The following is a 72089-nucleotide window of genomic DNA, read 5'->3' on the forward strand; positions in this document are numbered from 1 at the left end:
AGCGAAAGTTTGGATGTTACGTGATACTTTTAAGCCAATTAGCGGAAGTTTAGATGTTATGTGATACTTTTGAGCCAATCAGCGGAAGTTTGGATGTTACGTGATACTTTTAAGCCAATTAGCGGAAGTTTGGATGTTACGTGATACTGTTGAGCCAATCAGCGGAAGAATTGTAAGCATGGCGCAGTTGCAAGATGGCGTCAGTCTTTGAAGGTCGCTCCTTGGTGGATTGGCGTGTAATTCAGCGAGTTTTTTTTAGAACGGAGTCGCAGCTGTTGATATCTTAAGGGCTCATGGAGTTCATCCCTTCTTCAGTCAAGTGTCCAAGGTGTGATTCAGACTGTCAGTATCGTGAAGATCGACACACTAGGCAATGCAGTAAGTGACAGACACCCCTCAAGGTAAGTTTTTTTACACACTGGGGTCAGTTCTTCTGGTTTCTCTGGTTAGGAAGTTTCGTGTTTTTACCCCATAATTTCTCTCTACTTCAAACTTCTGCCCACTTTGTGCAACCAATATTGTTGGTAATGGTGGGGGAGGTCATAACTCCATTACTATTCATTTCCGACGGATATGAAGTTCAAATTGGCTATAAAACACAATGAAATACGCTATAAAAACCCCTTTTCCATGATAATTTTCCGTGTATGGCAACTTCTAAATATTGACCGCAAAAAAGTGTTTGTTCGTTTTTTTGTATTTTAAGATTTATTGAAAGGAAGGAAAGATAGGTATACAAACTATACAAATACAGCTCAGGTTTACAAACAATGTGCATAGACAGTACAAGTATACAAACTATGGTAAACAATAAGTCGACCTGACCAGGGAGAGTCCACAAAACCACGTTAACACAAAGATTAAACTCCTTATCATAAGCCAGAGATAAAACCGTTGGTATTAAGTTAAGGAATATACCTGCCATTGTTCTCAGACACAGACTCACACACGAGCATACAAACAATATCCTGAGTATTTACCAGTTTATAAAGACGGCATCAAGTAGATACATTCAGGAGACAATATATACCCAGTACTTGCCGTCAGTGTGTAACAGAGACGTGGCCGATCGCTCAAATGGTTAACAAACTGAACAGTGGCGAAGAGGATGAAAATAAATAAGTAAAAGTGACCATTAATTACACCTGTAGGGGCTATGTGGTTTATGTGATAGGACACCTGTGAACACCTGTGGGTCTAAGATGTATTTACTAGACTGGAACACCAGTAATATACTGCTGGAAGGATGCTATTGGCTCCACTCTTGATACACCTCTGAACGTTCTATATAGGTAGAGGTTTCAGGTTCAGTTCGGCCATGAGGTGAGGTGAATGTCGCGGGTGCAGGTTAGGTGTGATGTGTCATGTCAGTGTGTTGGTAATCAGGGTGGTGTAGGGATGTGGCGTGTACCTGTTGCCGTAAATAAGTCTGACAGTACTGCTCTTTGTTACCCAGGTGTATGTGTGTGTGTGTTACGGGGGGTTGCGTACAGTTATATAATTCCACATATAACCAAAACAGATTATATTTAAACATACCATACTCTACACACACACACACACACACACACACGCGCGCGCGCGAACAATGTCTCATAACTCTATCCTTAATCATAACTGTATCAAGTTATGGTTATAATGCTGAGAATTATTAACTTGATACCATGGTTATATATCTGACATATGGTAAAGGATTTTAACCTTTGTGTCCTTGGTCGACTGTTTATCATAGTTTCCTTACCTGCGCTGCCTGTGTACATTGATCGTATACCTTCATCGTCTAGAACAGAAACTAATAAACTAACGAGCATCTCAAGAAGTGTATAACCCCTTCAGAGTACATTACTCAGTCGAGTGTTCATACCTGGAGGTCACAACTTAAGATTGAAGAAGCCTCAAGTTCAGAAAACTGTCTGGACAAACATTTTAGAGGTGAAAGTTGTATACTCTTGGAATAATTTGCCAGACTTGACCAACACTGGAGCAGGTACAGATACATTCAGGAGCCAGTACTTGCCAACAGTGCGTAAGAGAGACGTGACCGACCACCCAAGTAACGAGCCGATCAGTGGTGAAGAGGATAAAAGTAAAAGTAAACCACACGTGATCAAAATTCAAAATAAAATGAAACAGGTCATAGAGGACTGACTGTCATAATTTTTACGACCATTTTGAGTGAAATCAGTTCGTGCGAATTTGAAGGATAGAGAGAAGGTTGAAAACAAAACTTGACTGGTTACCTTCGAAAACCACGGAGAGCTACCATAGAGGTGCAAAAATACCTCAGCTGCAGGTGTTGAAGTCCTCGTAGAGATAATGAACCGTGACATTATACACTAGTGAGGCAGTTCCCGGCGCGTTGCTGATTACAACCCTCGCCACGATACCGTAAACCTGTCAGCTTCAGGCAACTACTGTGCAATACATACATACATACATACATACATACATACATACATACATAGACATACATACATACATACATACATACATACAGACATACATACATACATACGTAGAACTCGAACCAATCACAGGTAGTTCCCTCTTCGCCATCAATAATTACTAGCTCAATAAACCTGGAGTGTATGCGTGCCTAATAAGTCGCCTGGTCCCGGTGAGATATTTGCCAGAGTATTAAAGGAATGTAAGGAAGAGCTTAGTATGCCCTTAGCAAAGTTGTTTAACATGTCCTTAAAAACAGGTGTAGTACCAGAATCCTGGAGGATAGCGAATGTAATATCGATTTTCATGAAGGGGGATAGATCGCTATCCTCTAACTACCGTCCAATCAGTCTAACATCAATTGTAGGCAAATGACTGGAATCAATCATTTCAAACTCAATTCGAAACCACCTCGAGAAGCACAAATTGATCAATGATTCCCAGCATGGCTTCACAAGCTGGCGTTCATGTCTAAATAATTTATTAACATTCTTTGCATCGGTTTTCAAATCGGTGGACGAGGGGCATAATTATGATGTGGTATATCTCGACTTTAGTAAAGCCTTCGGCAGAGTCCCCCACGAAAGTCTAATAAGAAAGGTAGAAGCACATGGCATTAAAGGTAATATTCTAAAATGGATTAGGGCGTGGTTACAGGACAGGAAACAGCGAGTGAGCATTAACGGCACTAAGTCCCATTGGAGCAACGTCACTAGTGGAGTTCCCCAAGGCTCAGTACTTGGACCATTATTATTTAATATATATACATAAACGACATAGATATCGGCATAGACAGCAACATAAGTAAATTTGATGATGACACTAAAATAGGACGTGTAATTAAATCTGACGATGACTCAGCAAAACTACAGGAAGATCTAAAAAAATTACGAATGGTGTGAAAAATGGCAGATGAAATTCAATGTGGACAAATGTAAAGTACTCAGTATAGGAGACGTAAACAGGGAAACCAGATACCAGATGAACAACGATGCCATTGAGAAATCCGACTGCGAGAGAGATTTAGGAGTAATGATAAGTAGGAACCTTAAGCCAAGTAAACAATGTGTTTTTGCTCGTAACAAGGCTAATAATGTACTTGGGTTCATATAAAGGAGTGTTAGTTACAAGACTAGCGAGGTCATCTTGAGATTATATCTTGCGCTTGTGAGACCTCACCTGGATTACGCAGTTCAGTTCTGGTCACGGTATTACAGAATGGATATAGAATCCTTGGAAAGAATCCAGAGGAGAATGACAAGACTAATCCCGGGCATTAGGAACCTTGAGTACAGAGACAGGTTAAAGCATCTTAATTTGCACTCCCTCGAGAGACGTAGAGCGAGGGGCGATATGATAGAGGTGTATAAATGAAAGTCAGGGCTAAACAAAGGGGACATTACAAAGGTACTCAAACTATCCAACCATGAGCGAACTCGTAACAATGGTTTTAAATTAGACAAATTTAGATTTAGGCGCGAAATTGGTAAACACTGGTTTGGAAACAGAGTAGTGGACGAGTGGAACAAGTTACAAAATATCATCATTAACTTGAATACTCTGGATAGCTTCAAACATAGGTTGGATGCTTATATGAGCAATAGGGGTTGGGTGTAAATGGGACTGCCCAGTAGGCCCGCTGCAGTTTCCTCCATTCTTATGGGTGTGTGTGTGTGTGTGTGTTTGTTGCGCACCTGTAGCGCTTGTCAATTACAACAGGTGTAAGTGAGGGCGGGACAATGGCCTCAGTCCTGGGGATATTGTCAGGCTCAGATGTTCTTCAGTAAGGTGTGTGTGTGTGTGACGAGAGGAGTGGTGAAGCTGTCTCTCTTGTCCGCTACTTCTACTGCTACTACTACGATTGACGCTTCTGCTGTTCCTGCCACCACAATTATAACTACTACTACTACTACTACTTCTATTGCTACTACGACGACGATTCCTACCACTACTACAAACCATTACTATTATTTTTACTACGTCCTTCTACCTCTTCTACCGTTGTACCTAACCACCCCTCACCTCCCACCTCACCTCACCCAGGTATGTTAAACGAGTTACTCCACCAGAGGGAACATTACTATAAACAGCTGATGAGTGTAAACAAAAAATCAATATCTCATAACATATTTATACCTGTTTATTATTAGTTCCTGTAACTGTATTCTTACCTGTACTGTAACCCATCTTCTACCTGTAACTACGCTTGCTTAGCATCTATGTCTTCTAGCTGTACCTGTGTGTACCTGGGCATATATCTTTACCTGTAATAATTGTACTTGTATATAAACTTGTACCTGTTGTCTATCCGTAACTAAAACTGTACCTTTACCTGTACACGTGACATCATGTACCTGTGATATACCTTTGATAATGAATACTCTGTGTGTGTGTGTGTGTGTGTGTAATAATAATAATAATAATAATAATAATAATAATAATTAACGGTTTATTGAAAGAGCTTGGCAGCCAGAAGGCTGAAAATTTACAGTTACATATTTGGGGAATGGGTTTCGAATTACAAATAATATACAAGTAACATAAGTGACACAAATAAGATATATAATAACTAGATGGGGAAAAGCTCAAACTACAGTTCATTTCAACATAGTGACAGTGCAAGGAGTAGTGTTTACTGGGAGTGAATACACTGGTTTATTACAAGTTATTGATAATTTTTACAATGGTTGGGACTGGGCTGTTCTTATAGGTCAGCGTGCACGTATGGGCTGGATGCGGTTGTGGTGTCGAACAGCAATTCTCGGACTAGGCATCTCAGGTGGTAGTAGGAGCCGGTGTCGAGGGATGGTGTAGAAGCTTCTTACCAAATTTGCAGATGAGGTCGTGGTGATGGTCAGTGAGAGTCGAAAGGGTCAGTGTGTTGAGCGTTTCTTGATATGTGGAGTAGGAAGGGGAGAGAATAATCTTGCATGCCCTCTTTTGCACTTTTTCTAGGTGTTTACGTTGTGTGGCATTTAGGGAGGAAGACCAGGTGGGGGAGGCATAGGTGAGCTTGGGAAGTATGAATGTTGTGTATTCACTGAGGAGCTCGTGTGCAGGAACTCCGAGGGTCTTGTGTGTGTGTGTGTCTGTGTGTGTGTGTGTGTGTGTGTGTGTGTGCACCGAAGGATTTATGCTTGTATCTTACTTTCATAATGGCTTCACAATACCTCTAGACAAAATTATCAAGAACAGTGGAGAGATCCTACACAGCTCACTGATCTTGTTCCCTCAGCAGGTTAGGTAAGGTAAGGTTAGGTTAGGTTAGGTTAGGTTAGGTTAGGTCGACAGACGTTATCTCTTATTTATTGGTCTCCCTCCCAACAGATCTGAAATTAATAAATATATGTATAGTCTCGGAAGGTCTCGATCAAATTAAGAGACCACAGATACAGTACGTGTGTGGATCCATATATACTGTACACGTGTACATGTAGGTGATAAACGGTGGTCTTTATGTAATTAATTATACAGTACATGTAAATGTATGGATGTAGGTGAATATGTATGTAATAACAGGTGTGTGTGTGTGTGTGTGTGTGTGTGTGTGTGTGTGTGTGTGTGTGTGTGTGTGTGTGTTTGCTGGCTGTTGTTACATCACAAGTCCCTCATTAATAAACAATATTGTAATGTATAGCGACAGACACAAAAGCCCGCTGCCTCCCTACCCTCACCCCCTCCCAGGTCTACACTATGTACAGTACGAGATAATGTCTGTGGAGTGAACTATGGCTCAGGAATCTAGCCAAACCTATTCCTAAATTAACCTAACTTAAACCTAACCTAACCTCCCTCTAACTTAAACAAGGCCATTAAGATGTATTCAAAGAGTGCTGTTGGTGTACAGAAAATGTCCTGAACTGAACTATAAGACCTATGTATTATGGCTGAAAAAGCTTAAGATCTAAGGATTACATTATTTTATATTTCTTTTTAGATGAATCGGTTTTTACTACTTTCCTCCATACCCCCAACAGGTGTCGCTCTGCTGCAGGTAACCCACGGGAAAATGCGCGCCCTCAACCCCATCATCTCCACACTACTACTGGTACGTAAACATTGACTGGGAGTGTTAGTTAAGAACGATACGTATATTTATGCTGTAGCTTAATTTAGTTAGATAATTTCTCGTATATTCAGTTAAGTGGGAATTTTTTAGGCATCTTCATTGAAATCAAGTAATGGTGATAAATGGTCTGATGTGTTGTTTCCTGGTAGGTGTTGCTGATGACGACCCCAGCATACTTGGCCAAGAAGGTGAAGCAAGGTGAGTTGTGAGGCTAAAATGTTCTATTACTCTTTTTTTCCAACAGCGAGTCATCCAATACTTATTATTATTACTAACATGAAGCATTAAATATCTCCATCACTCGTTTATATCACCGTCAAATGAACTATCTATACGCCTATTCATTTTCCCAGGATGTGCAGTAGGGAGGAAGATTCACCCTCCAGGTAAGGTAGTGCTGAAGGATCGTGCGCACTGCCTCGCTCTCAAGTGCTACAAGAGAGGCAAGGAGTTTATTGTCAAGCCTACATTACTAAAGAACTGTGAATGTGCCTGTAAGTATCTAATGTTGACCTTTCAGGGCTTTACTGAAATAGAATTGTAGATTTTAGGATATTCATTTGTTTTAAGAGAACTATAAACTCTAGTAACAACAGTTGTCTTAAGGAAACTGCAGTATAAATATTAGCACCTTCATTTGTCTTAAGAGAACTAAAAGTATTAGTACATTACCTACATTTGTCTTAACGGAACCATAAAGGATTAGATCATTTTGATGGTTTCTCTATACGAAGACTGTGAACATAAGGACGCAATTGGGCTCCATTATAACATATTTATAAAACAAATGACAATCTGAAACCTATTTATAAGATAGGTATGGATGTTGTAAGCTCCCTTGACCTTATTACAAAGGAGGCTACGGAAATATAAGGCGTTTTAGATGCACGGAATAGCTAACGCGTTAGCTATTCTGTGTGCGCAGACGATTCTGCTGAGTTGTGCGCATGACACCTTCAGAGCAGGGCCGGATTCAGGAGTGGGCAAAGTGGGCAGCTGCCCAGGGGCCTCCACAATCTGGGGGCCTCCACAATGAGGCTGCCCTTGGGCCTCCACAGGTCTAAATCCGGCACTGCTTCAGAGGGATAAGCAAACGCCCCGATCAGGCCTTAGCCTTGTGGAGCGCCCAAGAGGTCCAAATAGCTAAACAACCAATCAGTAATTTCTCCCACTGAAAATATGCGGATCATGGCCGCTTATGGAGAATATTTTGATTAATATTGAAGAGTTGGGGGTATGTAAAGCAATAAATACTGTTATATAATAATAAAAATAATTCTATACATAATACACGTATACTACAATAATTTGGATAGGACCTAAAACAAAACATATGTCTTGATAGAATTGAAAAGGATTGTGCCTAGTTGAAACCTGTTTTGGCTCTGCCCATTAACAAGTGGGCTCTGTTCAATTTCATTAACCATTGGTGACTTTCGTGTAACAATATTGATAATTACTCAAACGTGATTTAAATCTTAGTATCATTACTCATAAGATACTTTAAATAGGGGTGAACAAGTTGATTACACCTTTGTAAGTGCAAAAATTAAGACTTAAACGAACCTTAAATTCGTCGTATTTCGTGTACAAATATGAGAACACCTTGCTGGGAGTGAAGAAGCATACGGCTGCTCTGGTTGTTACATGTGGTGTCAGAGTCCTGGAGAAATTACCTTTACAACAGGCCCAATTTTTGTGTTATTCTTATTTATTGTTGACTGTTCGACTTCTTTTCCTTTTCTTTCTTTCCATAATTTTTTTATATATTTTCTACACTATTTTTTTCCGCATTGTGTCCAAATAACAGTTCTCCTAATTTTATTGTTTTATGAAGACTGTGTTATACAACAGTTATTCCCAAGACGCAGTACAATGTCGTATTTTATAATGACAGTCCGGGAATAGCTAATGCTGTAGTAGCTATTCCGTGCATCTAAAACGCCTTACAATAAACGTCTATAAAGAAGCTAAGATCTTCTCGAACAAGTTGTCATTTTAGACTATTGTATGAGCAAAATTAACTGTTATTATAAAAGCAAATAAAGCTAAGATAAACACGCTAACAATGGAGTGGAAAGTTGATATATGTTTTTATCCCCAGCCCTGTGTAGCGATGGCCGTTGTACCCCAGCAGGTAAGATTGACTCTCATCTTTTTTTTATCTTCTAGAATGTCTTAAATATTATAGCCATTAGAATTGTATAGCCCATCAGAGCTACTTATATAAACCCTTCCTTTGTGGTGTAGCTTATCGTGTTTTTTTTCCTGGCAGTGTTCTTCCCATCAGTGCTCCTTCTTGTGGCATAACCAGTCCGCCTTCTTCCTTGAGCTGCATGTATTGAATAAGAGTAAATTGTTGATCATTATTCTCAGAGCCAGTGGTGCCAGTGGAGAGAGTGGTGCCGTGCCCCAAGTGCGACACGGCAGAGGACTTTGTATGTGGCACCAACGACATAACCTACACTAATCCGTGTATACTGACGGCCTCTACACCTCCCTGCGGCCCCGACAAAGCTTCCCTTCAGTACTACGGTGCCTGTGGTGAGTCTGGATTATTATTCATGAGTCAATATTTGCACAAAACAGTGAATGCGGGAATGTATCTTGTTAGAGTTCACCTGACACTACATTTTCGTGACACACTGGAAACGTATCGAACAGCTGCATTGACACCCTCTTGGTCAGATGGGTGAGTTTGTTTTGAGCCAGACGTTTATAGTTGCAATATTGATACATTCTTGTAATTTTCACAGCGTATTTGAACTATTACTATTATCCAGTCTTTCTTCTCGGTTAGGTGAGTGTCCCAGGGGCTGCCCGAAGGTTATAGAACCTGTGTGTGGCAGCAACGGCGTCACCTACAACAACACTTGCCTCCTCAATGCCGCCACCGCCTGCCTCAACTCCAGCATCACTTTATTGTCCGAGGGTATTTGTGGTACGTCTACAGCCCCTCTCTCATGTCAGGGGAAACATCATCTCATTATTGTGTTTATTTCTCTCTCACTCTCCATTTCGAGCAGAACTGAGTATCATTTCCTCACGCAGGAGGGGAAAGAGAGACAGATTGCCGGGCGTGTCCCAAAATAGCGAGGCCGGTGTGTGGGACGGACGATAAGACCTATCCAAATCTCTGTATGCTGGAGAACGTGTCGCTGTGTACGTCTGTCAATGTCTACTTGGCTCATCTTGGCTTCTGTGGTAAGTGACTGTTTTTGTCTTCCCGTGGTACCTGTACAGTATATACTCTTCCCTATTCCTCCCGTGGTGCATCTTCCTCCTCCCTCTTCCTCCCGCGGTAAACCAAACAAATGCCATACTTTTCCTTTCGTTTTTTTAGGTCTGTTGTATTTAACTGTTGTTTAAATACAGGTAAACTATATTTAATAATTTTCTCGTTCTCATTTTTTTGCAGATAATAACAAGATCAAAGCTCAGAGAGGTAAGTGTGTGTATTGTGTGTAAGTGTGTGTATTGTGTGTAAGTGTGTGTATTGTGTGTAAGTGTGTGTATTGTGTGTAAGTGTGTGTATTGTGTGTAAGTGTGTGTATTGTGTGTAAGTGTGTGTATTGTGTGTAAGTGTGTGTATTGTGTGTAAGTGTGTGTATTGTGTGTATGTGTGTATTGTGTGTAAGTGTGTATTGTGTGTAAGGTGTGTATTAAAGTAAGTGTGTGTATTGTGTGTAAGTGTGTGTATTGTGTGTAAGTGTGTGTATTGTGTGTAAGTGTGTGTATTGTGTGTAAGTGTGTGTATTGTGTGTAAGTGTGTGTATTGTGTGTAAGTGTGTGTATTGTGTGTAAGTGTGTGTATTGTGTGTAAGTGTGTGTATTGTGTGTAAGTGTGTGTATTGTGTGTAAGTGTGTGTTTATACTCGATAATAAGACCTCTAGTCATGTGTATAGAGATAAACTTTATTCATGTACAGGTAAGCTTTATACATATACAGGTAAGCTTTATACATATGCAGTTAAACTTTATACATACCCAGGTAAGCTTTATGCATATACAGGTAAGCCTTATACATATACATGTAAACTTTATTCATACACAGGTAAGCTTTATACATATACAGGTAAGCTTTATACATATGCAGTTAAATTTTATACATACCCAAGTAAGCTTTATTCATATACAGGTAAGCCTTATACATAGACAGATATGCTTTATTAATTTACAGGTAAACTTTATACATATACAGGAAACTTTATACATATACAGGTAAGCTTTATACATATCCAGGTAAACTTTATACATATACAGGTAAGCTGTATTAATTTACAGGTAAACTTTATTCATATACAGGTAAGCTATTAATTTACAGATAAGCTTTAAACATACAGGTAGCCTTTAAACATACAGGTAAGCCTTATTCATATACAGGTAAGCTTTATACATATACAGGTAAGCGTTATACATATACAGGTAAGCTTTATTCATATACAGGTAAGCTTTATACATACACAGGTAAGCTTTATACATATACAGGTAAGCTTTATTCATATACAGGTAAGCTTTATTCATATACAGGTAAGCTTTATACATACACAGGTAAGCTTTATACATATACAGGTAAGCTTTATTCATATACAGGTAAGCTTTATTCATATACAGGTAAGCTTTATACATATACAGGTAAGCTTTATTCATATACAGGTAAGCTTTATTCATATACAGGTAAGCTTTATTCATATACAGGTAAGCTTTATACATATACAGGTAAGCTTTATACATATACAGGTAAGCTTTATTCATATACAGGTAAGCTTTATACACACTCACTATTTATCAGCATGTTTGTTCAACGGGGACAAATACGCAGTGGGTGACGTCATCGCTGACCTACCTAGGCACTGTGCAACACTCACCTGCGGGGTCAACGCCAAAGGTCGACCTAAGCTGACCGTGAAGAGCAAAGATCAGGATGCCAGTGTATAAGGTGAGTGTTGTAGTGTGCACTCTGGGTCTTACTGTGCACTCTGGGTCTTACTGTGCACTCTGCGTCTTCTTGTGCATACTGGATTGATTCGATATATTTATTACCATTGTTAGCAAACCCGCACTCTTTAGGTAAATTCTTTGTATACTGCATCTATTCTATCTACTGTACTGTGTGTATATATGTTGAGTCAATATACACTTGTGTGACGATTTTAATGAATATCTATCTATCTATCTAACTTATTTTTCCAGCTTCTTAAGGAACGAACAGAAGGAAGGAAGGAACAGTGCTTCAAGGAGCATTGTCGAGGTCATTACATAACTCCACTAGTTTTGGACGAATATCTTCAACAAATCTTAAAACATAGAGAAAAGTTGCTGGTCTATAGATTGTACAAGAATTGCAATTAGTCTTTGAAATAATATAAATGTATTAATTGTATAAGAACTGAAATAAATCTTTAAATTATGATAGTGAATTAAATTCTGTGCCGAATGATTCACTGACGACATGTTAAAATGTAACCTGTGTTAAGGATATTCTATGTTCATTTACTACCACGCTATGTATAGTACCACAAAGTTAATACATACTCTAAGTTTAATTATAAAATTTTTACATAGATGAATATTAAGATTAACGTAGATTTATTGTGGTTTGCACCGAACTGTTCTTGATAATTATTTTCTATTGTATTGCAACTTCTGATATCGCAATAAGTATAATGTTTTTTTTATTTCTTTTTTTTTTACAAATTAACGGGTGTTATTTAACGTATTTTCCATTATTTCTAAAAGGTTTAAACTGGTAGTGGGGAAGGACAAGAATATTAATTTAAGTAAGTTCATTTACAGATTTTTTGAGATATTAAAATAAAAATCCAAAATTAGTTCTTTAATTATTGTGGGAAGTAAAGTTACCTAAATTTAACGCTGGGTAATGAAGTTCGTAACAAAGAACAGACTAACTGCCCGAACAGGTAATTAGCTGGTAAGTGGGGAAATGGTCAAATTAAATTCAAATCAAATTACAATCCAAACACCTGCTTTGAACTAATCTCAAAATTAAGTAATGTTAAAATAATACCACAAAATAGGACGCCAAACCATTTGTTTTAGGAGGCCTGAACCAACCAAACATGTCTTCATCTTATCAAAAAAAACTAACCCAAAAAACTACAAATAAGATTATAAAAACAACAGATTATATACAATAAAATTTAAGTTTAACATTAGTGATTAACATTTAAAAATAGTTGTGGGCTTTGAGGTAAGTGTTCGTGGTATAATGTTAACATGATGGTCCTGTCTCTCTTGTAAACAGCTCCGCGTCAAGTGGTGGTAAGAGGCCTTGTAGTTAAGGGGTCTTTAATTGGCCTATTAATTCAATTCTGGATGCCTTTACGGTAGTTCGGGGATAGGTGAAGGTACAGTATTCATTGGTTGTTTAAATGTGGTGGTCTTTGTTCACTTTTAAGTCTGATTTTAAGGGTCAGATGCACTTATAAAAATTTGGTATATGTAAATTATGGGAATCCTGGAGCTGATGGCTAACGATCTGTTGGGTTTTTTTTTTTTCCCACATATATTCTTTGGACGATGGTTATTAACAAAAACAATACAACAATGTACAGAACCTAATGGAACCTGAAGTAAATTTTTATTTTAGGACACGAGTCTCATGGGGTTGACCAATATGTTTTTTCAGTGTATTTTGGTATGTTTTAAACGAATCTGCCCTTCATTTTTTTTTTTTTTAGGAAATTGTTCGTTTTTTGCCCCCCCTCCATCAATAATGGGGGAGAGCCTGGGAAATCGGGGTTTTGGGTGGAGGAAAACACGAAAACGAGTCTTCTAACCTAACCCCTAGCATGGGTCTCTGCCCCTGGGTCCCCGGTAGGCTTAGCTTAAACTAACCTAACCTATCCTATTAATTTCCAACTAATATAAATGGGGTTCAAAAGACTCAAAATAATGAGATCTAAATGTTTCCCTAGTTGTAAACTTTGGGGAGCGCCATGTCTGAAAGTACAATACCTTAGTTAAAAGTGGAAGGACCAGGGATAGGTTCAGGGTCAACCTCTGATGCTTGTTCTTTCTAAATTTACAGTGCAGGCACTCAACAGACGTAGGGAGAACACCGTGATTACTTAGGAATTGGATAGCTTGATCGTCTTTCTCGTAAAACTCGGCAATAAACTTAAAATAATTGTAGGAGCACGAATCACACCCAACCTTTACCACGGCCTTTGTCACACTGGTCATTGAAATTTAAATTCTTCTAATCCGTACCTTGGCTCCTTCCTTTGAAAAAATTCAGTTTTGATTGGTCGAAAAAATCACGACATTAACATCTCACAGACGAAGACTGAAAAGTATGTAAAATCGATTAAGTTCAATTGTGGCGCTATTATCCATTTCTGCCTGGTATACAGCTACTCCTCGGCTTACGACCACCTGGACATACGACCGCCCCAGTCGTACCAAAATGTTTTCAAATTACGTATTTTCGAGTCCTGACGTTAGTGATTGCGCTGTGTACTGACAAAATTTTCGTTTGTAATTCCCTTTAAAGTGGCTGGCAAGCTTAAAAGTGAGAGTTTTGTGGTGCTGAGAAGAAAAAGAGACACCCATTTTAGATTTTCTATGTATTATCTTTGCATTTTCGACTTACAACCTGGATTTGGGCCCCTAACCCTGTCGTAAGTCAAGGAGTGGCTGTATATGGGGTTCAAAATGCTCAGAATAGGAAGATTTAAATGTTTCAGTAGTTTATAACTTTGGGGCGCGCTATGTCCTAAAGGAAAATAATACCAAGCCTGATCTAATGGGTATGTATGTCGAACTTAAGTTCTCAGGCCATTGTGAGAAGATGAATCAGGCAACGAAATGAGTAGGTTTTATAAGAAGGTCATTTAGATATCTGGATGGTCCATTGCGCGTCACGATCTACAAGAGTGAGGTGCTTCCCCTGGAGTATTGTCCCCGAGATATGCTAGAGACTCGGATATTTGAAAATGTCCAAAGGGCCACCAGACTGGCGCCTGCACTACGGTACCTCAGCTACCCAGAGATATAGAGCGCCTGCAACTGCCCAGCTTATACTACAGATAGGCAAGGGGCGACCTAATCAAAGTGTATAAACATCTCAGAGGACACTACTCAGTCGAATGTACATGCCTGGAGCTGCCGGGTGCTCGCCCCACAAGAGGTCACAGCTCAAGGTTGAAGAAGCCGCAAGTCCAGAAAACTGTGAGGGGTAACTTTTTCGGAGTGAGATTTGTGAACTCTTAGAACATTCTGCCAGAATGTGTTGTGACGGCACCATGTGTGAGCTCTTTCAAGACCAGACTTGACCAACACTGGAGCAGGTTTTGATATATTCAGGAGCCAGTTCATGCCAGCAGTGCACAACAGAGACGTGAGTGACCGCCCAAGCGGCTAACGAGCCGATCAGTGGCGAAGAGGATAAAAGTAAGTAAAAGTAACCAACCAAAGAAACCTACCTAACCTCCTAGCTGGGGGTGGACCCCTCACAATATTAAACAGAATGTACCTGTACTTACTTTGATATCTGGTACCAATGAAAGCAACTTTTTTTTTTTAAGCTGCATTGTACTGTATTGTACATGTAATTTTGCGGTTTTTGTGGACGTGAGAGTTTGTTCGGACTGAGTGGGTCGGTTGTAGACAGAGTGGACGACAATACGTGCAGATAACGGCAGAAGTTAAAATCTTTCTTACCTTGTAAAACGTAGCTGAAAAAATGCATGAGGAATATGTTTTGAGGCACGTTAAAATAACTGTACTGCATGTATTTCAGCTATTTTGTTTATTATTGACTTTTTCATTGAAATTATGTTTTGTACCATGTGGCATTTTAAGACTTTGGGGAGAAAACAATGTAAGAATGTTTTGCAACTTTTAGGAACTTATGGGAAAATGTGCTTTGATGAACAAAATGATTTATTTCCAGAGGGTTTTTTGGGACAGGAACCTTTTGTAGCTAAATTGGGGACAAACAAAGGTACCAAAACTAAGGATAACTGTGGACTGATTAACACTGATGTATACGCCCAATTAGACACATATCTTGTCATGAGTTGGGTGATTTATTTTTCCTAACAAAGATGAGCAGAGAAGTGTGTCCTGAGTCATGAGGACCTGGAATTATGTCAATGAACCAGTTACCATGTGAGGAATGTGCTTTTTTGAAAAGCTGAGCATAATCCTGGTGCAGATGGCTAACACCAGAATGCACTGTTCAATTTCATTAATTTTTTCCACAGATGTTCTTTTGATGAAAGTAAGAAAAAAAATTATAAGACAATGCACAGAACCTATTAGAGCCTGACATTACCAACCAAAGAAACCTACCTAACCTCTTAGCCGGGGGACGGACATCCCACCATTTTAAACAGAATGTACTTCCTTTGATACCTGCTAGTTTATAATGAAAATATACTGTACTGTACAGTTATTGATTGACATACCATATGAAAGATAAATGCAATTGATTGTGTCAAACCTCTGGAAAATATTTTTAAGAACTGGTTTATAGGGTCAAAACAAACTATTTTATGCAATAACCATGGTTTTTCTCACCCTGATGCTGATGGTGGTTTATTAACGTATTTCTTCTTATGACAGTTGAGAATGAAAGAATATAAAAAGGACACCATCCTCTCAAAGGGAAAGCAATTACCCTCTCCTGCCAAACAAGAGGAATGTAAAGAAAATTCTACCATCGATCCTTCATCTCAACCTTCTGGAACCAGTTGTAGGAATGTGGAGAAGTTGTCAGTTGAAGAAAAAGACAACACCAGTAATGTGAAACAACCTGGAGAGACACACAGTCATTTACAAGGGAATCCAAACACTGGAGACATCCAAAAATGTGATACCCTTGTGGCACCTGCCCCCATACCATTGTTTCACCTTAGCTCATGTTTGAGGGAGACTTTTGCTGCTGTTGGAGCTACACACAAGCCATATCCCTTCAGAGAAGTAAGACGGTACTGATTGTTATTTCCTCTTACATTTTTGTGGTTCGGTTTTTGCCCATGTGATACCTACTGCTGTTATGTACGCTAGTGACTAATTCAACCTTTGCTTCATAAGAAATATTTTGAGGTTAGAAGAGTTGCTATATACTGTATGGCCTTTTATATGATGACCATAGTTCCAATATGTGAACATTGATTCTTATTATATTTACACAGCACCTGGTAAGGTAGCCTGTGGGGCAATAATGTCTGTCTGTACATTTTAAAAGCTTGGAAAGAAAGTAATCTTTAATTGAATGACAAAAATATTCTTATTGACACTGTGGGGACTTAAACTACAGTACAGGGGGTCCCTGGGTTACGAACGGATTTCGTTCCTGAGGACGTTCTTTTGTCGGAAATGTATGTAAGTCGGAACACATGCTATGTGTATACCGTACTTGCAGAACAATGTTTAAAATCTCACTATTTCATATCCTAAGTCCTTATATACATCTAAAATCACTTAATTTATGAGAAAAGAAGAAATGGAATGACAAAATACAGGAACTGAAAGTAAAAAATAAGTCGTCAGGTAAATAAAATACTGGAGTTTAAAGTACCCCGTTCTTATTGGCGGACGTTCGTAAGTCGGGGACCCCCTGTACTTTAAAAATACGAATAATTTCAAAGACAAAATATAGCCCAAAAGGTTCTTGTTTAATATTGTTGAAGAATATTAGCATAGCCTTCTCTTGTAAGGCTCCATAATTTTCTCAAAAATAAACATTACCATAAAATAACTTCCGAAAGATTTCATGTCACTGTATATTTGTAAGATATATTAAGCTGTACAGTACTTGCCAACTGACCACTTTCATGCCATGCCTTAGAATCAGCAGCAGAGGCTTGACTACCAATGATGAAAGATCATCAAGAATCATGAACAAGCTGTGTTAAGTTATGTCTTGAATAGACAGTATGAACCTTACCTCACCTTACAGGCATCTTTCAATTAATGGAGGCTTGATTTACAAATAGTTTTATGGGACAGAACCCTTACAGAAATTGAGGGAAGCTTGTACTGTACAACCACGGTCATAAGTCCTGTCACTTCTGCTCCACGAACTCCAAAATTCAGACTCATAATTCCAAAGTATCCGTGAATAGAATATACCCTGTACTGTAATACATCAGTGTCTACGGCTTCAGGCTAACGAGTCTCAATCTCGGGGTTCATGGAGCAGCAGAAGTGACAGGCCTTTTGATTGTGACTGTACAATACTAATAAATACAATACACAAGTGATAGTTCTAGAAAATAATTATTATGTATGTTTTGAAGAATTACTTACTGTAAAAGAAAAAAACCCACAATGGCAGATGAAATAATTATTTCAAACAGTTTTGGTGATAACCAGGGCCCGGATAGTTATGCACTAAAAAACCATGAAATATGCATGCAAATATGCACTAAAAACGGGGGAAATATGCATTTATATTCACTAAAAAATTTCACTTATAAAGCCAAGCATGCAGGTTATACGGAAACAAAATAGTTAATATAAACTAATGTTAATGTTTATTAAGCAATATACGTAATGTATTTAACATATATATGTGAAAGTGTTTCAAAAAATATATATGAACATGTATTTACATTATAGACTGACATATTTTCAGACATTACAGATTGTGGTTGCATTTGATGATGACATGGTGGCGTAAGTTCTCAAAGTTAAAACCCCGCCTGTTGTCTGTCAGCATAGCTTTATATTCTGAGAACACCCTTTCTACATCACACGAGACGATTGGTGCATGTTTCATACATAGGAGGTCTGACATAGTGAGTGGCTGTACCGTCTCGTCAATAATAGCATCACCAGACATTATCTGACTGACTTTTTTCAGCTTTTCAAATCCCTTGTTTTTGTACAACACGTTACTCAGTTTACCATAGTAAGCATCAGACTGCAAACTTTTCAGTTCATCAAGAACACCATTAACCAACGAAATTGCCGAGGACCTTTTTTCCAGTATACTGTTCCTGACTGACTAACTCACTAGTCCAATGAGTCATGACCAGGTGTGGAAACGACAGATTAAAGCGACGTGACCTCACCTCACTTCACCTAACCACACCTCACCTCACCTCCCAGTACCACGTGTGCTCATTCAGTGGCAACAAAGAGATACTGCCAGATGAATATTTTACCAAAATATGCATTTATATGCAGTTATCTAGGTAATATGCACTTATCATAGAAATCACGCAAAATATGCATTTGCATATGAAATATGCAAATGCATAACTATCCGGGCCCTAGTGATAACTGTCACCCCCTTCAGTGGAGTTACAGATAAAAACTGGCACATTCGTCACTACTTATGATCTTTATTTACAGAATTCCATATAAGGCTTGTGACTTAATTTGTGTTGATGACACAGGCAGGAATTTAGAAACTTGCATTAAAGAACATAAATATGCCATTAAGACATAATACTAACAATGTGGTACAGTTCTGTGTTTATGCCAGTAATAGTCCAGAGCTGTCAACATATAAATGTAGGCTAGTTACAAGTATTAATTATATAACTAGCATTACCCAAATTAACTAGATAAGAGCAACTAAGCACAGCGTATCACTTCCTTTTGTGTTAGATGACTTTCATGTTATCTACGCACCTGTAATTTAGAACGGCTCATCACAAAGTGCCTGGCCCTCTGCTGACATGATCCTTGTATCCCAGTTACCACAGACGTGTTGAAGAAGCTCTGTAATAATCTCCTAATGGTCAGTTGGCCATCATCGGGTAATTCATTATTACACCAACATAGTGTGCATCTATTTTTTGGATAATAAACTAAGAAAGCCATATAATGTTTGGGTGAACATCAACTATTAACAAACATATACAAATATAATACAGTATTTTCAAGTAATTCCAGCTGGAACTAACAAGGACAGTTACAAGTGTTAGCAGGTTAGATTACTCACAATCTACATCAGTTACAAAATGTAACAGCTAGGAGATTCATGTACAATTTCCATTGTTACAAAGGCAACAGCAGTAATAAACGGCTGTTACATGCCTCAAAAAATAATAATTGAATGTAAACCAACTATTTTACAATTGCAATGGTTTTAGGAAACATAGTACAGTGTATAGTGAATCAGTTTGTAAAAAATTTTTTTACAATTTTAAGTTGAACAAGGGTGTGTTCAAACTGGATCCTGTAGTAATAGCCTTGGTGGTCAGGATCTTTAGTAGTGATGACTGTAATGGTTATTATCTGTAACTCCACTGAGGAGGTCACCAATTGTTGCCAAAACTATTTGGAATAAATATTTGATCAGTCATTATGGGTTTTTTCTGTTACATTTTTGGTCATGTTATGGTGACTCTCCAGGAGTCATACTGTACTGTATTTTTACTTGCAATGACATTTCAGATACTGACTCTACTAAAAACTTACCTGTATAGTAAGCGTCATCTATTTGACCCCAATGACATCCTTTATGTGAACTGTGGGAATGATCCTCTTGGAGGAGCCTTGGGAGTCGAGCGTTTCCACTTCAATGAGGCTAAGTAAGTATTGTACTGTGCTATATAATAAAAATTTTTAATACTGTACATGAATTGTTGTTTTGGTTCATGATTAATTACTCTTGATAGAATAATAATACAAGTTGGTGTTAGCAATTCTCCATATACCACTGTAGTTGGTAAGACAGTTTAATAAATTTAGCTGTTTAAACACATTTTGATTCACTTGGTGCAGTCCCTGGGAGACGCGATCCTTTGTGCCATTCGTGAACTCATGCAGTTTGTACTATACATGCAATAATGGTGTCGCGATAATTCACTGGTTAGGTACCAGAAGACATAAATTATCATGTTGCAAATTATCATTTAATTGATTTAATGGAAATAATTAGTTTGGTTCCAGAGGCCCAAAAAATACCCATAAACTGTTACATAACTGCTTTAATAAGCACTAAACCTTGTACATAATACATAAAAAATACAATAACAAATAAATGTTGTACAAAAAGTAGCTTTATATTACATAAACAGCTCCTTCCTTTCTTATAATAATCCTGCGAGTTATGCTGAGCTGGCTGTGACTGAACTATGTAAACAAAACATCGGGAATTTAATACCACTTAACCCTAGAACGCACACCCTGGGTTTGAGTGTGGGATTTTTTTATTTTTTTTATTTGATACCTTACAATGTTTTTTATTGACCCGTTACCAAATAAACCTAAATGACATTGGAATTTAGGTGAGCTTGCATAATGTTGTATGTTAAAGAGGTTGCAGGAGCACTCCTGAATGGAGTTGGAGGAGAAGCTCACTCTACCAGCCAAAATCTTACCTCCCACACACAATTTACTTCCCACTTTTCATTTGTCTTTTTTACAGTTTTATATTGTATTTTCTGTATGAGTGAGTCACATTAGAGCATTGAAGTGAGATTTATTTCATATTTTCTTTATTTCCAAGTCAAATTAGAGCATTGAAATGATATTTCCACAACTATTATGGTTTCTTATGTAAATAAACATGGCAGCAGCCAGCGCTCGGCCACATAATACAATATTTGACCACAAAAAAAAGAGGTAGCAATAGAGGTACCTGTGAATTTAAGAACGTGAATTTGTATTTTGTTAATTATCGGGACTCCACTTTATTACCATGGTGTCAGAAGTGCTCCAGTGGAACCTATTGTGGAACAATTTTGAAAAGTATACAAGTTTCTCACCACTACTGTATGTGTCCAAAACACCTCAAAAGTCTCTGTAATCGTAAACCCAGACAACTCAGGCCCTGTATAGTGTTTTCCTACCTGGTGACAGTGTCTGGTCTTAGGTTAAGTTTGAGTGACCAAACAGGGCTGTTACTAGAAAAGCAATACAATAGAACCTCGATTAATCGGACTAATTGGGGCAGACCCCAGTCTCTTCAATGCTTAGTAAATTAGTACAATACAGTTGTGTATTTATCATCACTTAATGCTATTGCAGTGTTATTTATCATCGCTTAATAAATACTTTTGTAGTGTATTTATCATCACTTAATAAGTAATATTGTAGTGTAAGGTATTATGCATCTGTATACCCTGGTTTATTCATTACATCATTTGTCTAATTGTACAAGTAGCCAAACTGAGTTATCATATAACACTCAAAGGTAGTAAATAACATTTTTAAGAAGGTATCTTCATATCAAATACTATTCAGTGTGTTATAGTCACCTCTGTTGTAAGCTGGTCTGCAGAACGCTCTCACACGAACACATCATGAGTAAATAACCTTCTGATACAGCTTATCCTTTTATTTTCAAGTACAGTATGTATTGTATTTTTTCTCTATTAATGAAGATGTTATATTAAGAGGCCAATCATATGAGATTATCATATTAAATCAATAGATAAATAAACCTGACGAATGCAGCAACACCTAATCAGCCCTAGCCTGTTTATAGCCAGAATGCCCTCATTACTAGTGTTTGGGTGACTTCTGGTAAATGTTTGACTTTGGTGAATAACAGGAGAATTAATAGATTCTGCACCATTGTTTAACATCAAAGTGATTATAATACCTTCATTATTTTGTAATATTTTCAGATTATTGGTAGCAAGAAACATTTTGCCGGTGCAGTCAAATCCTCAAAAACATATTTCAACATGTGGACCAACTTGGGTAAAACCTTTGCCTGTTCCTGCAAGTGGATCAAGTACACAAGAGAGGTTAATAGACTGTGATTCAAGAAATGACGTCAAATATAGTCATGTTCCTACTGCTAGGATTGACACCAGGTTAGAGTTAGATAATGCCAATGACAAAACGGCAGTTCCCTCATCTGATAACTGCTTACCTACAACTAGTAAAACTTCAGAATTAGGAAGTAGTGCGGGAACTTGTTTGGATTTAAAGATATCTCAAGATATGCAGGCAAGTTTAAGCACTTCTCCTGTTGCTGGACCATCTAGACTTACAGCTGAAGAGACAGCCTCTTACAGTAAAGGATGCCCAACATCTGGTTTTCCCTCTAGGCTTGTCATTCCTTCTGTTCCTGAGAGTGGGACTGATTCAGAGTCTGCCTACAGCTGCCAAGGATATGAAACAGGTAGGATTTCTAATAAAGGCTTTGATGTATGGGATTACTATACTATGCAGGTGGTAAGATTATATGGCCAATTATTGGTGGAATTGTAATACAGTACAAGTATACACTTCCTTTTAGGGGCAGCACTTAATTTAGTGCAAGCACAATGCTTTGAACTCATGGCTAAAACAATAGCAATGATGTCTCAAGAATGCACATGAAACACAAAACACAATAAATAACCGCAGGAGATTAAACAATTTAAGGTGGGCAGTCACCAAGCTGACAATCCAAAATATCTGTGTACACCGTGACATCTCATGGGGGGGGGGGATGAGTCGGCAATGCAGTTACAGCCCACTGCCTCCCTACACACTTATGGTCACCCCAACACACATACACACCCATGTTCATTTTCTTATTTTATAGTTTTATATTATATTTTCTATATTTCTAAGCAACATTAGAGTTTTGTTCTGATTATTCCACAACATTTATAGTTACATTTCTTGTAACAGTGGCAAAAGGCTACCGCATTCCCAGTGAGTTACTAAGCTACCACTAAACCGAATTTTTACCCAACATTAATTAACTCTTTAGGGTGCAGAAGTTTCTCTCAGCTGCATAAAATCGTGTGACGTTAACCAGAATAAAATACGCACTTAAGGACTACACTGCTCTCTAAAGGGTTAATACATGTTCTTGTAGGCACTTCCAAGTATCCTAACCATCATTGGTCTCGAGGAGTTTGGATAAGTAGAATTTTGCTGTCTGGGTGATGAATGTGGTGGGGGTTGGGAGATGCAAGGTGGTGTAGCGGGATATTTGGATCATTCTCTGGTGAGACTTCCCCACTCCATGGATATTATTCCTCATAATCCATGTAAGTGTGGGTCCTCTTGACTCATATCATAGTTCAGTCATAATATGGCCTTCTAAATTCGAAACCACGGGTATTGATGACTCTGATGACTAGAAATCCCTTATACAGTAGACCTTTGTGAACCACGGATTCCACCTATCCAGGGTTTTCACATTGTATACCATTTTATCAACCTCGACATTGAGTTTTATGTACCCAAGGTTTAGTACGGCGTCTTTAGTCCTCCGCGCAGCGTCTTATCTCCCGCCACTGCTCTCCACTCTCTTCAGTGTTGTGACCTTGAAGTGTACTGTAGTACCTTACTGCTCTGTATTCTGTCAGGTAGTTTGTACTGTTTTGATATTGATTTTACCTTTAATTATGGCCCCTAAACATTCAATAAGTGTTCGTGATAAAGGTGAGAAGTTAAAAAAGGCAAGGAATGCAGTGACATTAGAAAAGAAAGTTGAAGTGCTTGATAGACTAGCATGTGGGGAGAGTATGGCATCGGTGGGACATGCTATGAGAGAGTTAATCTTTGTTTGGCTTTGATGAATGTTATCAGCGGCTATAGAACTTAACCCCCGTGTTGGCGAGAGACTAGTGTACTCCTCCAGCTGTTGTTGCTTCTGGTTCACAAGGCTGTAAATCCAATAGACTTCGGGTATATACAGTACAGTAACAGTTCCAGCAAGCACAGTAACACACTCACTGTTTAGAAATACATTGTAAACCATGACTGACCTTACCTGGGTTCAGTATATATTTGTTTTATTGGTTCTACAATACAGTAATTATATTTTAATTATTTATTTATGTATTTTATGTGTTCTTAGTTTTATTATTATTATTTAGTTTATTTTTATTATTATTACAGTACAGTACTACAGTCGGACCTTAACATACGCGGGTTTATAATGCACGGATTTGCAAATACGCGGATTGCCCCGCCGGAGGAATATTCTGTACATTGAAGTAATTGAAGTACAGGTAGTTCTGCTATAACGCAATAATTGTGTTCTTGTAAAATATCGTGTTGTAGAAAATCACGTAATAGAAATAACAGGGCTTATGGAGAAAATAGGGTTAGGTGCAGATTACTCGAAATCGAAAAAATTTAGTAGTTAGCCTAACACAAAGGATAGCACAGTCTAAATAAATGTTACATTCATATCTAATAATGAAATCATACAGTAAATGAAACACTTTACTTGATGGGGGAGAAGGGTGATTTTGAGGTTGATAAAATCGAGCTTTTCTTCAAGTGTTATATCCTTTCTTTTACGATCATCACCGGGAATTCTATCACCAGAACGCTTCTTGTTGATATTCTTCTTTACTGTATTCACAGTTAATACAGTGGGGTATGCTATAACGAACGGATCCTACTACGAATATTCCTATAACGAACGGTTTTACCTATAAAATTGAGAATGCTATAACGAACGAAACTCCTACAATGAACATTATTTAAATTTTTTTTTTTCTAATTTATTGTTTTTTTATTACAAATATTAATGATATTCTTTATTTCAGGGGTTTAGATGCATATTTATGCACTTTTTTACAATTTTATATTATATTTTTCAGTGTTAAGTGGTTGTATTTGGGGGCCTGGAACGGATTAATCCTATAACGAATGAATGCTATAACGAACAAGGTTCTAGAACCAATTAGATTAGTTATAGCATACCCCACTGTACCACAAAATTGGAGAAATAGTAAGCAAAAATCGTGTTATAGCAAACAAGCGTTCGCGTTATACAAATACCGTTCCTAATTCATAAATCTCGTTAGAGCAAATTTGCATTATCAAAACACGCGTTATAGCAGAACTCACTGTACATTCAAATCGCGCGCGGCACCGAACACGGGACACCGCCCGCTCCCGCAACCTCACACACACACGCATAACTCTCCCTCACTCAGTCAGTCTCGCTGTAACCACACTTGTGTTGACATCAGCATTGTAGTTGCAAAAATATTACATTTCCGTGAATGTATTATATCAAGCACAGTATGAATAGAATATCACTAATATAAGAGTATTTTAACCGAAAACTACTAAAAAAACGAGTAACATATCTTGAACATCGGAAGGCTAGGTAAAGTCTTTTGTTTTCATGTAGTTTATCCTAATTTACATTGAGCATTACGTTTCAGCAAAGCTACTATTTATTTCTGAGAATATGGAAATGTAATATTTTGCTGAAATGACGTACGTATTACAGTGGAAAGTGACGAAAGCAATGACTCACTTTCTTTCGTTCAAAAGATGTTACCGTAATCGCTTTTCGAATGGTTTTCAGTGAAAAAACTGTTGTATTACAATAATATTCTATCCTAATTCACTTGTGATGCAACAGTTTTTTAACTGAAAACCATTCGAAAAGCTATTACGGTAACATCTTTTGAACGAAAGAAAGCAAAAGTCATTGTTTTCGTCACTTTCCACTGTAATACGTACGTCATTTCAGCAAAAATATTACATTTCTGTGAATGTAGTATATCAAGCACAGTATGAATATAACATCATTGTAATATAACAGTATTTTAACCGAAAACTATTAAAAAAATGAGTAACATCTCCTGAACATTGGAAGGTTAGGTAAAGTCTTTTGTTTTCGTCATGTATTTTATCCTATTTTACATTGAAATACATCACGTTTCAGCAAAACTACTATTTATTTCTGAGAATATATTCATTCAGGCGCAGTTCAGGTAAAATATACATGTGCTATAACATTTTTTTAATTGAAAACGATTCGAAAAACACTTACCCTCTAGCCCTGTTCAAGGAGAAGACTGGGAGGAGCTGTTTGGTGCTGCAGACGATGACAAGGAAAATGATTTTGATGGATTTTAATGAAAATATTCAGAAAGACCCTGGCACTGTCAAGGAAAGTGGCTGCTGAAGGCTTCCGGGACATGGCAGAGGACGAGATTAGGGAGCTAATTGAAGAGCACGACACTGAGCTGACCGAGGAGGATCTACTGGAGTTAGTAGACTCAGGCAAGGAAGAGGAAGCGAAAGGGAAAGAGGATGAGGAAGAGCACCAAGAAATAACGTTGGAGAAGTTGGGGGAGGTGACCAGGAATATTGAGGCACTGAAAAACCTGGCCTATAGTATGGACCCCTCCATGGTGCGTGCCCTGAAATTCATGCGAGGGATGGATGACGTTTTCGCTCCATACAAAAACATCATGGAAGAAATGAAAGAAAGAGACGACAACTCCCCATCACCATGTTCTTTGATCACCGAAGGAGAGATTTAACACCATCAATCACTGGCGGCAGTGAGGAAGCAGCTATATCCACTTCACCACCTGTTATGGAATTGAGTGACGATGAGCCCGATGACCCCCGCCCTGTCGCCGAGGAGAGGTACGGTACAGTAAAGTGAAATTCTTATCTCTTTTTCTTAATAGCTTTTCTTGCCATGTTTATTGTTTGTAAAAATGCTCAGCACAGTACAGTTCAGTACAAGTACTGTACATAGGAAGTGGAGGTGCAGTTATTCACAAAACATTTGTGTTTGTTGTCGGCAGTAGTGACGGTGCGGAGGGAGCGAGTTGGGAGGAGTGGTGAGGTGACCTTGGACGCAGGAGCAGGGATGAGTGGAGATGCCAGCCAGTATATTTCGGGTGTATTAATTGTTTTTATAGCTATTTTTGCATTTTAATATTAAATACTGTACATTACGTTTCAACAAAACTACCATTTATTTCTGAGAACATAGAAATGTAATATTTTTGCTGAAATGATGTACGTATTACAGTGGAAAGTGGGATAAAATTGTGACGCAAGCAATGACTCTCTTTCTTTCGTTCAAAAGATGTTGCCGTAATCGCTTTTCGAATGGTTTTCAGTTGTGGGATTATAAGGCTAATGATAGGATAGAATATTATTGTAATACAGTACGAGTACAGTACAACAGTTTTTTTAACTGAAACCATTCGAAAAGCGATTATGGTAAAATCTTTTGAACAACGAAAGAAAGCGAAAGTCATCGTTTTATAATTTTATCCCACTTTCCACTGTACAGTAATATGTACGTCATTTCAGCCAAAATATTACATTTCCATATTTATTTCTGAGAATATATTAATTCAGTCACAGTTAAGGTAAAATATACTTGTGATGTAATATTTTAATGAAAATATGGTACTGTATCATAGTTTTCTTTTGTATCAAATTTAATTACAAAGATTGATGTTTCAAATGTAATGAAAAAAAATTTATGTACAGTATCTATAAATAAACTTTAACAACTGAATACTTTGTTTTACATCGTCCTGTGTATACCATACCATGCATTTGGCTACTTTGGGCTAGCTATGATGACACAAGAGATCTTCCCTGGCGACTGTACCGACACTCACAGCTGGTGGTGCGTTGGTGCGTCGTTTCCATTGTTTACTAGTAGTTACTGGTAAATATATTTCAACCTAATGAAACTATTACCCTTTTAGAGGTCGACCCCCAATTTTTTGCAAAATAATTTGGTCTTAAAAACTCGAACTACACACAGGTATATACGGTAAATAAGGACATGGGGGGGGGGCGGGCAGCACATATACGCGGATTTTTAACATCCACGGCTATCTCTGTTATGTAACCCCCGCGTATGTTAAGGGCCGACTGTACTATCTTTTATCTTGTTTTTTTTTATATAACTACAGAAATACAGTATTTCATTTATTGTCCTAGAGCTTATTTCAGTGTCTTTTATCTTATGTGAAATGCAATACAGTACATACAGTACAGTATTGCCCATTTATTTACAGCACTGTGCCACAACACCGAGTACGAGGAGACTGACGTCACCAACAACGAGGAAGAGGAAGACCAGGAACACTCAGAGGATGGCGATGACGACTCCATTATTGAGGTTTGTGATGCTTAAACTGTAGATAATTAAACAAAGCTGGAAATGGACAAGTTGATGGTTCTGGATAAACATAAGAAATACACTCTACCACGTTCATAGAGTGATATGGTATATATAATTTGTAATAAAAGTTTAAAGTCCTGCTATAATAGATGAAATAAGTTTGTTTCTCTAGAAACAGGGCAGCCATTTGCAATGACGTCACTACCTTCCAAAATAGTATTACTGTGTTGCACAGTAAAGCACAATTGATTATCTAATAATATTTATTTACAGAGCCGATCAGCCGAGAAGGTTGGACAGCTACAGCTACAGCTGGCTGCCTCCCGCTCTGCGGCTCGCCCCAGCCAGTAATGTCACAACCAGTCACAGAGCTTTTCGCAGTCACGTGACTTTTTAGCAACTCTAACCCTTATTTTTGACACGTTTTGGTCCAATTTATTTTAAAATATCATTACCATAGTGAATTTAAGCATTTTCTTTACTCATTGACCTGCCATCTTACGAAAAAAATCCGACCATCAACTCGTCCATTATTATGGCCTACTTGTGGTTTACTAGGAAATCTGCATGAGATAGTTTACAGATCTCTTGTGTGTCCATGTTTGTTATATCTGAGAGAGACCACAAGCAAACACTAGTCCAGGGAAACTATACAAGAAGTTCTCTGATATTTAAGGAATTCCATGATTAAGACTCATTGAACCACTCTTTGGAGGAGTTATTTTTAGCCCAAGTGGAAGAACCTTGGACTTAAAGTAAGTATAATCTACAATTTGGAAAGTAAGGAACACTATAAGTATATGGAAAAGTGATATACAGTACAAAATACTAGTAGATGTTCAACCAGTCGGTTAATGTTGAGCACCGCCCTTGTCATAGATTCCACCAGACCAGGTGTCACCCTCAACTTCACATCCAAAATAAAGGTCTCAAGGAAATTGACTCAAATCAACTTTTTTTTTTCTTTTTTAATATGTGGTAGGTCAACAAGGGCTGTTGATAATATGACCCAAATTGGTTATGTGATACTCCTCTTTGCATCACCGCAGGAATTGACTTGCACAAGTCTTATATTGTACTGTACTCCTAGGTATAGTAAGTCCTTAATCAATGTACAAATGAGTTACAGTTTTGAAAGATCTTATGTGCATCAACTAAATATAAATCAGATGCCTTCTTATGTGGGCAAAGGTGCTGCATACCTGGATCTCATTAGTATTTTTCTACCCTGCAGAATCTCACTTTTTGTTGAGAAACATTATTAAATGATAGATTTATATTTTGTCAACCCCCATTTATTATAGGTAAGGAAAAAATGGTGTTTTGTTGTAAATATTTATTGGACTGTATTCTATATAAAAAATCACTTTCAGGATGTTGGGGTAGCAGTGTTGGCTTTCCACGCCCTCTATGAGTCAGAGAGAGACTTTTGGCCAGACAGTGATACAGAAGATGAGTCGACTGATGACCCAGAGTTAGTGGGGGAGCGTTGGCCCTGCCTTAGCTGTGGCCAGAAAAACAAGCCATTTGTACGATACTGCAGCAAATGTTGGCATGTGAGTTGTCATCTTTTAGTCTGACCAGTGATGAACCTGTATAGAGTTGTGACATGTCTTAGGTACATGAATGAGAACACAGTATTTTCTCAAAGTAATGTGGACGTTCATGTGAATGGTAGATCAAGTGTTAGCTGGCATGATGTAACACATTCATCACCATCAACATTTTATGGCCATTTTCTACCCTTGCTGTTGTTATATCAGACTATTGGGAGATTTTGCACAAAGTAGAAGCACGAAGATGTACAGTAGAATCTTTCTAGATCTAAACCTTTGGGACCGACTGTTTGACAATTACACGAATACTTATTTAATAGGGATGTGTTCCAGGAAATTTGCTGACCCCAAGAAAAAATTATTTATAACAGTATTTCATAACAAATCCAGTGAACACCCCCCCAACCCCCAATAACATAAAATAATCAGCTGAGAGTATGGGAAAAGAAATAAAACAGGGTATTTATCTGAATACTTAACATCAACAGGGACACTTAACCACTTGAGATCATCCATTTTCGTTTTTGGGTCTGGTCGTCAGTACAGTATATATTCTGAGTATCTTCTCCATCATATTTTTCCTTGCTGAGGATTTCTTGTACTTGTTCATTATGTTTACTGAGAAGAGATGTTGAGTGCATCGCTGAACTCCTTATTTTGTCAGCATTTTTCTTAGTGGTATGTATTGTTCTCTCTCCATGGTCAAATGCACAGTTAGTTGCAGCACACTGTCACCTGCTTCAGCTCTCCTTAATATATATCTTTATTTCTAATGGTTAAATAGTTGTCTTTCTCTTCATCACCTAACCCCTTGTGATCGGGGTAGCCTCTGAGTGAGAAAAAAAATCATTTGGTGATGGCCAAATGAAATATTAAAAGTGGTGCCTCTGCGGTGAAGGGGTTAATAAGTAGATGTATTAGGAGATGCACTTGAAGATCACTTAGACAACATTGCATTAGTCAACAGCAGTGACAAATCCATGCGCTACAAGAGAGAGGCGAGAGTTGAGTAGCATAGATCCATACACAACAATAGACACTGCAACACTAAGTGAGGTAGCACTTAGGCTGCCTTGAAAGACTACTCACTCACTGCTCCCACTAGGCCTCATATGCCCCAACTGCATGGTAGAGTCCACTTGTGCCTACACTAGTCACAAAAGGCTTGAACGTACAGTGGCCAATTGTGTACTTTTCTTGCACGGTGTAGGAGTGTGTTATGAACAGGGTCATCTCTTAATACTGTATCATATTGCAATAACCCCTTCACTATGGGATGCCACTTTTAATATTTTATTTGGCCAATGCCAGCTGATTTAATTCAGCAGAGAGGTGACCCCATACACAAATGGTTACATGAAGTCACATAAAGCATGAGCCATGTGTACACAAATAAATTGATAAAAGTTTTTGAAGAACAAGATAAATGTATAGTTGTGTGGCCAGATATCCACCATTACACCAGCTGGTCAGTGACAATGTTTCAGGAGAGGAAATTATCCACAGACTTCAGATTGGCTTATGCCCATCGGGCAGTTGGCCTGAGCTCAGTTACATTGTTATGAACTTATTGTCAAGTGTTAGTACAGGAGGAAATCAGAATACTTGTACATTAATATCTCCATTAGCCGGAATCCCTCAACCCCAGAACTCTCCAATAGCCGGAATTGAAATTTTCTCGGAAAATCGTTCCCAAAGGCGGAATTTTCCGGAAAATTCTATCTTTGGGAACGATTTTCCAGGGGGCACATTTTCCGGAAAATTTTGAGAAAATTTTCCCAATGCCCAGAAAATTTCATGGATAGGGGAGTTTTTTCCGGGTTTAAGAGATGAAAATCAGGCTCATTTTCTGGAAATTGTGAAAAAAAACTTTCCATTACCCAGAAAATTTGGGGGATGAGGGATAGTTTTCTGCCTTTGAGAGTCGTCTCATTACCCTGAAATCTCTCATTCCCGGAAGTGCTCTGCACCAATTATTTCAGCTAACGGAGATATCACTGTACCTGGAGAAAACTGCCATGTTTGGCACTGTCACACTGGATAACACAGGTCATCATGTAACATAAAATTATAGATGAAATACATACTGGTACTTATTGAGTTAACTATACTGTACTGGGTACTTTACAATTTTATAAAAACTGTTAGTACCCTTATACTGTATGTGCAGATCATATATAACTCCATCAACGTGATCAGTGCCACTTTCTCCTTTCTTTTGATCAAATTTTTACCCCAATTTTTTAGTATTTTTAGTATATTATTAGATTTTGTGGATGTGCAAAACTACTGTATCACAATTTTGGACAGTGCAGGGCAGGGCTGGCTTAACACAGGTTGGATCACAAGTGAAATTTGACATGAATTTCCCTTTTTTGTGAAGTACTATCTAGCAAACTAGAGAAATTTTTTGGTACACAGGAAACAACTTTTATCTTGGAAATGAGACAAACTTACCATCAAATCAGAATTTACTCTATTTAAGGTGTCCATACAATTTATTTTATAAAAAAGTTTATGATAAGTATCTTCACATATGTACAGAATAGTATGTTCACTCAAAGCTTGCTACTGAGGCCTAGGTAAAGTTTGTAGCAAGTCAGCTGATTGGTTGTCTACAAACTGACCCTAGGCCTCAGTTGTAAGCTTCGAGTGACCAGAATATAGTTGGTGAATGTCTCTTGAAAACAATGTTATATGTGTCTCTAGGAGTTGATACTGTTTATTTTTCCTGAATATTTACCTATCTCTTGACTGCCTCCAAATTATTCATGACTGTTTGTTGGGTGTTGTTGTGCTACGTTCCCTAACGACTTCTCCTTCCTTTGCAGTTAAGAAAAAACTGGTTACCTGAACGACCGAAGAAGTGCAGGAGGAGAAAACCAAGATTCAAGAACAAACATAAGAAGCATAAAACAGAGGCTGAAGTACCAGATGAGCAGGTTCCCACACCCAACAGAGCGTCAGGAAACTTAAGTAAAGACCTTGAAAATTCCAACTCACATCCTCCATTCAAGGATAATGAGCAAAGGCAGAGCACGTCAGATCCCTCAGTTTGCTCCAGTTTATCAGCAGAGAGTACAGCTCCCTCAGTTTGCTCCAGCTTATCAGCAGAGAGTACAGATCCCTCAGTTTGCTCCAGTTTATCAGCAGAGAGTAGTGAACCATCAACAAGTTCTACCTTTGAGCATTATGGTTCGCAAGATTCAGGTATTTTCCTCTCTCAGGGGAGTTTAACTGATTTGAGCCAGGAAGTTGAAGATGATGATGATTTGCCAGATGTGTATCCCAGCATCCAGTCAACAAGTACCCTTCAAACATATACAAAAGGAAAATCCCTTATCAGAAGTTTGGGATCATATCAAGATTTTAGTAATAAATTACAAATAGAAAAATCACCCCATTGTCAGGTAACAGCTACATCAAATTCCTTGGAAGGTAAATCTGAAAGGGTAAGAATGCATATAGGGTCTGTCAAACCATCTAATATGAGCAAAACCAAGAATGTGAAAGAATTAAAAGCACAGGTGAAACATGTTTCAAGATTTCTGTCAACCAAGGCTGGAAAGGAATGGCTCAGTTCTGCAAACGGAAAAGAGTTCCAGTCTTCCCATACACTTCAGGAAGTACTAAGAGATGCAGAACAGGCAAGCTCAAGCAATAACTGTAAATTCTCAAAATTGTCCCATTTAAATCATTGGGCCTCTCGTTTATGCCCACTATGCCATTTGCGTCCAAAAAATGCCTCGATTATACATGGACGACTTTCTCACCAGGCGACATGTTACCAGTGTGCCCAGCGTCTCCTAGACAGGGGATCAAGGTGTCCAGTATGTCATCGAAAGATTCATATGGTCTGTAAACACATTATTGCATGAGTTTTTTTTTTCTTTTTTTTTCTTTCATTTAATATTTTTAATGTGTATATATTTTTTTATACTGCAATAAGGATTGAGCCACTCCTGTTCTATAGTCAACATGTCATTGGCTTGAAAAACGGAGTTCTTATGACCCCTGAAATGCGACTGGGTTTAAATTTCAGAAAAATAGTCACATTTGCCAACAAAATCATAGTCTCTAATATAATGGAATACTTGTAGGTGTCACTTACCAGAATGGTAAAGCTATGAGTCTTCATCCCATAAGTCATATGTGAGTAACATGACCAGTTTTACTCTTCTTGTCACTTGGGTGTACTGAGAGGATCTAATGAAAATTTTTGCTTAGTGACCCAATAGGAATGCTGGATCAGCAGTACCCAGCATCATGTCCAAACTTCATAGAATGTCACTCAGTACATTGTTTTACCAGGGTCTGGCCTTATGTTACTGAGAGGACATCTGGTTTCTTTGGAGGGACTAATAACTAAAATAGAATTACTGTAATGAAAATTCCCCCTTTGGAGGTGCAAACTGGATATCCTGCCCTAAACTGCTATTACAAGGGATTAATGTGTCCCTTTACTTTTGAGTTTAGAGAATATTGGAGTCCTCAAAGAGCTCTTGACAGGTAATTAACTACAAACTAGGTTGTTCAGTAGTGGCAATTGGGTTGAATTATAATGAATAATTTATGAGTTTTTAATTGCTATTTATGACAAATACGACATTACATATGATAGTCACAACTTATATGGAAATTTATTCCCTAATTTGTAAATGTCGTTTTATTGGAACAATACGGATAGAAATGGTGTAAATTGGCAACTTCCTGTGCTTTCCTATTTATTTAGGATTGTGTTGAGAAATTATTTTCTGAAATAGTCTCAACCACACGTGAGGGACCGATGAACTCAATGTCACATTTTACTTATGGACTAAACATGAGGTGTCTGATCTATACAGTGGTCCCTCGGTTAACGAGCACAATTTGTTCCAGAAGGTTGCCCGTTAACCGAAACCATTGTTTCAATGGGTTTTTGAGTAATTGTTTCCAGCTCAGCGAAAATTGCCTAAAGTCAACAAAAAAGGTAGTAAAGTACACTTACTTTGAGGTGTGTATGTAGAAGGCTCCTGGATGATGATGATGATGATGGGAATTAGAATGGGGGTGGAGGAGAAGGGAGAAGAGAAGGCATTGGGGTGGAAGAGAAGTCACCCCATGGCGCCATTTCACCCATAAAATTTTAGTTCACTTGATGTAATTCAAGATTATTTTCTTTAAATCAACACTGCACTGCATTATACATTGTCAATATGTAAAATAAATTTCAAAATGACCAATAATTTAACTGGAAACAGAAAAAAAGCATTTATGTTGGAGAGAGTCTGAAGCAAGATGTTACCTCCACTGAAAAGACAGAGACTGATGCCTGCTTGGTGTGTTGACAGGCTGTTTAGCACTAAAAACTAGTTTCCCTGCACTTAAATTATGTTCAATAATTGTTAAAATTACTAAACAATTTAATATAAGACTTTTAAAATTATTTAATAGTACACTACAAACTTCTTGATATTTACTAAAATAGTAAGGAATTTAAGCCCTAGAACCGATTACTGTATTGGCGGACTAATGCGACCGCTAGTGTGCAAGCGAAAACATGTTGTGGGGCGCTCCTAAGTAATTCGTAAATCGAGGGAATGCTCGTTAACCAAAGTTAAGAATCTTATGGAAGGTAATTCGTTAACCGAGGGATCACTGTACTCAGTTATAAGATGGAACTTCAGGGTCAATTCCTCAAATAAAAATTTTAGTTCGTTTATTAAATCTCAATGATGATTTACCGCATGTCCATCAACAGGATATTCAGATTGGGCAGACGGTGGGTTATCCATGCTGCAGAGAATACTTAAGATTACATTTCTAGATTTTTATTAATTTCAATATATTACATTGTCTGCTTGGATGACCATGCAATATCACTTGAATGATGTTTGATAGGCTTCAATTTATGTAACATAGATTTTCGAAAATTCACTAATACGAAAAATAAATTTAGTTCCTGCGCTTCGGTATACGAAGAAAAATAATGGTAATTTTTAGTAGCATCAGAAGATGCCGAGTTGCTGACACAGGCATCTGAGAGCATTCCATGCTGAATGCGTACAGTAAGCAGTATACTGTAGTGTCGATTAGTGTGTGGCAATGTTTCTGTGCTTAATGAAAATTAAAAACTATGTTTTAATTGCATCTGTTTACATTGCTGGTGGCATGTTACTAAGTTTGACTTATCATTGTAGCCACATCTTCCCAATCCTCTCCTTACTAGGTTGAGCTGTGAGTTAGCTATGGTATAGTTATTTTCAACTTGTAATTTTGAGTAGGCATAATTTTCTTCATTTTTGTTTTCATGTACAGGTACTCACAATCTTTCATACCAATTGTGTAAAAAAAAATATATATAATTATATATATATATATAAAATAATTATCATAAGATAAAAAACATAAAGGGAAAACTCTACATGCATATGAAGGTGATACAATATATTGATCTAAAATTATGGCTAACCAACCACCTAATAAGAGGTAGAAATTTATATCTGATCACCCTATGTACCAACCACCTACAGTTCCCCTTAATAGAATATATTCTAATGTGGATGAAATAAACTGTACTGTACTACAGTATACTTTACTTTATGAATGTTATTTTGATTAATACATGTGCTTAGAAACTACAGATACAGTAAGGCTTCCCACAAAAAAATTCCTTATAAATGAGTATACCCCTGCAGTTACATTGGATCCCCCCCCCCCCTCCTCCTCATAGGAATGTCTCTCCCTTTACATAACGATAGTCAATGGGAAAAATGGCTTCAATTTATGAAAAACTTTTTGTATATCAGAGCACTCCTGTATATTTAAATGTTTGTGCTTGCATTATGTGCAGACATGTAAATAGTTAAATCTTGCAAATTCTCAATCCTCTGATTGCCTCGGGCTCTCAGCTGAAGAAAATTGTCTGGCAGCATTAGCCAGAATAAAATCCTTTAAACTTTACATAGCACTCAAGAGGGTTAATAATTCTTGTAAAACTCCTTTTGACTTCCAAAATTTATATGCTGTATTTACACAAAACAGGGCTTTGATTGGCTGTCTTTATATATATCCTCGTATTAAAGGATATTTTACCATTACAGTACTATATATGCAGTGGCAGCAATAAAAATGCCTGTGTGCTGGAATCATATTGTTGCAAAGCATAATGTGATAAATTTTTATATATTACAATATATTGGAATGTTTACTAGTTATGGTTTTCTTTATTCTTCATTATGATTGTTAGCTTTACTCTAAGGCTGTTCACAGGGTGACTACAATCAAGAGCAATAACTGCTTTCCTTTTGGTAAAATTTCAAGGAGTGGAGGGAGGCTGCAGGTGATCTGGTATCTTGCCCATGATGATCAACAATTTAGGATCCGAGTCACATTTCAGGCAAGTAAACATTCTTAAACCTTTTTTCATTCACAATTTACAGGGAGCCTCCCTTTAATACCATAGTTGTATTACTGAAAAGGGCAACTTAGTGAAAAAAAATTTCTATGATTTAACTAAGTAGGAAAGTTATAAATTAAGATTGGCGATGGTTGGTTGGCTAAGAGCCTTAATGTTGAATTTACCCATCATTTTGCAATCAGGAACTTGACATCAACCTATTTACCTTTTTAATCTACCACTGAAGGACTATGTGTTTACCAGCAAAATTAGAGTAATTTTTTAGCGTTACTCTTTGACTCCTTACATCATTGAAATTTCTTTACACAAAATTTTAAGCTGTTTGACATATTGAATTAACCATTTGTGTCTGAATTCCCCTCTTGTGCTAAATAAAATCATCTGGTGTTAGCCATATAACAATTATGTGGATCTCCTTAGTGAAGGACAACCACCTGGATAAGACAGTACAGTTACAACCATTGTATAGCATTGGAGGGAGTTTTAGGTTAGCATGTAAGTCCTTAGTTGCTCCTTCCCTTATGAATTGTAGGTGCTCAGTAGGATTAAAATTTATATTGCCTATACAGTATCTAACTAGCTTTTGAAGTCTTCATTGATCAGTTAAGGGATGATATTAGAAATCCCAATATATAACATATGTTGGGCCAAGGAGACTCGGTACAGTACCCTGGCCCAAGGAGACATAGTACTCTCCCTCTGCCCGGGTTCATGAAGATTTTCAAATACTAGATCATCATTCTTTTTCTTGCTCATTCCCAGCACGGAAGTTTTAACCTTCCCAAGTACAGTAAACCCTCAAAGATCCAGATCCGGTAAATCCGGATTTTGGAAGATTCTAACAAAAAATCCGGGGTTCTGGGTTAAGAAACCTCCCTAAGAACATTCCCAAAACAGAACAAAGAACACTTTAGGCCCGTGGGTGCTGGATGACCAGTCGTGGGGGACACAGGTGCCTTGAGGAAGTGGGAAACATAAACAGAGTTGACAATTGTTGTTTGGGAATATTATTTCATTCACTCTAGTAATGATACAATGTTTCTTATTGTTATTGTAGGTAAATGTATGGTTTATATAATTTATCACTGTGCCTGTAACCTTTTTCAAATTAGACTAAAAGGTATGTATTTCTTACATGCATATTTTGATCGTACACCTTGTAACGGGACCGAGTGTGAGGGTAGTAAGTTACTGCGTCGGCTGGTGTTGTAACACGTCGCTTGTCCCTGCTATATTTCACTGGATTTACTGTTACTACGTTTACCGACACGTACATAGTGCTTAATAGTGATTAATCATGGCATCTAAAGCAAGTGGTGTGAAGAGAAAACATGTACATTTATCTGTTCTGCAGAAACTTAAGTTAAATAAAGAAGCTAGAGTCTGGTGTGTCCATGGTTTGCATCTGATGAATATAGCGTGAAGAAACAAACTGTGTCAGACATATGTAAGGTCAAGGATAAACTTACTGCATTTGCAGTGATGTTGATGGTGCCAGTACGGCTAGTGCAAGGGAGCATGTGAAAATGCTGAAGAATAAAGAGTTGGAAGAAGCAGTGTACAAGTGGATTGTTCAGCAGCGTGCATGTGAGGTTAAGGTTCGTGGCGTGGAGACAGCTGAAGCAGCTAATAAGCAGGCTCAGCATTTGGGTATTCCATTCAAAGCTAGTGATGGTTGGCTGTGGCGGTTCAGGAATCACCATGGCATATGTAACAGGAAGTTGCACGGTGAAGCTGGGAGTGCTCAAACTGAAGAAGTCGAGCTGTTTAAGCAGAAGTTAAACCAAGGAATAGGGGTTGAACTTGGCCCAAGTTTATGATGCCGATGAGACGGGGTTATTTTGGCGGTCACTCTCCAACGACACCTAAGCCTTTAATCATGAAGCATCCACACCAGACCACAATATGAATGAGGAGCAAATTTCTGCATTATGCTGTGCTAATGCTAATGGTATGCACCACTTAAAGTTAGCTGTTGTTGGCAAGTCTATGCATCCCTGATGCACACAAATACCAAGAAAAGGTTATAAAGCTGGATTCTGAAGACATCAATGCAATTCTGCCGATTGATAATGCGCCAGCTCACCCTAGTGCTGAGAAACTGGTCCACAGTGATGGTAAAATTGGCGTCCTGTTTCTGCCGCCCAACACTACGTCCACTATTCAGCCTATGGACCAGAGTTATTGTGTCATGCAAGAGGCTGATGAGAGGAGGTACCTGGGTGAAGTGCTGGTAGTACTGGAGGACAAAAATGTGAATGACACAAGAGGGCAATGTACATTAGCCAACATCAAGAAATACAATTTGAATTCAGCCATATTCAACTTTGCTGCTTTGTGGAAGGACGTCAAGATGTCCACCTTAGCTGACAGCTGGAAGAAACTTCTGCATGATACTAAGCCTGAACTCGATTTGAGGTAACGGATTTTCATCTTATGTTGCACCATGGTTGGAGGAGAATGAGGGTGATCCTGGTTACCAGATGCTTTCGGCTGAGGAGATTGCTGATGCTGTCTGCACTATTGACAAAAAGGACAATGATGCATAGAGCAGTGACGCAGAGGAGTCGCGTGTGAAGATGCCTACTGTTTAGTTGTCTGTTATACGAGTCACTTGACAACGTCTTGACTTATATTGACAGTACATCTAATCCTCAAATCCACCACTATTATGAACACCTTCGGACTCTTAGAGAACTTATTATTAGGGAGCAGTACAATGCATGGAAGCAACTTAAGCTGGACTCCTCCTTCAAACCTGTTAATCGCGCCTCTCCTGCCTCCCAGCCAAGCTAAATCGAGGGGCATCCCTGCTCCTCCGATTCAGAACAAGTCCCCATTTTATGATCACGGCAAGACAAATTCATCTATTCACTGCATAGGTTAAGTGTGACAACATTACAGTATTTTTGGCGTTTCTTATGTCATAATTTATTTGGCAGAAGATTCGGACAATCGGCTTTTTCAGACAGGTAGTCCTGCCTTTCAGTCTGGATTTTCGAGGGTTCTTATTGCTAATTCACAATATACCTTACAGGCTGAAACCTATCTTTTTCTGCATAATCATTAAGAAACAATATCAGTCCCTCAAAGTGACACTGAAATTTGGAAAATAAATAACAGTGTCTTAGTATCCCTTTATTTTGGGGGTGTCACCACCTGTTGGAGGGTCTTGGATGACTTAATGGACCTGAAATTATAATTTGAAGTGAAGCTTACATGTGTATCATAGTCTATGTAAAATATGAACCTGATATTAGTGTTTTTAGTCAACTAATATTGACAGTTGATATCCTAGTATGACAGGTTTAAATTTCAATTTAGCAACAGTATCTTTATTTTCTGTATATATATCTACATCGTATGCACAAATAATTGGTACTGTACCAAATAAACATCACAGAATGAATTATCCTTTATTTTATTATTTCTACAGGTAAATATGCTTTCAAAAACACAAATATAAGAATATAGACAAAAATGTTCTATACAGTATTTCAAGTACAGTACTGTAATGTACTGTATTCCATTCATCCTACAAATATTAGCTACTTATAAAACTACTGCTTCCTTTTAACAAGGTCAGACTTTGACTTGTACAGTTGGTCCTCACATTACGCGGTTAATGTAACCCAGAGGGTCCCGCGGAAAGTGAATAACATAACATATGGGATTAATTGAAATGGAGTCCAGGCCGATCCCCAAACTCCACTTTTTGACGACACACAACTATGTTGTAGTAAAAATGTTATCTTAACTTTATGATGGTATGAAAAAACAAGTAATATAGAAGAGGTTAGGTTAGGAAAGATAAAGGTTAACATAGGAAAAATAAAGAATAGGTTAAAAAACTAAAAATTTTGTGGAACACTTACGGTAGTAGAAGAGATGGGTCGGCATACGGGGATGGAGGCTGGTTCCGAGGCAGAGGGCAGATTACTGGCCCTCAGGTGAATCACCATTACTAGGTGAATCATCATCACTGTCACTTACAGTTGTCAGGGCTTCCCTGACAAATCCCTCAAAGTCAACTTCACTGTCACTATCACTGGCTTGGGCTGGCTGTGGTGGGTTGCGGGTGAAGAAATCTGTTATGCTTTGCTGATGGCTGGCGTTGATGTTGTCGTGATACACCTTGATGTACGGCTCCATAGCCTGCACCAGCCGGTTTTGGAAGACTTCATAGCGGTCATCGTCATTATCGCGGGAAAGGAAGGACTTCATCTTCTCTGCACACTCCATGGCACCCTTAATATCACTATGACTTAAATTGTGTTCTTCGGAGACTGCCGCACCTTCTTCCTCCTCTTCACTGGCGTGTTCTTCTTCCAACATCTCGTCGGCAGTCACTTCAGGATTTCTGATCACCTCCAGGATGTCGTCGTCGGTAGTCTCGGAGAAGCCTGGAACTGTAACAGTCTGCGCAGCACGATCAGCAACGCCACACCAATGTTTATATTGGTGATCTTGTTCGATCTTAAACCTCTGTAACCACCCAGAGGAAGCAGTAAAGGGTTTGGGCTCTGAAGTTCCCCTGTGCACTGCCATGTACAGTTCACGTAGGAGTCCTTCACAGAGCGAGTGTCGATCGCCATGTTGCGTCACTTGACGCACTGGCACCTCACAAGTAATTTTTCTGTCTTGAGAAGCACCGGTTGTGAAAATACTTGATCATAGAAGCACCTGTAGACTTTGTGATCTTCATGTGCTCCTTTATCTTGGCTGAATCCTTCTTTATAGTCCGGATCGAGATTCGTTGACGCCATGCTGGCGCTGAGATCAACTTGCCGTGTTCCTTTCTCCAAATCTTGAATAATTTGGTACTTCACCGTAGCTTAAGGAACGTCGTGTCCTTTTGGCTTAGTGCCGCTGGGTCCAGGTAAGGAAAGGTTTTTCTCTGGGGTGGTGGTCCAGCGAAGCCATTTTACGGAACAATGGATGCGCTGCTAATACGGAGGGCCTTGAGGATGAGACTGTCGCAGCTAGGTCGCCGTCGTCTCTCCCTCCCTCCCGCCCCGGTGGACACGCCATAATACTTTAAGCCAATTACAGCTAGCAGCAGAGGAGGGTAGGGATGCATGGCCAATCAAAGGTCTTGTCGTCATATGACGTCAGTGATAACGCAACAAAGACACACGCGAACCTTACCGCCGCTTGCCCAAGCGAGGGAGGAGGAGGAGGCAGGCAGGCGGTGGCGCAAATCTAAAAAATAGTCGCGCCGGACACTCTCCGCGGAATGGCGTTGACCGCGAAATGTGAAAATGTTAGGTTCTGGCAAGGCACCGCGGTAACGGTGAAACGCGGATTGCGGGACCGCTTAATGTGAGGACCAACTGTAGTCTTTCAAAAGTGTGACACACAAAGCCATCCACCATTTTATTTTTTTAGTAAATTTTCTATATTCAAACTAACACTGGCTTTAAATTAAGATGTTCAAATTATTCAAGCAATTCTCAACAAATTATGGATAATTAATGAAAGTTGATGACTTGCATGTGACACAAGGAATGTAGTACAAAATTAAATTAAACTCATTACTTATCAATAGATATTGACAAGTTCATCATAATATAAATTCATTGCAGAAGAGATACAAAGAATTAACTTAATATTACATTACCACTTACTACAGTAGTTTAACATACTGAATGCAACAACAAAGAAGGAAGCATTAACAACTAAATGGAAAACTGCAAAACAAATTGAACTTTCCTCTAAGCAATGGTGTTCCCATTAATACAACCTGACCCCATAAATTCGTGTTTCAGACACCCTTTTTCTGGTCATTACCGAATTTCCATCTTTGTTACCCAATTTCATCGCATTTTTTTAACAAATCGGTTATAGTGCTACTGGTGGCAGACACGCAAATGAATTAATTCAGTTATGTTTGGATTGTTTGATTAAATTTGATTTTTTACTGAACAGGGACAAAAGTTCAAATACCTGGAAGATTCAGAAAGTTGGAATTTGGATAAAAGGAAATGCACTGTAGATTAAAGTCTACATCATTGGATTTACCATAAAAGAGATGTTCTGCATACAGTGGCCTGACACAAATGGGAGGAAAATTTTTTTACCAGTGAGTGCTGAATATTAATTTTGGTGCACTAGATACTCTATGGTGCAATGTATAGCACCTTAAACCCAGAATATTAAGATACTACGGCACCCTCCCTTCCCTGCAGGTAGATGAATTTCTATAGCGAATCTTCAATAAATTTTTTGTGAATTAGTGAATTTGCAAATAAGGGGTTCATAAATAGAGGGGTAATTATAATTATGAAACATAAGATTTATGCTGCACAGATTTAGCTTTTTAGTTTATTTTCCCGATTTTTTAATGCTTATGAAGCAATAAAGATTTAGATTTAGTAAATTTGGTGGGATACCAATTAGTACGAATTTGTGAGGCGAGGGTGTATATTCTAAGACTGAGTAATGCATATAACAGTCATATTGTTACACCAGGAAAGAAAACATTAAAAAAATGAAAACTGTAATTAAGATTATAATTGTAAAACAAATTGAACTTACTCCAAGCATTGGCACTCCTTCAACAATGAATTTATATATTATAAAAGACTGAGTAATACATACAGTATGATACTTAAATAGAGCGAGACAGAAAAGAGGAAGTTGCTTGTTCATACATTATAATAGGTGGAAATTTCGTCACTGGCCTATGGGATACCGTGCAACTGTATATTCATTAAATTTAGATGCTAATGTCTCTATTTTGAGCAATGAAGCCATGGTTAGTTTGGGTTTATATACTAAACCAGTGACTAATGTCCTAGAACCACTACAGTATACAGTATGCTTCTTCAAATTTTTCAAGTAACAGGTGGCCAAATCTGTAAAAAAAAAAAAAATATATATATAATAATGTAATATACTTATTTAGAACAGCTCACATGTTTCTTATATATCCACGACATGTAAAATCAAGTGTAAACACCCCACATTCAAAAAAATTTTCTTGCATTAGTTTTCAGAATAACCAACCTGCACTTTTTTTAAATTATGTATGTGTAATGAAGTGGTTGGCACAAGTCTGAGTCCTGTCTTCATACGTATTATGTCAGTGAGCCGCACCTCACTACCAACACTCATTTATTTGAACTTTTTATGTAGAGTAAGTATTGTCTTTAATGAGGACATTGAGACTTTTAAGAAATTGGCAAAATAATGTAGAGTTGTATGTATTTTAAGAAATGGGAAAAAAAACAGGTACAACACTTTGCTCAATGAATACTGTAAAGTGACCTACTGTATTCAGTTTTGCTGTAGGCCTAAAAAGAGCTACTAAGTACAAGTACTGCATATGTTACCAGGTGGGAGGACTGGGTGTTGCCTCATTTGACAGGTATATTTATTGTTTCAATGTTATATTCTTGTATGATCAATCTCTCTCAGTGTGATTCATCATGATTAATATAATATCTTCAATAATAGAAAAAATGCTATTTAAATTTGTAATTTGACTTGAAAATTAGGATGTGTTCCTGGAGGGAGAGTTTCAGCTTACAGGATCATTATAACACACTGTTATAATGTAGAATTGCCTTCCAAACTGTGATGTATTACTGTACAAATAATTGTATAAAGGAATAATTTACATTATTACAGCAACAACTGTATTTATTTACTTTAAATGTTGATTGTTTATATGTCGACTCACTGTATGGAGGTGGATTTATATGGAGACTCACTGTAAAGGGAGCAGGAAATAAGCATGGGATTTAGAAAGCTGTGCCTCAATCTCTCCTACATAAATAGCCTTAAGAAATGAAAACACCACACAATGTTATTTATTACCTTTGAAGGATACATGTTGGCAACTTGTACACTTCAGATGACTGATTAATGAATAAACCAGGGAATGTGGAGAGAGCTGGTGTGGGAGCTAGGATGATCGGCTGTTTACCCCCTTTTAAACAAATGGGCAGGAATTTAATGCAACGCAATGATTCATCTGAGTGTGGGATTCTTTTTTTTTTTTGTGGGGAAAGTTGACTATTTTACGATAGTATTTTATCAACGCAAAACTAAATATGAGAATTATGGTGACACTGCATCGTCACGGACTACTTTCTACGGCGCATCACCCTCTAGGCTCAGAGCAGTCTCAGTGACTCACCACCTTCCTCCAACCTCCTCTTGCTTCACTACCCACCACACACTCGCTCTACCACCTCCGCCCATCGGTGAGTACCAATACAATCTTAGTAGTTATATATGTATGCACTATTTTCTATAGAAATGGCAATGATTTTATGTATTTCATGGGACAAAGGTAGGCTCAGGAACCTAACTACTGTATTTTATCTATTTCTTGTGGGGAAAATAGATCTGCTGAATGTTGTTTTGTATAACATCGCATTTTTGAAACGTAACCCCGACGTTAAGTGAAGACTTACTGTAATGCTGTTAATGTATGTGCTGTGTCTTGCCAAGTCACCACACCCCTCGCCAGCTCATCTTGCAGTGTTACAATTGTTTATTACTGTATTAGTACATTTTACAAAATATTTATGGTTGCACAGTAATTATAGATTGTTTTATGTGACAGCCAGTGCAAGGCACAAAAACTGAACAGGAAATAAACAAGAAAACGAACATAAAATTTGGAAATTGTCGGGCATCAAAATAATCTTAACTCAGTTAACTTGAGTTACTTATAGCCCCCTTTTTGTCAAATTAACGAGAATATAATTTACTGTGTTCATATCAACTTTTTTATCTTCCCACTTCATTGAATCTCTCACCTGAAACCTATAATTCCCCAGCTTCTGGATACATTAGCATACTTGGATGGGTTTTGGCATACTCGTGAAGAATCAATACATTGATGTAACTCTTCACTTTGTTCTCAAACTGACTAGGTACCTGTGGACATAAAACAAAGTAAGTCTGGGTTATTTAAAAAATATATATATATTTCAAGAAAATCATTTAAATACATAATCCCTTATGATAAATTAAAAAGATTGATGGGTTACAGCATTCATATATCAAAAATACCAAACATTCAAGATCAGGGACAGACTCACTTTAACATCCACAAACTGTGAGCCAGTTCCTGGCTCCAGCTTAATATTAGTCCTCCTCCTTTTTACTCCCATCATGTATCTGTTGCTAATTTCTTAACCTGGTAAAAGAAACAGGAGTTTTTTTTGTCAGTAACCTTAATCTAAAAAAATATGTTTAAGTCCACATGTCATTTGAGGACAACCAATTCTCAACAAAATGGCAAACTTCCCCCTCCCATTTAAATGTAATAGACAGATGAACTGAAGAAAACAGCAAAACTCTGGGAGATAATTTCCGGTTTTCTGAGATCCAGTAACAAGGGTCTGTACCTGTGCCGAGTTTTCCCTCGTTTAATCTTTCCGAGCTTTCAGTGGCAGTCAATTTCCTTGTTACTTTTCATATTTTTCCTCCAGTCTTCCATACCTTTACCCCGATATACTTGATTTACTTAAAATACAACCACAGCTACAGGTCTTTTGATTCACAGCAACGGTATTCTCTAGTCATATAGTTATTGTCTATGGGTCGAGAATTTACTTTACAAGATATAAATAACCATAGGTATTAGCACTTCAGTATTTGTAAAAAAAAAAAAGCTATAGCTATTGTACTAAATAATAGCAATGCATAATTTCTTTAATTGAAAATTCTGAACAAATCACAAGTTCTGCAGATTAAGATTCTCACATCAATAACATTCATACAAATTTACCACTAACTGAAGAATACCTTTGTGTGCACTCGCTCATCATCCAATGTTTGCATGTCTTATCTTTCTATTCGCCAAGTCTCTAGAAGGACATCGGCAGCATTTGACATTCAAACTTTCCGATTTCCTCTCCAGTATTACTGTGAAAAGCATTTGAAATATTTTAGTGAATGGGATACTTATTATATGTAAAGACTTCAGTTATAAACACAAAAAGAACATTAACTGTAAAAATTTTATCACAATGTTGAGATAAACTCGACCAGAAAACACTTACTTGCTTTTAAGAGTTAATATGAGGCCAAATAGCCTTCTGTTGGGACCACCAACACAGGATGTAAGGCACATGAGTTTGATAAGCATCGTAGAAGCAGTTTCCCCAGGTGGTGGGGGCTGCAGGGCATCACAATGGCTCGCTCAAGTGCAATGCCATACTCACAGCCTTCCCCTTCTACTTGGACTATATGTTCAGCTAACTCTGGCTCAGATGCTGCAAGAAACAATACTTTTAACTTGATTATTAATAGAAAAAAAGCAAAATAACATTTATCAAAATTTTCATATTGCCATTGTCATTTACCACAATTTAGGCTCAATGACCTAAAGATCCATAACCTCATAGTGTTTCAGTTTATCGCAATACTACTGCAAGAATTAAGTTCAGCTGAACAGAAATCATCAAAAGGAGTACAAATGGGGTACAAAGCATGAAAGATGTAAGAAGCCTGGTACAAAGTGGCCTTATGTGCATATAGCAAGAATTGTGTACCTATGACGGCAAATATTCCTTTAGAAATACAGTACTGTACTGTATGTATCCTCAAATCATGCACGAGTGCAAAATCGCCAGTGCTTTGCAGAGCATATTTTTATCAAGACACTGATAGTGTCTTTTTGAGATGAAATAAGACGTTGTTAGACAAAATGAGTGTGGCGAAGGAACAACAGCTGAGAACGTAAAAGAAAATGTGAATTCATTCCAGCCCTGCATTTTGAAATTTGTTTAGCTACTTGCATCTCGGGATGTCACAGTATGGGTGCGAGGACTGCACACATTCTCCCACCAGTTAAAATTCATAAGCAGTAAGGGAAGGTACACATGAAATTCATTGTATATTTTAGGAAATTCGTGTTTTTAAGTTTACTTCAAATATAACTTCCAAACGTAAGACATCTACCAGTCCATGTGAAGTGCAAGTTGTGTGGGGGACCAATGACTATCTAAAAAAAAAAATTATATTTTAGATATACTATACTAAACCATACCAAAGTGGTGAGAATATAATCCACAATTCATAAAACTTTTATCTAGAATAAAAGACTTCAAAATATACAGTACTATATACAGTCGACTGTTAATTCGGACCCCTTTAATCCGGATTTCGGATAATTCGGACAAAATCTGAACGAACCTTTTTTTTTTTTTTTTATTTGTAGGAATATTACTACGCGACCTTGCTTAAAATGCTGGTCCACCCACCTGGGATAAAACACCAGTGTCTTTTGGTCAAATGTAACCTCTCCACCACTAGTGTGGGGGATGCAACTTAGCTTCAGACATGAAAATATTTACCATTTACTGCCAGTAAACAATGGAAACGTAAAATTTGTACCAATTAGTAATGAAAAGTTGTGCAGTTCCTTCAGCAAATGAAGCTCACCAACTTACAATAGGCTAAATTACCTTACAACGGTTTTCAGTAGTCTATGTTAGTTCTTAGCACAGGCTAACTTATCATATCATTACGGTATATCACAGTTATTGATCTTACCAGTAATAAAAACCTTTATATTTCATACTTAATATAATACCGTAATCTACTTCAACCTCCTATTGTTTACAACGACACATGACGCACCACCAGCTGTTGAGTATCAGCTACACGGTACACGTGTTTTTAATCGTTTTCAGTTAAAAAACTGTTACATCACATGTATATTGTACCTTAACTGTGCCTGAATGAATATATTCCGGGAAATAAATAGTAGTTTTGCTGAAACGTGATGTATTTGAATGTAAATTAGATAAAATACATGACGAAACAAAAGACTTTACCTAACCTTCCGATGTTCTAGAGAATTTACTCATTTTTTAATAGTTTTTGGTTAAAATACAGTTATATAACAATGGTATTCTATTCATACTGTGCTTGATATAATGCATTCACGGAAATGTAATATTTTTTTGAAATGACGTAGGTATTAGTGAAAGTGATAAACGTGATGAAAACAATGACTTCGCCTTTCGCTCAAGATGTTACCGTAATTGCTTTTCGATTGGTTTTCAGTTAAAAACTGTTGTATTACATTAATATCCTATACTAATTGACTTGAATAAATACTACGATACCATATTTCTGAATATTTTCATTAAAATTCATCCAAATCATTTTCCTTGTCATCGCTCGCAGCACCTAACAGCTTCCCAGTCCTCTCCTGAACAGGGCTAGAGGGTATGTGTTTTTCGAATCGTTTTAGTTAAAAACTGTTACATCACACATATATTTTACCTAAACTGCACCTGAATGAATATATTCTTGAAATAAATAGTAGTTTTGCTGAAACGTGATGTATTTCAATGTAAAATAGGATAAAATACATGACGAAAACAAAAACTTTACCTAACCTTCCGATGTTCTTGGGATGTTATTTGTTTTAGTAGTTTTCGTTAAAATACTGTTATATTACAATGGTATTGTATTCATACTGTGCTTGATATAATACATTCACGGAAATGTAATATTTTTGCTGAAATTACGTACGTATTACAGTGGAAAGTGGGATAAAGTCGTGACGAAAACAATGACTTTGAAATATAATGCAATATTAACCCCTAAATCGGTTAATTCGGACAATCGGTTAAACGGACACCCTTCCCCCCCTATTAGTCCGAATTAACGAGGGTCGACTGTACTGTACAGTATCAACAAAGTTTTTTCGACATTTTTGGTTGAATGAAAAAAATAATAAAAACTTCACTTTCAGCACTTTTGACATTTAATAACTGGAATACATAAAACAACTGCAAAAGTTATTGCATGCAATTTGAATTTTTAGTCTTAATATCATTGCCAAAAATAATTAAAGATACACTTTGCAATAATCAAATATTTTAGCAATAAAAATTAAATTCCAAAAATCTAAATTACTGTATGTCATGCGATGAGGACTACAGTACCTGTATAGTATTTCAAGAAATGAGAAGTTGAGAATCAGCAACTCATGATGAAAATAGGTGTTGGAAAGCGGTGCTCGTGGTGATAAGGAGAGAAGAGTGTCAAATGGCATGTTGAGCACCACTTTGCATCTAAAAATGTTTAACATGATTCTTAACTTTTAACTTTAATTAAAGTATAATATGAATGGATCTCGCATAACTTCTTGGTGACTTACCTTGTGTGCTCTTGCAATTGTAGCAACGCATCACTGGCTCCATACGAAATCGACTGTCATTGAAGACTGGAGTTATTATGACAGAAGCCTCCACCCACTCCTTCAACATCACATTCACAGGAACAGCTACAGTAGGGCACATGTACAACTTCTTCTGCAGCTCGCTGAAGCACCACTGGCAAGAAAGTCAAAAGGGTCATAATACTGTTATGTAAAGCACATTAATTAATATCTCACTTATACCATTACCCCAAAACACAATCCATAAATAGATTTGCATCCAGATTCCCAATTTCTGTTGGGTAGACAAAGGCAAATGGCATAAAGAACTTACATCAAATCTTGAAGATTTGTGAAGGGGAAGGTAATGGTGATTTCATGAATCAAAATGAGTTACTAAGTTAACCCTGGATGACAAATTGGTACTAAGTCTGGGGTACAAAGGACATTGAAGCCTCCAATTAGCAGCCTCACCAATAATTATATAATCCAGAAATATCCTTTTCACCCAGTTTACAATGCTACTATATTTTTCTGCTCATTCTTCCACTAAGTTCATGGTCCACATTCACTCAGCAGCATCACTTACTCCTCTCAAATTATTTCTCAACCATATATCCTGTATTTAGTTTTTGCCCTTACCTGGCAAAAGTAACTTTCTTAGTCATTACTCCATTCCTACGAAGCTATAGTTACCACGGTGTATTCTTGTTCTTAAAAAGTAAACATGCAGATATTTCAATTATTCCTATAGTTCTTGATATATCTCAAAGGCTGAAGATAGCTAATAAACAAAAAGTGCCAACCTGTCATTACGACGACTCTTTCCTACTCACTTTATTGCGGTCCTTATTATCAGTGGGAATAGAGATGGCAAATTCGTATCGGCCAGGCCATGGTTTCAGGGAGGGGACCCTTTGAGGAGGAGTACTTGTATCTGGCAGGTATATATTATTCATGGGTAACAAAAATTGTTCTTGCTGGCTGATCTGCCCATGACTTGTAGGAAGCTGTTGGAATAAAAATAAATAAAAATGGGTGGTGTCCTTATAATCACTAAACAACTTTCAGCTAATCCTTCGCTTAATCCTCTTTTGTCACAATGCAACTTCACAATGTAATAATACAATGACTGGTAAGGATAAAACTCCAAGAGCATCTCCCAACAATGGTTGACAATAGGCACACCAATTTACAAGGAGATTTTAGAGAAATTGACACTAATAATAGTTACGGTATTTCAAGAGATTGGTTTGAGCTGAACGCACCATTATGTAAGAACCTGTTATGAAGACAATAAGCAAACAGTGTCTTTGGTTATAGCTTCTTACTGCTGGTATTCTAACAAAGCAACGTTAGATTCTCCTTATGACAACAATGCTCATAACAATCACAGACCTGCACCTTATGAGAATTCCTAAACTGGTACTCACAATGGGAATGCACGACAAGATTCTTAAAATTAACGATTCTTATAATATGCACTTCAAAATTCCAGAATTTGCCAGATTCCGATACATGTATTGAGTAGATTGTACTGTACCTACAAGTTCACTTGCATATTATGGCAAGAGATTTTCCTAATAGGGTGTAGTGAAGGTGCATGTCAATCTATTGACGAGTGAGGCAGGTCGCTGAGTATGTTGACTAATAACCATTCTTAGGACCACTTAACCCCTTGAATATGGTGACTTAAACCCTTGAGTACAATGTCTTAACCCCTTGAACATAATGTCATAACTTTCATGTTAATGTTGACGCTTCCATATGACAAGACAAAGGATCGACACAGTATAGTATATTGTACTGTATAGCTAATGGGTGAAATCTTTGGCGAGGTTATGCAAGTACTACATAAAACAAGTAAATCACCCCTTTTTATCGTAAATCATAGAGGAAAAATTCCCAATTCAAATCAAGTCTCAATATATGATTCACTTTGTATTCGACGTGTTGGGTTAAGCATTGCCGATGCTGAATGCGAGCTCAATATGGAATGAAGCCGCGCCTTGACTGACTCCCACCATCACCGGCAAAAAACCATGTTATAATTATCTGATATACGGTACACACTGTGCTTCGTCCCTCATAAAAATAATAAGTATTTTGAAAAGGAAATCATTACTGAACTAAAATAATTTATACTACGAGTTACACAGTAGAGCGTTCGGTAAAGTTGTGGGGCTATTTACGAACGTCAATTTCCAATCATTTCCCATTTAAATAAAGAAAAATAAACCGCATCAAAACTTGTTCAATTTAACATAATAATTACGAGAATAATCAAATAAAAAATCCAAAATATGTCGTAGTTCAGTGTGAAAATTATAGCTTTATACTACTACCTGTTCCAAGAGAATCATCCTTCAGGGCTGCTGACAGTTCCTTAACTGGTATCAAAGTACTAAAATATCCTTCTCGTAGAATATCCAGCTTAGCAGAGGACTGTTCGCCGAGTAGCAGAAGGAAGGAACAGAACAACCCCTGGGTCCCAAGGAACAGAACAACCCCTGGGTCCCAACCCTCACTTGTCGTGCCACTTTTAATCATACTACCAGCCAAATACTCTATCTCTATTTTACGCGTTTCTTTCGCTTATTTTGATATATATACACATTACTTTTGTAATCTTAACAATAACCAAGTCATCTCGAGATTACTATAATTCATAAATACTGCACATAAGAAAAACTATTTATTTGTAATATATTTGAAACTGTGATCATCGTACGCTGGCATCGTCCCACTCGCCACAGGTTCTAGCACGCTCGTTAGTTCACTCCGGACAATCGCATAGCCCCCAAAATATATCATAAGAGGGGTAACTAATGGAGATGTTGATACACAAAGGCTACACCTACACCCTGGAGAATTCAAGACTTAAAATAAAGAAAAACTGACAAGTATTCCTGATATTTTCATTAAGTTTAATCACGGTTGCAGCAGCGAGGTGTGTTCCAACAGAGTGCGTCAGCGACGATGTCACCGACCCGATACCGGAGATACTGTAGTAATGTACAGTAATTGTTCATTAATTACTTATAACTATTGACAAAACACTTATTTCTATTGAAAAATTTCATGTTACTAAAATAAATACTACGAACATTTGGAATACGACAGAGTCGATAGATTTAAAAAAAATAATAACACCAACAATCAATTCATTGCGTCTATGAGACTGATCCAAACGAATAACATGTCCAAATTAAGCTACCTAAATTAGGCAAATCGGGGGCTATAAACCTGAAATCTTTTGGTTACCTGTATAGCCAACAATCGAACACAAGAACCTCCCAAACGCGTTAATTTATTCCGAGATAAACCACACGTCTGTATTAAATTACTAAGTAAACATAATCTTGTATAATAAACTATACAAACATTATTATGTTTCCCCCTCCCTCCAGTGAGTAGTGTCAACTTACCTAATTTTATTGCCTATGTTAATCGATCCTTACCGTAATCGCGTCATTGTCATCAACTGTGCTCCAGGGGATGTCTATTTGTTCTAGTTGCTGTTGTTCTTCACGTTGCCCAGATGATGTTTGTTGACCCTGAGACTGCTGCTGTTGCTGAGAAGTGGAAACTTGGTAAAACATGTTTTCCGTATTGTTGACTACTAAAACTTGGTCACTGGTGGTTGACTGAGTTAAAGGCATGTGCTGCTGCTGTTGCTGTTGGGGGATCTGTTGAAAATGACCGGTGTCATTCTGCTCTTGTTCGCGGGACACGGGTGGTTCTGCGGGCTCTATCAGGGCCGCGAAGTTGTTGGACCCAGTACGGAGCAGGAGTGAATCATCCCGCAGTAGCTGGTACACATCGTCCCCAAACAGCGGCTCTGAGTCATGCCGCTGCATACCGTTACCCTGAAGGACCAGAACACGTGGCATACATTAAAATACAATGACACGCACAGTGATACAAAACTTACCACAACAAGATAGGGCACTTACAGTAGTTTACCCATTTCCATCATGCTCTAGTTACACAGACTCGCTGACATAGTGACTAGAAATTGATAATAAGTATTACTTTTTATGTATGCTTGTAATGATATGAATCTTTACTAAAAAAAATCAGATAAAATCAAACTTAGCACACCGCGGCCAATTGCACGGACAATCTCGTCACGTCTCACGAAGTTAATTAGCTTAGGTTTCTCCAGAGAACTTCATTTCTCAAGTCATTAACCATAAGAACATAGGAAAATAAGGAGTCTGCAATAGGCCGGTTGGCCTGTGCATGGCAGCTCCTGTCGAGAGATAATGACGAGATTTGTCTATATGATTAGCCCCGGCCAGCCTACATCAGTTTATCACCCAAGGTAAAAAGACGACGTGGTCACCATTACTCCAAGCATTAAATCTTTCTTACAAACCACAGGTCAATTTTTCACATGTACTTTCAGAATTAGAGGCTAGATTTTCCAGCTCAATGACACTGACGTCTCACCACTCCATAACTTCCAACATGCACGGTACAAACATTTACATGTTTTCAGTATACTGTAGCTGTATATGAACTCACTAAATATACTGAAGTAAAACAAGATATGAAGAGTCGTGCATCGTTAGATATCCCCGGCCCATTTAAGAAGTATAAAAAATTAATTGATACACTCCAAAACAATAAATTCATTAAGCTTAACATTGTCCTCATAAACACAGAATTAAATCGCTTATTATCAACTTTTTTTTTTACATTAAGTGCCAAGTCAATTAAAATATTTACATTCACACCACCATTTGCTACGTAATCAAAACTTGCAGTGTTTAACCCGTAGACTTACTTTGAACCTGCTGTCACCCTCTTCGAATTTTCAATTCGATTTCAATTGTTTATTCCTTGACAGAGGAAGCGGGATCCTAGTGCTGTCACTAGGTACCCCTGTACAATGACACCTTCGAATTTTCTTATGATAAACTACACTGCTAATTATCTCCGACAACATACATATCATTGTAGAATATTTTTAATACTACAATATAAAAGGCTAGGTGGAGGGGACGTGAGCTTGTGTCAATATTACGGTAACATGATGCAATACATAGCTACCCATTCATCTCTAGGCAGTATCCTCACTACTCATGCCCACAATCTTACCTTCATCCTCAATCATAAATTCACTTATCATTTTCACATAAGATAAAAAACAATTGTACATGAAGACGAGGATACAATACCGTAGTATGTAGGACGCTTCCTAATCATTGACCTGTGCCCTGAAGGGCTAAGCCAACGAGATAAGTGTTATTGTATTTACGAATCCCATCGTAACTACACCACAACAAACACCATCACAAAAACAACAAGGGTAATACTTACTAAAAATTGTGGCAATGCATTATTCTTGTTTTTCTTTCGTGGGAATACGACCCATAAATGTGGAGCCCATTTTGCAACTAAAAACGTAAACATCAGAGGACATAGTTGAAACGGAACACACATTAATAGTACTTCTGCAAATATTAACACGGTAACCATTCACCAACCAAGTATCTACAGTTCGAGTACAATACTATAATGATCACTTTTAAGACAAATCAACGTATTATCACTTCACAATGTGTTGTCCTGTAAGCTCGTTTATAGCTTCACTTTGTATTAAAATGAAAATTAATTCTTACTGAACCAATCAAAGAAAAAGAAAATATATATAATACTTCAATGTATGCATTCACTAAGTCCTTGCATTTTTTTGCGAGATTCCATGTCCATTACTTGCTAACTCGTCTACGCTGACACACTCCACAAACTTACCGCCCGTTTTAAAATCAAGATTTGTACAATTTCTTCCTAACAACATACTGTTCACAGCAACAAACATACTTGATAATAATTCATGAGGAGGCCTGGAAATGTAGTATGGGATAGGATCACCAAAACAGCCAACGAGAACGGGAACGATGGAATATAGGCGCAGAGAACCTCCCCATTACAAGACCAAAACACAACTGAGCGGGACAACGTGGGCAGGCGACGGATTCATCCCACGCGCTCACTTACCCCCCCAACCCGCGTTTTCACACTCCACTACATAACGCAATAAAATGAACATACTACCACGTATATTTAATCCTAACCTCCACACGATACGAAGTGTACTGCGGAGGGACATTTGCTTCTCGTATCACGAGATACAGAATGTCTGTTTTAACAGACATTCTCTTTGTGGCGATGAGGTTCTGCCCCACCTGTGACAGAGTTTTCTTGAAGAGAACCTGCACATGTTCAAAACTTGCTCAATTTCTTAAAGCTGTCGCTCCCGGTCACAAATCTAGTTCGCTCAAATATTATTAACAATCACTGGTTTTATAAGCTCTACAAACACACACACATCCAGAAAAAAATGCTTTAACCACCCCTCTCTACTGCTAAGCTGATAATAGAAGGGTACTACTAAAAGAAGTGTGTAATTTTTACAACAGCCAGGTGTCACTATGTCCCGACACTAAACAAGAGAGTTCTGTCTGGGGCAGTGACAATAACAGGGTAGTTATCAGTCACGTGTGGTGGGGGATGGCGACCAACAAGGGCACCACAGAGCACCGACTTCAACACAGTCGCCACTATTGTAAAGGAACAGATAATGTCGAGATATATCTGACCGTCGATAACGCCAGTGTTTGTAAGACTCGAGATGTATCTCTTGCCATGGACCAACTTGAATCCCTCTATCGTACGTGAAAATACACACGGATCACCTGAACATTAGCCCCCAGGCTTATTTCACCTGGGAAGTTCAGACGTTAGGTTAGCGTTAGGGTGGTTAATCTTAAAGAGCAAATAATCCGGGAGAGAACACAACGTAAAACTAACCGTAATAATAACTTTACAAAATAGATCCCAGTCCAAGGAAACGGCGGGGTCTAAAGATAGCGAGCGGCGTGTTCATTAGTGCCTCCTTATCACCTCCTGGAGAACGTCGATACCATCATCACCAGCTACAGTATATACGTCACATCCCTACGCGCTTTACCGTACAGAGTCCTCTTGGCAGTAAAAAAAATAAGTATTCCAATAAAGGTGGATTTTGTAAAATAGTCTGTAATATTTCCTATTGAGGAGCGCGCTCTTTTCCGAGTATAATTTTAGTGTTCCTATTTCAGGGTTTGATACGAGGGAATTACAATCTTGGTGTTTATTAATTGTGAAACCTTAGGTGGTACATACACCGGAAAATTTAAGGGAGACTTCATGTGTAGGGTAAACGAACATAAAGGAAGATTGTTTGGAACTAGATAACTACTCTTCAAACTTTTTTCAGCGATCAGGAACCACAACCACGACAACAACCCCCCCCCCCCTGCTAGCCTCCCCCATTCACTACCCACACCAGTAGTAGCCAAGACACGGAGCTGCGCATAAATGAGTTCCTCCTCACAAAAACAGAAGAACCAACGATCTCCCAGTCAACTGAACTCCTAAGTTTTCTAAGACGGTAAGACACAAACTAACCTAACCTAACCTAACCCAACGTAAAGTAACCTTACCCAAACCTACATAACCCAACGTAAACTAACCTCACCCAAACCTACCATAACCCAACCTAACATAACAGAACCTAATGTAACATAACGGTAACCTAATTCAACCTAACATAACTCAACATATCCGACCTAACCTAACTCACATTTTGCATACCCAAGTTTATTTTTTTTAAGGAAGTCCATTATTCTTTTCCTGTGATTTTTCGTTCGTAAACCGTTTCTAGTTCAGTCGGCCTCTTGTAGCCCTACATTTAATTTAGATTCATTGTGTAGTCTTAGAATTGATTGTTGTCATCGTAACAGCCCTTAAAATATCCAGTGCAACTTCTTTCAGGTCATGATTTCGATTATGTCATTTGAATTCATCTGACGGCCTTAAAACCTCATCTTACAATGCCCTAAAATACTAATCGAATGAGGTACTAGTATCCACATCCAGGATAATTATCGACTTTACTTATTCGTGTAGCTGTTTGGTAAAGGTTTGGATGGGGGAGGAAGGGAGCGGCATTATCCCCAACGAAACAACATCCTGCGCAGGTATAGGGAAAAGTTTTCCATTCTCGACATCAATCGTATCCAAATTAAAAATCCCAAAACACCAAAGCATTTTAATTTTAAGAAAAAATATTCGAATTTGTTTGAAGAAAAAATCCGATTCCTTATAAGCGAGTTTTTAAAAATCTTATTTTATTAGGGTGTAAAACGATGCCTGTTCCATATTAAATAATTCGATTGACAGACACAAAGACCTTGTATCATCTGACGCTACAAAATGTATAACAATACACTGCTGCCCCATTACTGTAACAGTAACCACGTGCACCAAATTAATGGCTTTAACTCACAGCAAATTAACTTGAAACTTAAAGTTAGGCCTCGTCGGCTGTTTTCGCTGCCATTTTTACATAAGCTACGCATAACTGACTCACTAAAACTTGACTGAGAGCCAGACCCCGAGTCGGTAGGCCAGTCTTTAGAAAATAAGGACAAACATTACCCAACTTAAAACCCAGCGGTGAAAAACAGACATTTCATTACAATATATCTGTTGTGTGACTGCTGTGTGCCAAGTTAGTGTTGTGTGCTAGTGTGCGTTATAGCCATTTTGCGTTTGTGCTAAAGTTGCGGTAAAACCGTTTTGCGTTATGTTGGCGACTTTTGTGTCATGTTGCCGAGTGCTTGTGTGGTGGGTGCCATGTTGCTGAGTGCATGTGTTGCTGAGTGCATGTGAAGTTGAGTGCATTTATTATTGTACTGCAAGGCTTGTGTTTACATTCTGATCACAAGCTAAAACTTCGTGAAGACCATTCACTACCCGCTAAATCCACACATGACACTAGTTCACGAGTTGAAGTAAGAGACGTTGTGTGATATTGACAACTCAAACGTCAAGGGCAGCATCGGTAACTCACGCCTTACCACAGTAACAGACGCCACACGTGCTGCCTAACCTGTTACGAAGGCAACCGATATTCATTCCTGAATATAACCTGACAACGTTGATTAATTATCTTAAGCCACAGCATTCGTTTCCAACTCATGTTACAGTAATTGTCTGCTGTTGGTTGGAGGCCGGAATTCTTACTACTTTTTATTTGCAAAATACCCTGTACTTACTGCCTATCCCCAACCACTCCCACCTCGATTCGAAGCACTTCCTAGAATTTCACGCCTGTGTTCTTACACAAAAGCTACCACTTACGTATTATTTCTGTCGGTGACCAAGTCCAATCCGAAAAGAATAAGAAATACTGAGATTAATCCGACACTGAAGAACGGCCTCCACACTCCCCGCTAAAACTTCAACCACTGAGTGATTCTGGGGTGAGGTGACGTCACTTAATAGTGACGTACTTGCCTATCTAGCCTAGTGCCAGGCTATTGGTGGAGACGCGCCAACAAATATGCCAAAGCTACATTGTTTTAAACTTAAAAGTGCTTTGTAGCGCAACTCCCCATTACGAAAATGACCCAACAATTATTTAAAGTACAGAAACTTGTCGTCACATTTTACCAAATTTATAAATGTTATAAGAATCACAGGAAAAAGAATCTCAACTGCCACACATGGCACCTGCGATTGTTTCTGCCAGACGCTCTCACGCCCTGCAACGGAGGTACGATAATTGGCACTTTTAGTATTTCTCAAACTTACTGACTGATCAACATAAAATTTATTGTCTAAAAAATAAAATATTCCGTAAAATCAGAGCTGATACACTGTGCTCCTACAGTCAGTGTATACATACTGTAGCTATGAAGGGATAGTAGTCGGGAACGTGAGAGTAGATCCACCCCAACCTTCCCATTTTGTGCAGGATGCGTCGATTATTGTCATATTATCGCGGTTAAAATATAAATATAATAAAAAAATTGTATTCTTGGCCTAGTTAATCTACAGCGTTGTCATACACAAGAAACTTAGACGTGCAATTAATGTGCAATTTATAATTTTCAAGAAAATAAATAATCAATCTGCTGAGCGATACCTATTAACATGAAGTTTTTGGTCAACTGGCGACACCACCAGCAAATCTGAAATTATTGTACAGTGACCTTGATTGGTTTGATCTATAGAATTAGCCACAGAAATCAATGTTGCAGGATAAAAACGTTTCTTTCCTACTCGTGTCAACATTCAGTCATATTACAACTCACATATGGTATATCACACCATCACTATTATACTATCTACTGAACGTAAATATCATTCTAATATGTTCCCTGAGCTTAGTTCTATTGTGCAGTGGGCGGCTACAAGGCGGCGTGGGGAGGGAGTTTGGCGGGAATGTCAAATGTTTTCATCCTCGCTTGTCACGTGACCCACACAACCTCTAATCAACACCCACCTAAACTCACCACGACCAGCTAACACAACCAACACCATTTTTTTTACTGACATTCATCAGTATATAATGCAAGCTAATATAATACAGTAGCTAGGGACGAAACAATTTCATATGAAGAAAACTTGGCGAGACTCCAACATTTGGCAACATTGACAGACTGCAGCAACAATAACGGGGCCCCACCCACATTCTAAGGTTTTAAAAACTACTTTAACCGGAAAGGCGATGATAAATTAATTATTCGATAAGTCGCCTTAAATAAATTATATTAAAGGCATTTCCCTTTCTCTTGGTCAATTAAATACTTTCGCCACTTGTCGACAACTATATAAATGCTTCTCATAATGTATATGAAACACCATTTACATTATATACGATTTGAATTGCAATCATCATAAAATATTTGAAAATTTAGTCCTATACTGATTATTAATAATTTGAATCAAAGAGAAACTTCGTAATCTGCTGTTCAGAGTCTCCTCTCCGGTCCTGAAAAGAGAGGTTAACAATAATCCCAAAGCTACACAGGCACGTCTCTGACGTCACACCGTCGACGCCAACTGGCCAAATTTCCAGTCTATTATATACCTGGACATTATATGCCATGTCCAGCTGAGGAAAAAACTTTCCAATTATTTTTTTTAAAGAAAATTAAAGGTAATAAATCAAAGCATTAATTAAGTGCCCGTCCAAGTGTAAATAGTAGTTAGTTGGTAACTCAACTGGACGTCATTTCTCCAACTTTGCTTTATCATGCTTCATCAACAGGAAGGTCACTGTCGCCCGAAAACAATAAATATTACTTATAACAAAGAAAACAGAAGTAAGTTATGGTGTGATACAAGAATACGACAATGTTATCAATAATGACTGATAGGTAACCAATAGCAGGAAGAAGCAGCAGTGACGACACGGATCTGCCGGTGAATGGAAATAAGCCATGGTAATAAAGGTCACATGACTTGTACACATTGGCAACGCAATATATGTACTGTATATGATGGTATTGCACGTAGGTTAGGTTAGGTTTTTTCCGTGCCTTTTTTCTGATTTCTTTTCTTGTATTTTTTCCTGGATTCGAGCTGCCGTGATATCTCCGGCATCGCTGTCTCATCAAAAAATATCCAACATTATATATAGGTAAAACTATATCATATTTGTTAAATGCGTACTAAAAATATGAAGTTATTAAGTTTGTGCAGTAACCGATCAACGACTGGGAAAAACTCAGCCTCACATACACATTGTACATACATCATATATACATACATACACACACATCAGTCTACTTGGAACAGATTTCGCACGATAAAAGTATTTATTATATTCGGTGATAAAAACTTAGTACGTTAATATTCGTGCCCTAACTATCGCCATTCTATATACAGAGGGAGAAAGAACGTTCAGTCCTTGAGGTAACTTTCCGGAGTATGTTATTGTATGTGGAAGGCGGGAAACACAAAACCGCAACTGACTCTGTAATAGTGTCCCACACAGTTCGCTCTTACTCTTTTTACAGAAATAGCAGACACGTGTTTCTTATATTCACGGTAACATTGAGTTATTAACACCCATCAAAATGAAAAAAAACAGAGACTTTTATAACAATATTTGGTTAGGGTTTAGAGTACAAGGAACCTGTGTATACCTAGTGCTTGGTAAAACAGTGTGTAACTTGAACTAACAGACCGAATGGCTGTCTGATTAACTAGCAACCTGATAAGAGAGGATGAGGTTATAAAACGGAAATTACGCTCGGTCGGTCTTAAAAATAACAACAGTAAGATGATATCACTTTAGATATCCTGAATGACATGAAGATAATGCACTCCCGCTTATTTTACCTGATGATTTAATTAATATCCCTAATACTAACTTAACCGGGCAAAATAGGCGTCGCAATATTCCGATTGTTAGGTTAGCTAGATTAGGTTAAATGGAAGTCAGGGCTGAACAAATGGGACATTACAAAGGTACTCAAACTATCCAACCAGGAGCGAACTCGTAACAATGGTTTTAACTTAGACAAATTTAGATTTAGGCGAGGAATAGGTAAACATTGGTTTGGAAGCAGAGTAGTGGATGAGTGGAACAAGTTACCAAACATCATCATTAACTCGAATACGCTGGATAGCTTCAAACATAGATTGGATGGATATATGAGCAATAGGGGTTGGGTGTAAATGGGATTGCCCAGTATGGGCCAATAGGCCCGCTGCAGTTTCCTCCATTCTTATGTTCTTAAGTGAGGTTAGGTTAGTTTGGGTAGGTTATGTTAAGTTAGGAAAATTTCATTACCTAGGTTAGGTTACGTTTGGTGGATAAGGTTTAGTTTGATAAATTAGGTTAGGCTAGGTAAGATTAGGTTAGATCAGGCTAGGTTAGTTTAGGTTGGGAGTTAGGTCAGATCAAGTTAGGTTAGGCTAGGTTATTTTCCTACCCACATACAGCATTTAGCAAGACAGTTAGCTAGTGGTATATAAACAACTGAACATGATAGAGACAAGGAGCAGTTTTATGATGTGGGTGATTTAACAAGGAGGAAAATGGGGAGCGAGGAAAAGGAAAGGGTGGAAGGAGATAGGATAAGGAAGAGGAAGGTGCTGGGGGAGGAAAGGGTGAGAGGAGGTGGGAAGGACAAACAGAGTGACCCAGGATGACCTTTACACTTTACTCTCGCCTGACCCAGCAACACTGACCTAACCTAGCACCAAGTCCAAAAGGGGGGGGGTAAGGTAGGAGGAGGAGGAGGAGGAGAACCGGAAATGCTGAAGTCTTGAGTTTACGTCGACTGTAATTTGGACACTTCTTTTTTTTATGCATTAGGTGTATCATCAACAAGCAGTGTGTTTATCTAATTACGAGGAGAAACTGAATTTTCAGACATTTGAGAGTAGCGGAGAATTTACCAGACTTTGGGAAATACGCATGAACCTGTCAAAACATGTTGGAGTGTGGTCGCATCTTTCAAAGTTATGAGTTACACTGCATTATAACCATTAAAAAAACTATCTAGTATTTCAGAGATGGAGATTTAAGACGGAAATACCAGGAGATTTACGAGAGACTGTTGTAGAGAAGACAGGTGTGTCGTTTGTAGGTCAGGTGTGAGTGAGTGAGTGTTGCGGTAAAACACAACCGAGTGATCCCGGCAACAAGTGTGCGCGCAGCCAGCCAGCCAGACACAATTCCCCCCCCCTCCCCTCCCTCCATCCCCCCCTAACTCTCCCTCTCGTCCCTCCTTACCCCATCCCCTCCCTCCCACACCACCTCCTCCACAACCCCTCCCCCTCACTTTACCACCATGAAATCCTAATCTAAATTCTCAATCTATCGTAGATTAACTTTAGCTACGACTCTAATATAATGCCCCCCTCCCCCTCTAAAAAAAAAAACTTCCACCTCGTAATGAGAATCAAATAGACTGATAATTAAGATAGATATTTTTTTAAAGAGAAGAGTTTGCATTGTAATAATAAGAAGCCAGTTGAATTATGACTTAGGTACGATGCTTTATGAAATACGGACACCCTCGGCTAGCTAAACCTCCCTCACCCACCTCCACGATAAGAGCCTTCATGTACCGGCTGCATAAGGTTGAGAGTCCTATACAACACATAGTAGAACACCTCCAAAAAACAACCCATATTTAAGCGTGTGTTTGGTGGACGGTGTTTCCCGGTTGGTCAAAACAGGTCAAGGGGTTGTAGCTAAGTAGTAACACGCACTGACCTCTCGGCTGTAAACTAATACTGCCAGCAAGAGCATCATACATACATACATACATACATACATACATACATACATACATACATACATAAGCATTTTGGATTGGCGCATTTTTAACGGGCATGAAACTTTAAATATTCCCAAAATACATCAATAATAAAAAAACAAATTAATAAGTTAGTAAGTTTGATATAATATAGAGCAAATTGGAACTGCCTCATGTGGACCAATAAAAACATAATATAGAATTTCTTGAAGCTTTGGACGCATATGACTGGCTGTGACTGCACGTGTCCAGCTATATTTAGAAATACATTTGAAGTCTGACATTTTAAGATGGCCGACCTTACAACTTCAAGTAATAACACCCAGATTTTTCTATTATTACCATTCAATTCATTTAGGTTCGAGGGCTGGAACACGTGCACAGGCGTATACATGCAAACTATATGCAAAGCAAACTCGTAGATGGACTAATAAAACCCGTGCGTATACTCGGACGGATACATACATACATACATACATACATACATACATACATACACACACCGTGACTTGAGTAGGAAAGTGTTGTGTTTGGCACCTTAAAATGTCGAGGAGGAAGGTTGTTTTGGCAGTGTTGGTGAGGATGATCTGACACATCATTAATACTTAAGAGCCTGAGGCGTGATGCTGTGTACTGCTCTCTCTCTCTCTCTCTCTCTACGGATACATCCCAACAGAACATAGTTAAAGCCAACATGGCAACTTAGAATGTGACCTCACTTGACCCAGACGCTAAATCTGACCTGTCGCCAGAGAAGATCACTCCAAGCTTTACAACACACACACGCACACACACACACACACACACACAAACACACACACACGCACACACACACGCACATCTACGGACGAGTTACTGAACCACGTGGTCTACGTGACCTGCCACAGTATGGGAAGAGACCAGCCCGGACCATCAACTGTAAACTATAATAATTTGTATGTTCAATTCATGTTCCTTCTCCTTTTGTTAACGACCCACCCACCCCATGTCTTTGTATGTAATAATTAATTTTTGTCGAATGTATATTTTCAGCTTTCGGCCTGCAGAAGTTGTTCAATAAACCGTTAATTATTATTATTATTACACCATACCCAAATTACAGTAGCACCCCCCCCCCCAACACTTAGTAGAAGAGCTGAAAATTAGGCGTGACTGTACCACAACCTCTAACTACCACACACCAGCAATTACCAAAGCAGTCCCTTCGTAGTTTACCTCATTAGGGGTAAACACACCATCATGCATTAATATTTGTTGGCGATCATTCCCTTAAGTTAAATGAGAGGTGAATACTGGGCGGTGTGTGGGGGGGGGTGTGTGGGGAGGGGCGGGTGTGTGTGGGGGAGGGGCGGTGTGTGGGGGAGAGGGCGGTGTGGGGGGGAGACAACAAGTGGGTGGGGAAGTTATGGCAACACGTGAGTGAGAAAGACAACAAAATGAGTGGGATATAATGGAGAGGTTTGGGTTTGTGATAATAACGAGGCGTGAGAGGGAGGAAGGTGAAAGGTGGGAGAGGGTGAGGGAGGAGGTGGTGAGGGGTGAGAGGGGAGGGAAGGGTGAGAGGTGTGGGAGAGGGGAGGTGAGAGGGTGAGGGGTGAGAGGGAGGAAGGTGAGGAGGGAGGTGTGTGAGGGGTGAGAGGGAGGAAGGTGTGAGGGGTGAGAGGGAGGAGGGTGAGAGGGGTGTGAGGGGTGAGAGGGAGGAAGGTGAGAGGTGTAGGGGGAGGAAGGTGAGGGGTGAGAGGGAGGTGGGTGAGAGGGAGGAGGGTGAGGGTGGAGAGGGAGGAAGGTGAGAGGTGAGAGGTGTGAGGGGGAGGGAAGGTGTGAGGGGTGAGAGGAGGAGGTGAGGTGTGAGGGGTGTTGGAGGAGGGTGAGGGGTGGCCAAGTATCTATTTGTTTTCCTCACTTATACCAACTCATCCTTCCTATCAAACACCTCTCCCTCCTCTCTCTTCATTTATTCCTCCTTCCTTCCTTCCCTCCTTCCTTATTAAACTCCCCCAGCCCTCTCGACCTTACCCAGCATCCAGAAATTAAGGACCACGTGCCGGTATTAAGTAACAGTACAGTAAAAAATTAATACACTCTTCCTTTTAATCCTCCTGTCTCTTCTTCCTCCTCCTCCTCCTTCTCATCCTCTTCCTCCCTTTCATTCCCCCCTCTTCCCCCTCCTCATTTCTTTCATCCTACTCCTTTCCCCTCCTCCTCGCCATTACCCCAAGACGTCCACAGGTTATTTTAGTAAAGGATCTTGGCACTACACTGAGCTAAAACAACACCCTGGATCACTTATAGTCAACGAGAGGAGGACTGGAGGCTAAAGACGAGACTACAGGGGTGGTGTAGTACAGCTGACCATCACCTACCTTAACCTAACCTAGTGTAACCTAACCTGGTGTAACCTAACCTACCTAACCTAACTCAACCTTATGTAACATACCGAACCTCCCTTAACCTACAACCCTATATGGTCAAACCAGGATGGATACCACTATTGTTACCACCACTATCATCACTAGCACACCATCACCACTTTTAGCACCACTACACTCACTACCACTATTGATACCACCACTACCGCCACAATCTTCACCACCACCACCAGCAGGAGTAGTATTAGTAACCTGACGCCGGCCAGCTGGGGAAGTGCCTCACTGTTTACTCTTCACGCAGGCGCCACCTACCACCGCCTACAGTACCTCCCACACCACCTACAGTACCTCCCACACCGCCCACACACCCCACACCACCCACAGCACTCCTGCACCCATACACCCCACACCACCTGCAGCACCTCCCACACCACCCACAGCCTCCTGCACCTACACACCTCCCCACACCACCCGCAGCACCCCACACCACCCACACACCTCCCACACCACCCACAGCACCTCCTGCACCCACACACCCACACCACCTGCAGCACTCCCACACCACCACCTCCCACACCACCTACAGTACCTCCCACACCACCTACAGTACTTCCTGCACCTACAGTACCTCCCACACCACCTGCAGTACCTCCCACACCACCTACAGTACCTCCCACACCACCTGCAGTACCTCCTACACCACCTACAGTACCTCCCACACCACCTACAGTACCTCCCACACCACCTACAGTACTTCCTGCACCTACAGTACCTCCCACACCACCTGCAGTACCTCCCACACCACCTACAGTACCTCCTCCTCCTCCTCCTCTCACACCTCCACAATCAACCTAACACCGACTTGTGATAATCGCCTAACACATTTTCCCACGGTCACCCTTCTGCGTGTGATGCTGGAAGCTGACGAGGATCACATGAACATTAGCCCCTCCCAAGTTTATTTGATTTGTTGATTATACACCCTAACGCTACCTGGGGGAGTTAGGTTTGGGTTGGGTTGGGTTGGGTTAGGTTAGGTTAGGTTGGGTTGGGTTAGGTTAGGTTAGGCTAGGCCCAAAAGTCCTACATTCAGTAAAATCTGGAGTCGTTGTTCCCTTACCTCTGAGCTTACTCTTGTCCTGTAAGAGAAGAAACAGGGAGTAAGTTTATTATCTGTCATGACCTGTATATATTAACAATTAGTACATTATCATCATCGTTATTATCATCCTCATCAAAAGCACCATCATTAGGTTAGGTTTGAATTAGGTATCATGACCGTGCTGATAGACTGGCCAATGAGGCATGCAAGAAAGAAAATGTTGACCTTGGCCTGTCCAATGCTGTAATTAAAAACATTCAAGAATCATGAACTGTGATCTAGAAGAACTGAGAAATGCAGAGAGACCTGGCAGTTGTAGCATTAGTAAATATGGCAAATTTTGTGACGAGAGGTACCGGTATGGCCAGCATAAGGACAGAACCAGACAATGTGATGTAGTCGTGGCCAGAATTAGGCTAGGATAGACACACATCTGGCAAGTTAGTAACGCTGTACCCATACCGGAACACTCAGCATGTAAACTTTGTGATAAACCTTTAAAGCATACACTTGAACACTATATTATTGAATGTTACACTGTCAAAGACTTCAGGCCACCTGGCTTATTGTATCATGAACTTTATAATTACTAAATTGAATCGGGGGTGCTAGAGGACATTCTTGCTGTTTATCCCAAATTTTCTAGCCCACACTGATTAGTCTTCAATTAGAATATGACGTCCAATGTATATGAACCACTGTCCTGCATGGCAGTGAACAGTGACATCACCCACATGAATCTGACCTCTCTCTATATAGCTGTAAATGAATATGATGTATTTCTTTGTGTATGAACCTCTGTCCTGCCTGGCAGTGAGAAGTGATACCACCCTCAGTGTCAAGACCTGACTGAATTACTCAGAATAGGTAAACTGTACTCCAAGCTTTGCCAATACATTTGTTAAACTAAAAAACCTATTGAACCACGACGGTGAGGGGGGGGAGAGGGAAAGGAGGGGAGGAGGGAGGGATGGGTGAGGGGGGAAGGAGAACCACTGCATGAACTGATAAGAAGGTTGAGGCTATCATCCACATTACTCACAAGGAAGAGGGGGAGGAGGTGAGGAGTGAGGGATTGGGGAAGGAGTTGGAGGAGGAGGAGGTGGCGAGTTAGTTGGAGGAGGTGAGGATTTTTTAAGTTTAACAAATTTATTGGCAAAGCTTGTAGTACAGTTTGCCTATTCTGAGTAATTCAGTCGGGTTTTGACACTGAGGGTGGTATCACTTCTCACTGCCACACAGGACAGAGGTTCGTACACAAAGAAATACATCATATTCATTAGAGGAGTGGAGGGAGAGGTGGAGGAGTGAGTTGAAGAAGGTAGAGGTGTGAGGTAATTGGAGGATGAGGTTTAGGTCAATAAAGGAATGATCAGCGCCTCCATCGTCCACTGAGAGGGAGAGGGAGGAGGGAGAGGGAGGAGGGAGGGAAGGTGGAAAGGAGGGTATAGGTTAGGGGCAGCACAACTACTACCACACACACACACACACACACACACACACACCTTAACCCCCTAATCAGGACACACTCCATCACACTAAGTTGTAATTACCACAAAGGGATAAACAAGACACTGGACATGATTTCTCGCGATATTAAACAAAGGGAGTAAATAAATAAGTAAATAAATAAGTACAGGCAGGTTAATAAGGTTTCTGGGTTCACCTTAAGATTATTTCCCTCTCTCTTCTCCTCTCCCACCACAGTTTATTGCACCGGTTGATTATTAGAAGTACCTTAATGATATGTGGATGGGTGGGTGTAAGTTTAGCGTTTGGTTAGTGTTAGGTTAGGTTAGGTTAGGTTAGGTTAGGTTAGGTTATGTTAGGTTAGGTTAGGTTAGGTGAGGTGTGTTGAATCATCAGGTAAAATAAGCTGGGGTGTCTAATGTTCACATGATCCTGAGAATGTAGGTTAGTGAGGTGACGGAGGGAGGGAGGGAGGGAGGGATAGAGGGAGGGAGGGCAGGTGCAAGGTCAAGGAGGTGCTTGTAGGACACGCACAGGTGAATCAACGTGTAAGGCTGCTGGGTGAGACTGTCAACACGTGAGAGCTTTGGGACAGTAGGCTACAGCGCTGCCTCTGTCCACTCTCTCTCTCTCTCGGGGTAAAGGCTCCTGATTGGACTCCCAAATGAGACTCTTTAATTAAACTCTGGACAACGTGGTTAGGTTAGGTGAGAGTTATTGGCTGTGTTGTCCTTTGGTTAGGCAGGCTAGGGAAGCAGTAATGGTTGAGAGGTCACGAGAGGCCATGGCCATGTGTGTGTGTGTGTGTGTGCGTGTGCTCGAGATACCAGGAGCTATTGTTTGTGGTAGTGAGCAGCAGCAACGGCCTGGTGGTGGTGGGCTAGAACATGGAGTGGCAAAGGGTCAGGGAGACTTTTGGTGGTGATGGTGCAGGAGGGCAAGGGGGGGTGCAGGGGAGGAGGGCAAGGGGTAAACATTGTGGTGGGCGGTGTGGCGGGCAGGAAGGTGGTGGTGGTCGGTCAAAGTGGTGGGAGGCGGCATGTCAGCGTCAACACGGAGAGGGGGGAAAGGATGCGGGAGGGGGGGGTGAGGGCTAGTGGCGGTCAGAGGAGGATACGGAGAGGGAGAGAAAGAGAGAGGGAGAGAGGGACGACTGATGATACTATGCAGAAGTCAACCTTGTGCTCTTGCAACAAGTTTAGACGTGACCCCCCCCCCTCTCACCCCCACCCACCAGCCTGCGGGGGTGTGTGCGTATGTGTGCGTGTGCGTGCATGCATCCCTCGCGTCCCTCACACACTGCACGCACATCACTGTACTCCTACACCCGCTGATTGAATTACCACGTCAATAATATGGTTAATTAAGTAAAAAGAAAAAGAACAGATCGACTAATGATAAGGTTATCCAGTTTATTACACCTGAGGATTTGCTTAATTACCCTTGTGATCGTAATGGTAACCTAACCTAACCTAACCTAACCTCCCCAGGCAGCATTAGGGAAGTTAATCTTCAGGTGAAATAAGCTGATCAACACGGAAGTACTCTGTCTCTATACCCCCACACGCCTACTGTACTCCATCAGTCAGTCAGTCAGTCAGGAAATATATTTATAAATACAAAAGTTAAGACAACATAACAAAAGTGAGTTCAATCCCAGCCCCAACAACAGAGGAACCCGTAAGGGCTAAGCAGGTACAGGTAGACACGAGGGGTTGTATACCTGCCGCGCCTAGCACCTGAGAGAACCAACCAGTGGCTCCAGGGCCTTACTACTACAGCCAATTAGGGGGGAGGGTGGCAGGCAGGCAGGCAGGCAGGGTGGCAGGCAGGATACGTTCCACCTCCCACCAGAGTACGTATCGATCTGCCTCCCTGCCTGCCTGCCTCCCTCCCTGCCTGCCTGCCTCCCTCCCTGCCTGCCTGCCTCCCTCCCTGCCTGCCTGCCTGCCTGCCTGCCTGCCTCCCTCCCTGCCCGCCCGCTCGACCGCCCCAAGTTCTTACAATGACAAGTGTCCCTCCCTCACATTGATGACACCCGTGAAATGACACATGACATGACACCCCTGAGATGACACCATGAGTCACCTTCCTTCACATGACACCATGAGTCTTCCTCCTTCACATGACACCTCTCAGATGACACCATGAGTCTCCCTCCTTCACATGACACCTCTCAGATGACACATGACAATACCACATTACTGACAGCCCCCCTCTCTCTCTCTCTCTCTCTCTCTCTCTCGTCTCCTAGTCAAGTACAGTAACGTTTCTTGCTGGACCTGTAGCTGACCTGTAGCTGACCTGTAGCTGTACTGGTGAAAGACGTAACCTGTAGCTATGCGTGTTGTCGTTACCTGTGGCCTTACCTCCAACCTGTACTCGTTATCTCCTACTCTCTCCTTCTCGTTATCTCCTACCCTCTCCTTCTCGTTATCTCCTACCCTCTCCTCGTTATCTCCTACCCTCTCCTTCTCGTTATCTCCTACCCTCTCCTTCTCGTTATCTCCTACCCTCTCCTTCTCGTTATCTCCCTACCCTCCCTCGTTATCTCCTACCCTCTCTCCTCGTTATACCCTCTCCTATCTCCTACCCTCGCCTCGTTATCTCCTATCTCCTTC

The 72089-nt window shown here is 39.2% G+C and overlaps 3 protein-coding genes across 5 annotated transcripts; 2 read left to right on the forward strand and 1 right to left on the reverse strand.

Moving 5' to 3' along the window:
• Window positions 1-6325: 6325 nt before the first annotated feature.
• LOC121877024 (ovoinhibitor-like) lies at window positions 6326-11844 on the forward strand. The gene is made up of 10 exons (XM_042382630.1): window positions 6326-6493; window positions 6664-6712; window positions 6868-7008; window positions 8619-8651; window positions 8891-9058; window positions 9315-9455; window positions 9566-9718; window positions 9933-9959; window positions 11308-11454; window positions 11709-11844. The coding sequence occupies exons 1-9, from the start codon at window positions 6383-6385 to the stop codon at window positions 11451-11453; spliced, it is 969 nt and encodes a 322-aa protein (XP_042238564.1). The 5' UTR covers window positions 6326-6382; the 3' UTR covers window position 11454; window positions 11709-11844.
• A 902-nt stretch (window positions 11845-12746) lies between these two features.
• On the forward strand, window positions 12747-34930 carry LOC121877023 (E3 ubiquitin-protein ligase Mdm2-like). Of its 3 annotated transcripts, none has more exons than XM_042382628.1 (7): window positions 12747-12797; window positions 16107-16463; window positions 19896-20032; window positions 22076-22578; window positions 28208-28311; window positions 29688-29870; window positions 32702-34930. In XM_042382628.1, the coding sequence occupies exons 2-7, from the start codon at window positions 16113-16115 to the stop codon at window positions 33746-33748; spliced, it is 2325 nt and encodes a 774-aa protein (XP_042238562.1). In that variant the 5' UTR covers window positions 12747-12797; window positions 16107-16112; the 3' UTR covers window positions 33749-34930. The 3 variants fall into 3 exon arrangements, with proteins under 3 accessions (XP_042238562.1, XP_042238561.1, XP_042238563.1); XM_042382627.1 differs by having other exon boundaries at window positions 12774-12883; XM_042382629.1 differs by lacking the exon at window positions 12747-12797 and having other exon boundaries at window positions 16253-16471.
• Window positions 34931-43083: 8153 nt separating this feature from the next.
• Window positions 43084-55843, reverse strand: LOC121877035 (tumor protein p73-like). Its single transcript, XM_042382641.1, is given in 11 exon segments — window positions 43084-44126; window positions 46041-46161; window positions 46326-46410; window positions 47055-47129; window positions 47131-47154; window positions 47292-47418; window positions 47421-47504; window positions 50408-50582; window positions 51244-51417; window positions 53869-54276; window positions 55736-55843. Coding segments are annotated over 10 exon segments (1359 nt in total). The 5' UTR covers window positions 55829-55843; the 3' UTR covers window positions 43084-44126; window positions 46041-46047.
• Between the last annotated feature and the right edge of the window lie 16246 nt (window positions 55844-72089).

This window comes from Homarus americanus, unplaced genomic scaffold, assembly GCF_018991925.1.
Source record: "Homarus americanus isolate GMGI-L3 unplaced genomic scaffold, GMGI_Hamer_2.0 scaffold50325, whole genome shotgun sequence".
In the NCBI taxonomy this organism is placed as follows: domain Eukaryota; kingdom Metazoa; phylum Arthropoda; class Malacostraca; order Decapoda; family Nephropidae; genus Homarus; species Homarus americanus.

Bases quoted from the DNA above. Each gene is read 5' to 3' on its own strand.
- LOC121877024 (XM_042382630.1), top strand. From the start codon at position 6,383: ATGAATCGGTTTTTACTACTTTCCTCCATACCCCCAACAGGTGTCGCT. The intron at 8,652-8,890 runs GTAAGATTGACT...CATTATTCTCAG, and splicing joins TGGCCGTTGTACCCCAGCAG to AGCCAGTGGTGCCAGTGGAG. The intron at 9,719-9,932 runs GTAAGTGACTGT...ATTTTTTTGCAG, and splicing joins GGCTCATCTTGGCTTCTGTG to ATAATAACAAGATCAAAGCT.
- LOC121877023 (XM_042382628.1), top strand. From the start codon at position 16,113: ATGAAAGAATATAAAAAGGACACCATCCTCTCAAAGGGAAAGCAATTA. The intron at 20,033-22,075 runs GTAAGTATTGTA...TAATATTTTCAG, and splicing joins TTCCACTTCAATGAGGCTAA to ATTATTGGTAGCAAGAAACA. The intron at 28,312-29,687 runs GTTTGTGATGCT...AATCACTTTCAG, and splicing joins ATGACGACTCCATTATTGAG to GATGTTGGGGTAGCAGTGTT.